We start from the raw sequence: 72,089 nt of genomic DNA, 5'->3' as shown, positions 1-72,089 counted from the left end.
TATAAAAGGTTTTTAAAAGTCAATATTGGTGCACAATTTCTATTTCCAAAAAAGGGACTCATTTCATGGAATGACCCCTTTACATTGACATTTTATCCATTTAGCAGATGCTCTTATCCAGGGCGACTTACAATTAGTGCGTTCATCTTAAGATCGCAAGGTGAGACAACCACATCACGGCCGTAGTATCACAGTTGCAGTAATAACCTAATGTGGTCTGCATTCAACCCTTATGACATGTTGATCAACTTCAAGGATAATGTCATTCAATAACAGTACGTGTCCTGCATAAGTATGGATGCCAACAAGGGACATCTTACAGAGAATTGCAAACACTGTATAACTGAAAGTGTCCCTGACATGCCTGATGTTTTCAACATGCAAACACCCGCAGACTGTTAAACTTTTACAAATGAAAACATTCCAAGTAAAGACTGCACCTGTGAATACCGTAAACCGGTAAGAGTTCTCAAGTTCAGTACTTTAGTCTTTACTGTTAACCTATTACCAGGGTGGTCCTATCACTCTCCCATTCACATGTGAATGCACACACGCATGGGCACACACACACATACAAACACACAAATGTTTAAGTGGCAGTTAAATGTCTATTTCAAGGCTTTCACAGTAGCGGACTGACATGCTGTGGCTGTCACCACAGGCTTCTGCAGAGGTCCTATGAGTGAGGAGAGAGCAGTAGGGAGGGTGGGAGAGGGGACAGAGAGAGCTAGGGAGCGAGGGAGGGAGGAAGGGAGAGAGAGTGGGAGAGGGGACAGAGAGCTAGGGAGCGAGAGAGAGCTAAGGAGCGAGGGAGGGAGGGGGAGAGAGTGGGAGAGGGTTACAGAGAGAGCGAGGGAGGGAGGGAGGGAGGGAGGGAGAGAGAGAGAGAGAGAGAGAGAGAGGACAGGGCTGGAGCGTTACACACATGCCCCTCAGACACCACCAGTACCTTCATTGTCACCTCTGTTCCCCCAGGGCTTATCTCTGATGTGCCAAAAACACAGGGTGTCAAAATGCATACAACCGCAAATTGGAGCACGGGAGGGTTGGAGTATGAGTCCAAATCAAAGTATGTTAAATGGAGGATGGAGGACACAAATGCATCATCCATTTGTGTATATTTTGAAGCTTGGATCAATGCAAGCTTCAACAGAAAGTATGAAAAAAATATGACGCAAACATGTAAAAAATTACGCAAAATTTCTTGAAATCAATGGTAGCCATTATTTCAGCTGAAGCCAGAGAAAATACACTCCAACTTTGGAATGAAATATTGCCTATTCACATCTCATATGTTGCCTGACTACAATATTTAATCTTGATACGTTAATAAATACATGCTGTGTTAATTTTGGCATGTTTACCTGCCTACGTACCGTAGACAGCATGCCTGTAATAAGTCAATAGGGCTAACTGGCTAGCTACTAGTACTGTAAGCTAGCCAGATAGCCACAAAGAATTGTGAGCTAGCTACCCGCGAAGAATTGACATTTATCTTGCATAGAATTTGTTTTAGGTCATTTTTGACTGTTATATTATCTGGTTAGCTACATCATTACGATTCACATATCTAGCTGACAGTTATGAAGTAAAACGTTTGCTTTGTGTATATCTTGTTTTGTCTATTGTTGCCATTGTCCTGGCTGGGGGGGGGGGGGGGGGGGGGGGGGGTGAAGTGTGAGGTAATACAGTAGGGGGAGTGCTAGTGGGAGTCCACACTTGTTCTCACAAGAATGTACCCACAGCCAACTCAATGGTTTAGTAATTCCTCTTGGGATGGTCTAGGTTTGTGTTGCACTGTCTGTTAGAAAAGTTGGTGAGGTTTCAACTTGTGATGCAATGCATGCTGGTTTAACACGGAAAGGTAGGTCAACCAATTGAAAACAAAGTATAATATTTCTCGCACCTTATTTCTCCCCACTTGACCGCACACCAGCATTGGCAAATGTGTTGTATGGGTTTTGGTTTGAAATCGGCCGAAGAGTTTGATAAAGACACTCCCATTGGTTAGCTCCTCTTATGACTGAGGAGTAGAACAGTTACCAGCACAGTAAATCTGTGTGTGCTCATATGTCATTACTGTTCCCAAAACAGCAACAGCCACACAGACGCACACGCACGTTCCAACTTTAACTTTAACTCAGGAAGGAAAGGACAGAAGGTATATATACTGTATAATGAATCATTATGAACTTTAACGCTAACCCCTGGTGTACAAAGACAAATCATTATGAACTTTAACGCTAACCCCTGGTGTACTAAGACAAATCATTATGAACTTTAACACTAACCCCTGGTGTACTAAGACAAATCATTATGAACTTTAACGCTAACCCCTGGTGTACTAAGACAAATCATTATGAACTTTAACGCTAACCCCTGGTGTACTAAGACAAATCATTATGAACTTTAACACTAACCCCTGGTGTACTAAGACAAATCATTACGAACTTTAACGCTAACCCCTGGTGTACTAAGACAAATCATTATGAACTTTAACACTAACCCCTGGTGTACTAAGTCAAATCATTATGAACTTTAACACTAACCCCTGGTGTACTAAGACAAATCATTATGAACTTTAACGCTAACCCCTGGTGTACTAAGACAAATCATTATGAACTTTAACACTAACCCCTGGTGTACTAAGACAAATCATTACGAACTTTAACGCTAACCCCTGGTGTACTAAGACAAATCATTATGAACTTTAACACTAACCCCTGGTGTACTAAGACATATCATTATGAACTTTAACACTAACCCCTGGTGTACTGAGAGAAATCAAGTGTTTGGCTACAGCCTACGTGAGGTGTATAGATGGATCAGTGTTCAGCTGCCCCTTCCCTCTACCCAGTGATATAGATGCATTTGTTGTTGTTTTGGCTCTGTATTCCAGCACTTTACAATGACTATAAGGTTAAACTGCAGACTGTCAGCTTTAATTTGAGGGTATTTACAGACGCACAAATATCATACCCCCCAAAAATGCTAACCTCCCCTGTTATTATAATGGTGAGAGGTTAGCATGTCTTGGGGGTATGATATAAAATGCTAACCTCCCCTGTTATTATAATGGTGAGAGGTTAGCATGTCTTGGGGGTATGATGTTTGTGCGTCTGTAACTTTCTCACTCATCATTATTCACAGTTCATTCAGGATTATCCATAATCATGGTAGCATCTACATTAATGTAGAAGTGTTTAGAAACATATTATATTCTTATTTATAATAAAATAATCTGAAACAACCAAATCAAACAGCAAATGCATCCACCAAATGTGTAGAATCAGAAGTTTGTTGTAGTCATTGCGTGCTATGAATATGGGACCAAATACTAAACTTCATACTCCTTTAATACACAACACAGTACTTTTGGTTCCCTAAAATGGGGGGACTATGTACAAAAAGTGCTGTAATTTCTAAACGGTTCACCCGATATGGATAGAAATACCCTCCAGTTAAAGCTCGCAGTCTGCAGTTAAACCTCATAGAAATTGTATCATTTCAAATCCAAAGTGCTGGAGTACAGAGCCAAAACAAAAAATCACTGTCCCAATACTTTTGGAGCTCACTGTAATGTGTGTGTGTATGTGTGTGTGTGTGTGTGTGTGTGTGTGCCTGCATACCTGCAGGGTTATGCAAAAGGATTTTATGATGGGGTATATGTACCCAGGGGTTACAGTGTGATAACTTTGTGTGGCCAAAAGGCCTGTGGTGAGGTCAATGTGACCATGGCTACCATAGGCCTTTACTGTTCTGTTCCCCTCTGGGTTGGTCATGTGCCCACCACTACTCCTCCCGCTCCTACACACAAGTACTCAGCAGGGAACACAGTGTGCCGTCAGCCTGTCTGTTTCTGTCCTTCATTAGGCCATGGGCCAGGAAAGAGGGCGAGATAGGTAGCCAGAAAGGGAGAGAGAGAGGCAGGAAGAAAGGAAGAGAAAGACAGTCAGAGAGGAAGAGGGAGATGAAAGATATAGAATTAGGAAGTGAGGGGGAGAGAAAGAGAGGAATTGTGAGGGAAAGGTAGTGAGGGAAAGAGAAAGGTGTAGAGATAAGAAATAAAGAAGCTCTGATCCAGTGGGGGGCCTAAACAGGCCTAAACAGGACCTGGGATTGATGGCTGACGGGATGCCTTGTTAAGATATCCCAGTGTGGGCCCAGGGAGGTGCCAACCTGTGAGCTTCCCTCTCATTTACACACAGTCAGACACACAGGCAATGTGGGGCAGAGAGAGAGAAAGAAATACCTAGCTGGGATAAGAGAGAGAGTAAGCATGAGGATAGAGATATAGAAAATGAAAATGGAGAGATGAGGAGAGATAGAAAAAAGGGTGAACACGAAGAAAAAGAAACAAGCTGGGAGAATTGGTACAGAGATGTGAGAGAGGGGCTAAAAAGGGACTGGGAAGTGTACATATACAGTCATGGCCAAAAGTTTTGAGAATGACACAAATATTAATTTTCACCAAGTTTGCTGCTTCAGTGTCTTTAGATATTTTTGCCATATGTTACTATGGAATACTAAAGTATAATTTACAAGCATTTCATAAGTGTCAAAGGCTTTTATTGACAATTACATGAAGTTGATGCAAAGAGTCAATATTTGCAGTGTTGACCCTTCTTTTTCAAGACCTCTGCAAACCGCCCTGGCATGCTGTCAATTAACTTCTGGGCCACATCCTGACTGATGGCAGCCCATTCTTGCATAATCAATGCTTGGAGTTTGTCAGAATTTGTGGGTTTTTGTTTGTCCACCCACCTCTTGAGGATTAACCACAAGTTCTCAATGGGATTAAGGTCTGGGGAGTTTCCTGGCCATGGACCCAAAATATCGATGTTTTGTTCCCCGAGCCACTTAGTTATCACTTTTGCCTTATGGCAAGGTGCTCCATCATGCTGGAAAAGTCATTGTTCGTCACCAAACTGTTCCTGGATGGTTGGGAGAAGTTGCTCTCGGAGGATGTGTTGGTACCATTCTTTATTCATGGCTGTGTTCTTAGGCGTGAGCCACTCCCTTGGCTGAGAAGCAACCCCACACATGAATGGTCTCAGGATGCTTTACCGTTGGCATGACACAGGACTGATGGTAGCGCTCACTTTGTCTTCTCCGTACAAGCTTTTTTCCGGATGCCCCAAACAATCGGAAAGGGGATTCATCAGAGAAAATAACTTTACCCATCCTCAGCAGTCCAATCCCTGTACCTTTTGCAGAATATCAGTCTATCCCTGATGTTTTTCCTGGAGAGAAGTGGCTTCTTTGCTGCCCTTCTTGACACCAGGCCATCCTCCAAAAGTCTTCGCCTCACTGTGCATGCAGATGCACTCACACCTGCCTGCTGCCATTCCCGAGCAAGTTCTGTACTGCTGGTGCCCCGATCCCACAGCTGAATCAACTTTAGGCGACGGTCCTGGCGCTTACTGGACTTTCTTGGGCGCCCTGAAGCCTTTTTCACAACAATTGAACCGCTCTCCTTGAAGTTCTTGATGATCCGATAAATAGTTGATTTAGGTGCAATCTTACTGGCAGCAATATCCTTGCCTGTGAAGCCCTTTTTGTGCAAAGCAATGATGACGGCACGTGTTTCCTTGCAGGTAACCATGGCTAACAGAGGAAGAACAATGATTCCAAGCACCACCCTCCTTTTGAAGCTTCCAGTCTGTTATTCGAACTCAATCAGCATGACAGAGTGATCTCCAGCCTTGTCCTTGTCAACACTCACACCTGTGTTAACGAGAGAATCACTGACATGATGTCAGCTGGTCCTTTTGTGGCAGGGCTGAAATGCAGTGGAAATGTTTTTGGGGGATTCAGTTCATTTGCATGGCAAAGAGGGACTTTGCAATTAATTGCAATTCATCTGATCACTCTTCATAACATTCTGGAGTACATGCAAATTGCCATCATACAAACTGAGGCAGCAGACTTTTAGAAAATTAACATTTGTGTCATTCTCAAAACTTTTGGCCACAACTGTACAATAGAGAGGGAGGGAAAAGAGAGTGATGAGATAGAGATGAAAGTGCTGAGAAAGGAAGAAAAAGGGAGACAAAAAGAGAGAGAGAGAGAACACGCAGCACACACCCCTCTTCTTTATTTATACCTCCATCAGCAGCAGGCTAAGATTTCTGGCACCAAAACAGCGTCACGATTGCTATTTCAGTCAGAGGGGCAACATTTCAGAGTGGGGTTGGGTGACGAGGCTGAGGCGTCGTGGGGCCAAGGGACTTCCGTACCCCTACAGCCCTAACATTTCACAGCCCTGACATTTCACACTGTAGCTACCTCCCCTTGCCTTGTGTGTGTGAGAGAACCTCGCTCTTGCTGTGTGTGTGTGTGTGTGTGTGTGTGTGTGTGTGTGTGTGTGTGTGTGTGTGTGTGTGTGTGTGTGTGTGTGTGTGTGTGTGTGTGTGTGTGTGTGCGCGTGTAGAAAGAGAGAGAGAGCGAGACAGGTAGTAAGATGGCGCCGACAGATATGGCAGCTCTGCTTCTAGCGCCTAAGAGAGGGAGAGAGAGAGTGTGTATGTGAATATGTAAGTGTGTTAGAGAGGACCCACCTGCTGTGTGTCTTGAATGGCAGACAAAGTGGCAGCAAACAAGTTGGCAAACCGCCTCTTGGTTGTTCATGCAGTTTTATGAGGAGAGTACCTCAGGGCATGAAAACACATCTAATATAGACCCCCAATAGTCTTCTCACGCAACCCCAGTCTGTGTTAGTCTGCCTGGTAACAGGGTTGGAGAGAGTGAGACACTATCCTACAATATAAACCCTATTATTATGGTCATGGGGACTTATTTGCTGACCATTCACTACCATATGTAGATATCATATAGTAAAGTGTTGAAAGAGACAGGTGCAAACTTTGCACTGATGCAAACCAATGACTTATGGTGCAAACGGTTAGTAAATCTAGCCCAGAATGTATGTTAAATAAAATAGTTAAATAAAGGTTAAATACATTTTTTAAATTAAAAATAACTGTGCACTGACTCAGTGTTTAGTCAAAGTGAGTTGTTTACATGTAGTAACCAGGTCATAAATAGGGATTTCATAGGTGGTGGTCTTTCCCAAGAAGATATTGCTTCTACATGATCAGATTGACCAAAAATCCTGTCATCTGCTGTCTCAGAACCTACACAAGTTTGAGGTCACTTAAAAATATCCTTGTTTTTGAAAGAAAAACTATTTTCTGTCCATTAAAATAACATCAAATTGATCAGAAATACTGTGTAGACATTGTTAATGTTGTAAATGACTATTGTAGCTGGAAACAGCAGATTTCTTATGGAATATCTACATAGGTGTACAGAGGCCCATTATCAGCAACCATCACTCCTGTGTTCCAATGGCATGTTGTGTTAGCTAATCCAAGTTTATCATTTTAAAAGGCTAACTGGTCATTAGAAAACCCTTTTGCAATTATGTTAGCACAGCTGAAAGCTGTCGTGCTGATTAAAGAAGCAATACAACTGGCCTTCTTTAGACTAGTTGAGTATCTGGAGCATCAGCATTTGTGGGTTCCATTACAGGCTCAAAATGGCCAGAAACAAAGAACTTTCTTCTGAAAGACGTCAGTCTATTCTTGTTCTGAGAAATGAAGGCCATTCCATGCGAGAAATTGCCAAGAAACTGAAGATCTCGGACAACGCTGTGTACTACTCCCTTCACAGAACAGCGCAAACTGGCACTAACCAGAATAGAAAGAGGAGAGGGAGGCCCCGGTGCACAACTGAGCAGGAATGCTGATGCTCCAGATACTCAACTAGTCTAAAGAAGGCCAGTTGTATTGCTTCTTTAATCAGCACGACAGCTTTCAGCTGTGCTAACATAATTGCAAAAGGGTTTCTAATGATCAATTAGCTTTTTAAAATGATAAACTTGGATTAGCTAACACAACATGCCATTGGAACACAGGAGTGATGGTTGCTGATAATGGGCCTCTGTACGCCTATGTAGATATTCCATAAAAAATCTGCCGTTTCCAGCTACAATAGTCATTTACAACATTAACAATGTCTACACTGTATTTCTGATCAATTTGATGTTATATTAATGGACACATTTCTTTGCTTTTCTTGCAAAAACAAGGACATTTCTAAGTGACCCCAAACTTTTGAACGGTAGTGTATTTGGCACGGGAGAAGCTTCCTCCCCCTCTTGCCTTCATTCAGCTCCAGCTAATGTCGAATATGTCAGCTAGTCATAGTTAGCTTGGCCTCAGGCATTGATGTCACCTTCCCTGAGACCTAAAGTAGCTGACTCCCCTGAACAGTAGTAGCTGAGCTAGTTGCTTTCAATGTTTAGTGGCACTCAGGATTGTTTCAGTTAGTAGTGTTGATACATGGAAGTAGCAACACCATGTCACCACCAACCAATGAAAGAACAGGCACAAATCAAACAATACAAATCATGGGGATGCAATTCCAAAGATAGCTGGAGTCAGTTCGTCAAAGCACTGTCGTGTTTATTTCTTATCAAGAGAGAAAAAAGGACATGAAAACCATCACATAGTCATAACTGTATGTCTCACTATGGTTACTTGAACATTTTCAAATGCGTTACTTTGATAATATGATACAGTAAAACATACTATAGACTGTTAGCATGTTGCTGCTGTGCTGACAGGACAAGATCAACTCTGACTTGACTTGTTGGCCATTTTAAAAACAAGCCAACATGGCACTTATTAGGGTTGAGTTACATACATAAAGGGACATGCACCCGCAAGTAAAGGGGGGCATGCTATATCACATTTTACACAGCCATCCAAAAATCACCAATACAAAAGAAAGAAAGAAAGAAAGAAAGAAAGAAAGAAAGAAAGAAAGAAAGAAAGAAAGAAAGAAAGAAAGAAAGAAAGAAAGAAAGAAAGAAAGAAAGGGAAGTTAAGAGAGTGAAAGAAATGAAGACGTAAGGAAGTTAGGCACAGGAGAAGGGAAGGCCACAGTAACACCGGAGACTGAACAGGAGTCAACCATTCTGTTTCTTATAGACCACACATATACAGTCATGTGGGTAATCTCATAGAAAATCTCTTAAAGCACTTTTTTAAAGCCAGATAGAAGGAACAGTCTTTAGTATTTACAGAGAGGGCAGGACTATGTCATCTGAGTCCTGTGTGTTGAATTGGGGGAGGGGAGGCAGGGTTTAGAGGGGGGCAGGGCAGGTGTCTCTCACATGATGGCAGTCTCAGTGTGGAGCAAATAGGAGCAGAAAGATTGCTGCTTCAGGGTGGGGCTTGGGGTTCTTGCTATCGGGCTAGGAGTGCGTGCCAAGGTGTTTGGGGGGTGGGAAATTGGGCCGGAGGGGGCAGAGATCAAGGCGGTGGGGGCACAGCAAGCCCACCTGGATGGAGGACGTTGATTAGCTGGACGAGCAGGACGAGAGAAGTTCCTCGTGGGGGTTGCTGGGAATGATTCGGCTGGGCTCATCTGGAGAGAAACAATACAAGTTGGTCAGGTCAAGACTGTGTGTGTGTTCGTCAAAGCACTATTTGCTATGCCTATTTCACCTGCTGTGTGTCCTGTCTGTAGGCCGTCTGTGCGGCTTGGGGGCAGGAGCTGTACTCGTGCTCAATGTCCAGCATATCCAGTAGCTCAATGAGTCCATTGTCCTTCTTCTGACCTGCAACTGGCCCTCCCCTCTGGATCATCTGAGCACCAACATAGGATCCACTCAGGTTCCTGTAGTCCACTCTGGGTTCCCCAGGCTGGGGTGCAGGCCTCCTGGCCCTCTCCCCCTGGACCAGACCCATGTCTCTGTCTGCCCTGCCGAGAGCCCTTGCTTTGGGCTTGGGGCTGCCTCCTACCTGGATCCTCCTCTGACCCCCTGCATGGAGTCCTTTAGGGTGAGCATAGCTACCCATTGAGGTCCCTCTACCCTCACCCAGCTGGCTCTCTCTCCTAAAGTCTCTCACTGCCCCTCGTTCTTGGCTGCAGTCCATCCTCGCTGTCAGCACGACGGAATCGGCTTGGCACTTCTGGACAGGCACGCGCCCAGTCGTCCTGCTGCCGCCCAGCCCTTTGTGCTGACAGATGGCGGTGGGGCACTTGTTCTCGGTAGGCACCTGGTTGGTCACCACTCCGGTATCAGTGAGGGTTTTGCCCTCGTTTTCCTGGAGCATGGCTCCAAACTTCCTGAGGACCGAGGGGCTACCACACTTCCTGTCCACAAGGACCCCAGGGGCATTGGACTTCCTGTCCAGGGCTGGGGAGAAGGTGTCGGGAGGGGCCATCTGGGAGGTGGATCGGGGGGGTATGGGAGGACCTTCTCTCTGTCTGAGGGGGGGATTGGCCCCTGTGTTCTCCTTGTTAAGGTCCCTGCAAGGGGAACTCTTTCTGTGTGACACCCTGTTCTTCCTGTTCTCAGACTCCTCGTCCGCAAACCACACCTTACTAATCCTAGAACAGATCAACAAGCAAAAAATGGCATCAGTAAGATAACTAAAATAAGGAATTGCATAGGTGGATTGAACTCTCAAAATTATTTTCTCAAAATGAACTTCACAAAATGATGTCTGTATGAAAGGTCTCTTACCTTTCATTCCCAACAGGCCTCCTCTTCATCTCATCCTGGTGTACAGACTGATCCTGGCTCCCTCTAGTGATCTCCTTCAGATGCTGAGAGAGAAGTGGGACAAGGGTTACCTGGGAGGGAAAATAATCAGTGAAGCAAAATAATGCAAATATCATAGATACAGTATATCAAATTCAGCTGTGCAGCCACACTGGCATGGCTGATGCAATTTCCAGTGGAGTATGAAGCCATACCAGTTCTATGTAATCTATTTATATTAATATTCCTGAAAACAACCCTGCCTATCCCCTGCCCCTCCAGTGCTGGCAGACTTGAAGGAACCAAATAGGTGTAATCATTATGGTGTTGGCCCCATCTAGTCTTCCAATGAGCTAAGGGGAGATTCTACCATATTGCTTTCACCTATCAGATTTCTTCCCATCTGCAAACACCAAAGGGGTGAGTCATAGGATAAAAGTTGTTTCCGGATGGGGCTGCCTATTGACTGTAACCCTTAGTTACTGTAGCTACTCACATTGTTGATAGCGGAGTTGGTCTTCCGGGTCTTTCCGTGACCATGTCCAAAATAATCCTGCAACAAGTCTCCAAGTTCCCCCGCACTGTTGCTATGGGGATAACCATAGCCGCCATTCTGATGGTTGACGGGGTAGCCGTAACCGTTGGGGCCGTGATTAAAACCGTCTACAGCACTGGGGTGGTCCTTGGTGGCGTTGATGTGGCTGCCATACGGGTCACAGAAGCCGTTGTCATGATGCCCACGGCCGAAATCAATCATCCTATCATTTTTGCTGTTGTCCATGGTGACATAATTTCCACCTCTACGAGCCTGCACCTCATTGTAAAGCTGAAATATGCGCATAAACATTATGATGATTATCAAGACTACATTTACAACATGAACACAAGTTTTATACATACAACAATTCCTTACACTTACAACGTAGACGTATTCCAAAACATAAATGTCAATACAAAAGCACTGTATAGCAATATGTACACAAAACCCTTCTGTACATATGACAATGTCAACCGGCCTTGTTCACGCAATCCATCGCACCATGCCAAAACAGTTACACAACCCAACTATTTTTTATAATCTGCACATCTGCTACTTAAGGTGGAGTGAGTGTGTGCTTACTTTGCCACTCCAACCTTTAATGCGTTCATTAGTATCAACTTTCACAGTGTGTGTTCTGACTGTCTGTCAGCACATCACAGTTTAATTAGCTTGTTAACGCGTGTCTGTATCGTTAGTCCAGAAATGCATGGGGTCGCAGGAAGGGGTGTGCTGCCAACACTTTATTTTAAGACACACACACACACACACAACCAGTTAAACACTCTTCAGGAACGACCCAGATTGTGAGACGAGAAAGACATTATCTCAAAGTGAAAATATTCACAAGTATGTTCACACTACTGATGTAGTGAACCCCATGTCAGGTAATATTACTCTACCTAGGATCTTGTTTGACCATGTCAGAACTGGGCAAGAGCATGTTGGACTGTATGTGACCGTGGTTGACCCCTCACCTCCTCTATCTTCCTCTGCATGTCCTGCAGCTGGTCCTCCCATTCCTGCATCTCCGAGTCGAAGCTGTCCAGAAGCTCCCCCCTCTCTGTTCCCCAGCCCCTTCCAGATCGCTTCAGACTGTGCTGTAGTTCGATGGCCTCCATTTTGGGCCACTTCCTGCAGCAGCTTCTTACTTCCTGTCAGAAACTTCTTCTGTTTCAACTGCCTAACTTCCTCTCTTTTTCTGTTTCAACTTCCTAGCGTCTTTCTGTCTTGATGGGGTCACCAACGTGTGGAAATGTTGGAGGAAAACTGCAAAGGGGGAGAGAGAGCGAGAGAGATGATTATTGTGGACGATAAGACATGGAAGAACTAGAGGACATTGGCCATGTGGACATCAACCAATAAACAAAGGGTCTCAATATGCATTTAGCAGATTTCATGGAAAGATTCAAAGCAATTGGCACATTCCAATCTTTCACATCCTGTAGGCCAGATATTTTGGGCAAGCCCTCTCATTCATTCGTGATAAATTATCATATCTAAATATGAAATGTCATAGACTACAAAATGTAAGATTAGATCCCTCTGGAGTCAGTTGTTAACCGAATGTGTCATTTATTTTTCAAGTGAAAATTAGGTAAGTCTGATGTGTAGTGTGTAGTTCCAGTAGTTAGCTACACCACTACCTGGCAAAAAAAGCAATTAACTACTGAAAACACTACCAAGATTTGAATTTAGTTAAAATTCCACCAAGCTATTGCAAAATGTAGTTAAATTACTACATGTAGTTCACTACCCCAACTCTGCTTGTGACAACCTCACTCTTTGGCTCTTGGTCACCATCCCCTCTGCTCCAACCCTTCTCTTAGTCTGGGTACCAATCTTTTTAGCTAACATTCTACTCCTTGCCACTCCTGTCATTTGGAAAATGATAGGACTGGCAAGGAGTGGAATGTTATAGCTGATCAGAGATGGCAACCAGACTACCCTTCCCTATGTCCTTCATAATTTTCTAGAGTGGAATTTGGGATACATTTCAACTTCAGGGGCATGCACATATCCGGCAGCCATTACCCATTTTAATGTACATGCATTCCTCATTTTTTAAATGTTCACACATTGCGCACAATGGGCATTTGTGCCCTCTGTGTCAACGCTAAAAGATAAGGTCAGTGCCAACTTGGCTGCATTACCAACTCACCTCTAGAAAATTGACCATATGCCACACAATATTGGCATGGCTTTCACGGGGTTTCCGTAGGCCTATCGCTGCAGTGATTTATTACAGTACATCCAGTACATTTACAAGGGTGACGGTTTGCTATCAACGAATGTTATAGATTAAGTGCGATTAGCCTCTCGAAAGTACCGAACACCAACACCAATGTAAGAGTACGGATATATTTATAAACCTGTAACTATGCATTGTAAACTTGGAGGGAGGGAGGAAGAGAGAGAGAATAAATGTGCATGGCGTATGTTTTTATATTAATAGGTGTCTAATAAAGAAATCCCCACATGGCCAAATGCAACCTATTTGGAGGCGCGTAAAAAAAGGACCATAAGGAAGGCACAGGTTGATCAAATGTGACCCAATACACAAAGCCCACAGTGGATCTGCAAGGTTATATTTTACAATGTTTTACCTCTGTCCAATGATTATGTTGATAGAAACCAAAGTTGTATAGATGCGCAATTAGCCTTATGGGTAAAACAATGCGTACAACAAAACTTAATGGAACGCTCAATATATATCCACAAAATAAATCAAATATTAACTTCTGCGTGTGGCCTTACCTGGCTGTGCAATATCTTCCTTGACGATTTTATTGCCAATCACTGGAGGTATATTGCAGTGGCAGATACTTATAATAAATAATAGCAGAAAATGAATCCAGATTTGAGTCTAGCCAAGGTCTTCACAGTGACCCTCTCTTTAACTCGCAAGCTGTGTGTCTGCCCGGGGGCGGTTCTGCTCCCCTCTTCCGCAGCTCTCCCTTTCGGTTGCCTCCACTCTTTATTACGTAAAGTCGCGCGGATTGGATTTAAAGAAGCTCTCTCTTGTCACGCCTAGGCAGCGGGGTTAAATCCGGAGCAGGTGCCTTTTTCCCCCCAGGGTAAACAACTTCTGTTCCAGAGGGGGACCCTGCCTTTATAGTGCGTCTGGTATTTACGCCGCGTCACTGGGGCCAGGATCAAGAATGATAATGTCAAATGTATTCTAGCACGACTGTCTTCACCACCATCCCGTCTATAATTACAAAGCAATGGAGAGAGGGAAAGTGTTTACATAGCTATTTTAGCTGCCGTTCTCTGAGCCAATTGGCACCCCTGTTGCTACTCCGCTTTGGGGTGCTTGGCAGATTTAGTCTTGTGACTCCAAGCTACTCGTAATTGTTTACAATTTATAATGCCAAAATGTAGACTACCGATATGTGACAACTGCGCTAATATTTTTATTTGAAAGGCTACGCCGCAAAACTGGATGTCTGGCGCGTTGGCAGGTACTTTGATCCTATTTCACCACTATTTTACAGTTTATTTGTTTTCATATTGTCAATTTGCTGTTGGTGAAGGTTGCACAATATCACCGACCGCGTCATTCGATCCCCGCTCGGTTCTGACCCAAATAGATTACTGACACTTGTCGACATAAACAAGAAGCGTTGCAAAACGCATCTGATAGCTCAAAACCAAAATATATTTGGTGTGGATAGGAATGTGGGAATCCTCAGACTAAGGTGATATGAACCTTTTGCGTGACCGTGTTATTGACTCAAATCTATTGGTACGATGTCCGGAAGACAATGGTCACCCGTTCTTCCTCAGTATAGGAGCTAGCCTACTCATTCCTCGTTCATTTACCAGAATGAGTATGGGGACAGGAAGGAGGAGAGAAAACACATTTGTTCTTACCTTTTTGAGGTAAAAGCAGCATAATCGTTGATTAATGTAGGCCTATAGGCTAAATCTGAAAAAGACTATAACACAGCACTGTCACAATCTGTTACAAAATAAGATGTTGTTGGGGTCAAACATCCTTCAGCTGCATTGTCCCTATTATGTTTGTTTAAAATCTGATATTTTACACTTGTGTAAACAATGAGGAGGAAATTCCACCTTGCCTATCAGAGGGTACATTTCTTATCTACTAGGCTACCTTAGATGGTAAGGTGGTGGCCTACCTTCATGGCTATTTGGTTTGATTTTGGAATTGGGCAAAACAGGTGTCATTAGCCAACTCACCTTTACTTGGGGTGATGAAGGAAGTGGTGGGTAGTGGGTAATGTAGTCTCCAGCGTTGAACATAAGCATACTGTATATCCAGTTACGTGACTGTGGCCTGTGCTTGAATAGGGAGGCTCCTGTGCATTGACCTTGACAACGAATGTAAAAATCAACAGAAACAAACAAACAAAGGATGTGGCTATGCTATTGAGGCGGGATCACAGGACGAAGAAAAGGGTAAACAGAAAGACAAGTTTAAAGATGGTGGCATAGGAGAGGGAGGAGAATAAGACTAGAATGAGGATGAGTAAAATGATGGGCTGAAACATCTGGGCAGGGGAAGAACAGAACATGAGTGTCAACGGAGGAGAAACGAGAGGGAAAATAGGGTCAGAGAAAGAAGGAAAATAGATTCAGCAGAATATTCAATGGTCAGGGACACGTGAAGAGACTATGCTGATACAGCCAAACCATATCTGAAAGTGGCTTATGGCCAGGTCTTATGTCTCTTTAATTAAAACACACACTCAAATAGAGTGATAGTCTACTTAACCTAACAATAAGATTACAGCACGGCTGCTTAGACTTACAGAGAACAACATGCTGCTAAAGCTGGACCTCATTCTACACCTCAAATACAGAGACACAACCTGTATCAATAAAAAATGGGTAGAAGGCTAACATGTCCGGTCTTTGATGGCTTATGAACAGACACACACACACACACACACACACACACACACACACACACACACACACACACACACACACACACACACACACTTACCGAAAGTGGTTCCTCCTCCCTGTCCTCAGGTTTGGGCACCTCCAGTCTGTCTATGAAGCCCTGTAGCTCCTTCCTGAAGGCCTTCATCTGGGCATTGATCCTGTACAGCAGCTCATGCTCCCTGATCCTCCCCCCCTCATCCTCCTCCTCACCCCCGCTGCCTCGCCCATACAGGTCACCATTGGAAACATACACTCGCGCCTCTGCGATGATGGTTGCTGTGTCGGCAATTAGCCGGTCAATGGTCCTGCCAAGATGCTCCGCCTCCACCCGGATGTCGATCATCTGCTGGCGATCCCGTGGGCTGCGAGGCAGGAAGCGGGTGGCGACCTCTGGGGGCGGTGTGTAGAGACCTCGGGTGGGTGTGAGGCAGCGGGTTTGGTTCCGCACCTCATCTGAGTCACTTTCCCCGCCCACTGGGCCCTCGCGTTTGCGGTGCGGGGGCAGGACACGGGAGGAGGAGGAGTCATCATCACTCTCGCGGTGCACACTTGGGCCGGTCCCACCCGCGTCGCTGTCTGCATCGCTGTCCCGGGGGCTTGTGCACCCCCTCAGGGCCAGGTGGGAGGCCAGGTCGTAGCGCTGCATGTTGGAGAGCAGAACACGGTTCTCATACTGCAGCTGCATCACCTGGGGAGAGAGAAGAGGACAGGATGAAGGAGGCATGCTATGTTTATGACCATATATTTTTTGCTTAACATATACCATACTTTCGATGTATGTTATGTCACAGAAATAAAGGGGGAAAACAACGCATGGAAAACCATCCCACCTTCCCACTGAGATCATTAATCTGTAGCCGTGCCGTCTTCAGTTCTTCCTGCAGTGCATCTGCCTTCTCTATGCTTACTCCTCCTCCTCCTGCCACCCCTCCTCCATGCCTCGCTCCTCCCTCGTGGGTCCCAGCCTTAAACCTGAGCTTGTTGAGTTCTCCCATCACCCTCTTGTTGTGATCCTCAGCATCTGCCAGGTTCCTCCTCAGTAATTCTGCCTCGTCCTCCACCAGCTGCAGCTGCTGCCTCAGCTCTGTCATGGCCTCCCCATGGCCCCGGCCCACTCCTACCCTGCCCACAGCCCCGCCACCGGACCCCCCTTCTCCCTCCCCTTCTCCCCTGAGGTCGTCCAGCTCGGCCCTCAGTCCCCGGTTCTCCACCTGGAAACACATGACATGAAAAACAATTGATCAGTTATGTTATGAATCACTAGCATCCTCTCTCTGAAAGCAGCTTCTGAACCGAACTAACAGAAATGCTTGGAACAGTTGTGTTCCCAAGTGCAAACTTATTTCCTGGTCTCTTTGATGACATACATCATACAACCTACATCAAACCCTCTGCATCACATCCTGTCTCTCTCACCTCCAGCTCCACAATCTTTCTCCCTAGGATGTTAGCCTCCTCCTCCACCAGACGCAGACGCAGCTTCAGCTCGGACTCACGGGTGCTGGGGGGTCCCCCGGCCTCACCCTTGGGGTGGGGGCTGTCTAGGTCCCCGTAGAAGGAGCGGTACTTCTGTAGCTCCGCCTCCAGCCGGTCCTTCTCCTTGTCGATCTTAGCTGTCTTCTTCCTCATCAACACGGCCTCCTCCTTGATGAAGGCCAGCTGGCACTTGAGGTCCTCGTTGTGGTCCTGAGAGAGGGGGAAGTGGAAAGAAGATGAATTTCAGATGTACAGCACAGCAGACACAACTCTCGCTGGTGTTTGCAACAAAATCACTTTTTATTGTTTTCTAGGATAAAACCATTTCATGTTGAGCCCTCACCTCTGTTGGGGTCTGGGCAGACTTCTTGTCAGACCGTTGAACCTCCTTGCTTCCTCTTCTCTTCTGTGACTGTTAGGAATTGAATAACAGAATAACCCTATGTAATATGTATTATAGCAATATATGTGCTGTATAGATTATATAGTGTACTGTGGGTGTGTGCTCTTTACCTCCTTGACTTTGTCCAGCTCATTCTGAAGGGCCTGTTTGGTCACCTCCACCTCAATGAGTTTCTGCCTCAGTTTCTCATTCTCGTCCTCTGTCTTGGTGCGTTTCTCCTCCACATTCTCCAGCTCATGGTGGAGCCTCACAGACACATCCTTCGCTACCTGCATTAGACAGAATTAGGGACATTGATTAAAAGTTGATTGAATCAATTATCTAGGTGAGTGGACAGCGCATCAACTAACTAATTAAATACATTTGTTTAAATATCAAGCCTACATACCCTTCCTCCCTCCCTCTCTCCCTACCTTCAGGTCCTGCTCCAGGCTCCTCAGTAGTTCCTCGTCGATTTCTCCTGTCTGGGCGTAGCGCAGCTTCTTCCTCTCAGCCTTCCTCAGCCGGTACTGGAGGATCCGGCAGTTCTTATTGGCTCGCTCCAGCTCACGCCTCATTTCCTGCAGCTGGCACGTGTCCTCCTCGTAGAAGGTGTCACGCATCTCGTCCATCTCCGTCCTCATCTCCTCGATCTCCGTCTGGGACATCAATAGGAGTGATCAGTCAGTCAGGCACTGGTAGCCTACAGGGTACGTGGGGCTCACACTTTAGTGTTATTGGTGTTGAGTGTTTAGGTCCTCAGAACATGATGTAATTGGATAGGGACAAACTAATCTGAAGTGATCAATAGGGTCATTATTACAGATGTAGGATCTTAATTTGATCATCTTGTTGCTGGAGAACTGTCCTGCTGTGCAGGAAATGCAAAAGTTGTCCTGTATTTGAGGTTTAAAAAGGCTTCTAAAGTTTGTAATTTCCACTTGATTATGCCTTTTGTAAAATGTATCAACCCCTACAAAAATGTCCATTAATTATAATCCACATAACAATTCACATTTCCTGTTGCTGCAGAATTACTTTCCTGCTGTAGCAAACTGGCTCAAATTAAGATCCTACATCTGTATGTCAATCAATGATTAGAAGTAGGCTAAACACAGGATGGTACTTTTTATTGTTCTGAATAGGGAGGAAGGGTTTGGCTTGTGTAAGCTATAGGCCTACCTAAATCAGATAGCTTTCGCAAGCATCAATAACAAACCAAGGGAAGTAGACACATTTATACATCCGTTCTTTGTAATGTTATGGAAAGAATAATAACTGTTCAGTTAGACTACTTGTGGGCTAAAAAAGATGCTTGCTTCATTGTATCAACATACTGTTTTCCAGTATAAGCCTAATGATAAACCTTGGGGAATATGCCTGGTATACCGTCAGCAATACAAACTCAGTTGCAGTGTTATCCTCAAACACGAAATAAGTCTACCTTTTCACTTAGGCCTACTATGGATAATAGTTCATTAAGCATGCATTAAACGCATTATATGAGCATAGGGCTATGTCAGTGCCAAATTTGGGGAATAGGCCTGATTTCACAATCAATCTTATCAAACAAAAAGTGGTCCATACCAACAATGTGTTTGCATACATTGAACATAATGAATTGTATGTCAGTGATGCCAAACCTTGAGATCTTCATTCTCATCCACCAGTCTCTCCAGCTCGTCCTCCGGGCCCTCGTCTTGCTGTGTCACGGGCTCCGCCTCTATGGCCTCTGTAGCCGGTTCCGTCTCGGCCGAGGCCTCCGCGCCCGGAGCCCTTTCTGCCTTGGTGTGCATCTTACTGACGCTTCTCTTCAGTTTCTTATGTAGGTGGAAGTGGATGAGTTCAGTCTGCAAGCAACCCCCGCTCCACAGACCAAGGCCCGGCACGCAGCCCACGTATTCCCCGCTTCTATTCCTGCGGTTGCCTGCTGATGCTGTCACTGCCTCCCCTCCCCGCTTCTTCGCTTTCCCTTTCTCCGAACCCGCGGTGCTGGAGCCGTCTGGCCGGTATGACCCAATATGTTGGGAAGACTCGCCTTTGAGGCAGGATAAACGTAACGAGGAACGACGGGTTTGAGAATCTATCGGCTGGTGAAATATCTCCTCCGTACCTTCCCCTCTGCTAGCATCCGCCTTCTTTGCATTGCAATTGACAGCATCGGGTTCAGTACCATCTGAGTGAAAAGCTTCCACGTCGCATTTCTCGATCTCCTTCTCCCTCACGACAGCGGTCTTAAGCCCCTCGTTTACCACCTTATTCCTCGATCCTCCTTTGGAAACTATATTTTTGGATCTGCTGGAGGATTTCTGGGCAGGTTTTGAGGCGCATTCCCGGATTTTGGTCGGCGAGGGAGCCCGATGCTGCCTCCTCGCTGTGCTATTGTCTGATGCTGCCACTGGAAAATCCGCAGCGCCGCTTGCGGCAGAGTTCATCGTGTCATCCATCAGTCCTGACGTTTCCACTCGCACATCTCAAAGTATGATTTGATTATTATTTATGGAAATAATAAAACCTTAATATAAGTATTGATATAGCCTATTATCCTTTAGATAAAATGAAAAGGATACAATGAAATATGACGGTCAACCGGTTCCACAATTTATAGGCCTACTATAAATAGAAAGTCTGGGTGAAATGAACTAAATCTCGTAGCCTATGCTGCAAATGAGATATGACGTCTGCAGAGTGACATTGAAATAGTAGTTTTGACTTAAAAAAAAAATCAAGGTCAATAGAATCTAATTTATAGGGTGGACAAGGAGGCTATTATTCTGGATCAATAGCCTAGTGATACAATATATACAATTAAATGGGTTTATACTTCTATAGTGAGTTTTGTAAAGTGCTGTAACTTTTGTTCAATAAAAAAAATAAACATTCGTTAATAAATTAGGTAACAAACACACAAATATTTCCATGCATTTTCTGTAAAATGCCCTACCAAAACGTGTTATTTTATATGGGCTTCTTACCGCAAGAGACAGTGCAGTTTCAGCCCAGCGCTAGTGGGTTGGAGAGATGCTGACACAAGGTACGACCAGGCACTGCAGGGGCACGACTAGCCACACAGTATTCATGACGTGTGATTTTAACGTCAAACCAGGAAACAAACATTTGAATATCTTTCTCCAGGCCCATTATAAAGGACCCATTGTAGCCTTTAGTTACTGTCTTAATATATATATATATACATATTTAACTAGGCAAGTCAGTTAAGAACAAATTCTTATTTACAGTGATGGCCTACTTTGACTGTCACTGTAAGATGCCAATTGTGCGCTGCTCTATGGGACTCCCAATCACAACCGGATGTGATGCAGCCTGGATTCAAACCAGGGATTGCAGTGACTCCTCTTGAGATGCAGTGCCTTAGACAACTGTGCCACTCCGGAGCACCACTACACTACATCCACACAACTTGAAAAACATCTACACAATGATTAGGCTATAGTTATTGTTTTGTTTTCAAATTAATTAATTTTCCAATGGCTACAATCTTCTGACCTGGGAACAGCTGGTGAATAAACTCTCTGATCAATCAAATACAAAGATTGAGAAAAGGAAACCAGTAGGCCTAGTACAACTAGTAGTTCAAAAACTCAGGAACCCATATTGTGCATGCAATGATTTGTAGTGGCCATGGGAGGGTGGTCTCCACCCATCTATCAGCACCATCATAAAGGGCTCATCTGTGCTGTGTTGACAAGGTGCCACCAACTGACTGTATCAACTAACTCAGATATAATGAGGGTTGTCATAAGCGGTAGTGAGTGAGTGAGTGAGTGAGTGAGTGAGTGAGTGAGTCAGGCAGGCAGGCAGGCAGGCAGGCAGGCAGGCAGGCAGGCAGGCAGGCAGGCAGGCAGGCAGGCAGGCAGGCAGGCAATCCATATTACAACCTATGTGTTGTGATAATTGCATTGTTTGCTCTATAACCTCTTAGTTCATATGCCTTGCCACCGCTATATATAGGCCTAAGCAGAGTGCGGTGGGTGGGGTCTCTTGGGTGCACGCTCATGCACAATTTTTTGGGGGGCCTAATAATAAAGATGTAATTTAACATAAAAAAATCAATTAGGCTACCTTTTAATGTGGCATGAACACAACCAGTAAGGATGTTTGCATCTGATTGTCAAACAAATCACTTTAAAAAGTAGATTACCTGTGGATGTTCTCCACTCCAAAATCCGGAATCTTAGAGATCTCGGGAATGCACTGTAAGTGTCGGCCTACGTAACATTTTCTAATGTTTCGCCGTGAAAACAGTGCTCATGGGCACACAAATCCAAAATAATGTAGACATATGCCATTGCAAAATCGATTGCTTCTAACCGAAAGAGTCAACTATAGGCCTACTGTCATTAACGTATAGCCTACTTGTTGGATGGATTGGATGCACATTGGTGTCTAGCTGTAGGCTAGTTGTATAGTGATATTGTCGACCATCATCAGTTGATCCAGAAAAGAAAACTAATACTCCGGACGGCACGGAGAACACCAATACCCAGCTTACCTGAAAAAAACTATGAGCGCTCTGAACAGCTGACTGACAAAAGCAAACAATGATAAATCAACAGATAGCCTAAATCTAATGCATTGGAATAAAGGCACAGTAATCTTTTTTATCAAGGACTCATGGGAAACAAATGGTGAAAATTAGGAAGTGCAAATGGAAATATATGCGTTTAAAGGAGCTCAGCTGAGGCCGAAATTCAGCACTACTGAGTGGACAGCGCAGCTGTATAGCCAGCTATAGAATTCTACAGTAGGCCTACCATTCGTTGACAGGGAGATGGTTTGTGCAGCAAAGTAGAAATAAATGGTTTAAACCATGGCAGAGAGGTGGGGGTGTTCGTTTATTTTGAAAGCTTTTATTTTCATATTTACCTCTGTAAAACATTTTTACCCATGCATTTTAAACAAATGGGAGAATGGTTAAATTAGCATTATTTATGTTTGAACTTTTGTTGCATCTAGGGGAGCTAATTTCTAGTTCAGGTGAGCTGAGCCCCCCACTGGCTCCCCCATCAGTCGCTCCCTGGCCTAAAGCAGACAATACGAATGCACAGTGGCAGAATAAATTCAACCGCACCTTTGTTTCATCACAAAACCGGAGAGCAACCTCTGTCAGGTGAAGTCCACAAAGCAAATTGAATGTAACAAAGTTACATGCCCTACAGCATGGTCAACCATGTGTGTTTGTGTGTGTGTGCATGCGTGCATTGTGCAAGTAGAAAAAAACATGTTGAGTCACTCTACTTGTAGAGAAATGCAAATGCCATCCTCCTCTCTTTCATGTTGATGAAACGTCTATGACTCTGTCATACAGTACACACTTTTAGTTTTTATTGTCCCAGGCTACCTGGCTAAAATGCTTGCGCGCTAGCCTAACTTCCTTTCATGGGCAAAAATGAGCCGTATAGTTAACATTAGCCTACTACATCTAGCTACATATTGAACTTCCATCCTCTCAAACCGGGGGCACAATGTATGGATTTATGGTTGGATTCGAATCACCGTTATAATCATTGGCCAGTACAGAGAATTAAGTAAAACCACAAGTCCAAATTCCTATATCCATCCATGGCTAATTTAGGAAAGGGCCGATTTTAGCTAGCTAGCTAGCCACCAGAGGACAACATGATGCAATAATAAAAATGTTCTGTCAATAACGTTTTGCTTTTGATGTGATGTGATTGGTGTGAAGCCAAATCCATACTGGCTTCCACTGACACTTTAAAAAAATTCTTCAAGCTCTGTCAAGTTGGTTTTTGATCATTGCTAGACAGCCACTTTCAAGTCTTGCCATAGATGTTCAAGCCGATTTAAGTCAAAAATGGAACTAGGTCACTCAGGAATATTCAATGTCATCTTGGTAAGCAATTTCAGTGTAAATTGTGGCCACCATCATGCTTGAAAATATGAAGAGTAGTACTCAGTGATGGGTTGTGTTGGATGTACCCCAAACATAACAGGTTGTATTCAGGACAAAAGTTCTTTTTTTTTGTGGTTTTACGTTAGTGCGTTATTGCAAACAGGATGCGTGTTTTGGAATATTTGTATTATGTACAGGCTTCACTCTTTTTTCACTCTGTCATTTAGGTTAGTATTGTGGAGTAACTACAATGTTGTTGATCCATCCTCAGTTTTCTCTTATCACAGCCATTAAACTCTGAAACTGTTTTAAGTCACCATTGGCCTCATGGTTAAATCACTGAGCGGTTTCCTTCCTCTCTGGCTACTGAGTTACGAAAGATACCAGTATCTTTGTAGTGACTGGGTGTATTGATACACCATCCAAAGTGTAATTAATAGGTGCTCCCGAGTGTCGCAGCAGTCTAAGGCACTGCATCTCAGTGCTAGATGTGTCAATACAGACCCTGGTTTGATCCCGGGCTGTATCACAACCGTCCGTGTTCGGGGGTCCCTTAGGGCGGTGCCCAATTGGAAATATGTTTACCCATCTACCAATAAGTGCCCTTTTACCCATCTACCAATAAGTGCCCTTCTTTGCGAGGCAATGGAAAACCTGTCATCCATGTCTGAGGATGTTGGGAGATGAAGTGGAAACCTTAACCATTACCTTAACCATTCAGAGTTAATTCCTAAAGTTAGACTTTGAGAGCTGGTAGTGTTAAACACTTAGCATCTGTCTGATCCTAATGGTTGCAAGTTCGAATCCAATGATAGAAAGTTGGTTTTGATCTTTTTGTTTTAAGCCTATCCCAAACCTTAACCAGTCAGAGTTCATGCCCAACTTCAATCATTTGGAGTTAATGCCTGAACTTAACCCTAACCTTAAAAATTGTGAGTTAAATGAAAATAATCATTAATCTAAACTATGTGAGTATACACACCAGGGATTACCAGGGTGAGTACACTGAGCAGTTGGGAAAAGCTCATATTATGCATTTAGTGACTGAATGAAACAAAACATAAACTATGAGCGCTCTGAACAGCTGACTGACAAAAGCAAACCATTTTTTGCTCAATTACTGACTGTAAGTGAGCGGAGAGTGAACTGAGTGGTCATGTCGTAATCCCTGGTGTGTTTGAGTTCATATGACACAGAAGTTTGTCAACCTGACCGAGTCCTTGTAGTAGGACATTCAGTGATGAGCTTAGGCTTCAGCTACTATCAACAGTGTATAGTAAAAAGGATATCAAACATTCAGATCTGTATTGAAGTTACAAAACCTCTAGGGCTTAGTCATCATTCAAATCAAATCAAATCAAATTCGAGTTTAACAATGTAGGCTACATTGCATGTGTGTAAGTACTGTCATGATGATGGCCTGAGTGGGGGAGGTTTATGACCCCCATAAATACCTTTCCCCATTTTCCTCTCTCTACTCTACCGATTTGACTATTGAAAATCCCTTTGTTAACATAGAGAGTCTGGTGACATCAAAAGATGGGAAACGGAACCATATTTCGGTAATCCAACCAGTTGAAAATATGCGCTGGAACTTAATGAATATGATGTCAGTTCAATTGGCGTCTGAGACATGATTACTGATGATAGGACGACATAAACTTTATCTTGGAAAATCTACACATTCTAGTTATCAGATTCACATGGAATTGTTGTGCAATTTAAATGTTTAAATATGAAACTATTTGTGAAAAGATGAAATGTAATTTTTAGCTTCTTAATGAGAGAACGGTTTGTCAGAAGAACACCACTCTGCTCACTCAGAGGCACCGCCCAGAACAGACATTGGTTATGAACTATGAAAGACACCCTTCTCTCCCCCCTATATAAAGCCCTTGACGAAAATGTAACTTTCTGTTCCGAGGATGTTAGGGCGACGGTCCTGCGTTAAAAGGGCTCAGATAATAACCTGTTCCAAGGACGTGTGGACTTGAGGTCCCCACTTTGAAAGGACAAAGACCACCTTCAGAACTAAGCCAACCTCAGCAAGAATCTAACGAAATTAGCATCGAATTTCAATGTGAAGGTGACGACCTACACGCCGGAAGGATGAATTTTGACTATACCAGCCAGAATATAGCATGAGCATATAGCATGGCAACTTGGTATGAACTTTGAACCCTTATTCACAAAAGAAGTGATACCTCCTTGCCGTAGCTTTAGCGCAGCAACTGTAGACGTCTGTTAGGAGATTACGGACAGAGTACCTATTCTACCACACGACGACGGTACTACCAAGTATCCATTCTACCATCAGACATTCTTCAAAGGACAACCCGGCCTCCCATCTACAACCAACCGATCGAAGCGCAGTTCAGAGTAAATATTTATTGCATTTTCCTTTTTCAAATGGGTGGTTATTTAGAATGCATAAGATTCTGTATTTACGATAGCATAGCTTCTCCCTTTGTTACTCAGTCTTCCCGCTCTTTCACTCAAACCCAACCCCCTATCTTTGTGTAACCAGCCGTCGTATCTGTTCCGTCGACCAGGGACGTTTTCTTTATGGCATAATAAGGTCCATCAATGTATGATTCATTCTGTGTATATGTAATTCTGTGTGATTAGTTAGGTATTTAGTAAATAAATAATTAAACCAAATTTTGTATTGCTGATTCAACTTGTTAGCCAGGGTTCGTGAAGATCACCAAGAATTTACCCCTTTCAGATGAGACTTAACAAGGTGACGATTCAAAATTGACTGCTATTGATGTAAAAGATTACCAGGTCTTTAAGAGTTTATTCTGACGATAACAGCTCTATAAACATTCTTTCGTGGTGCCCCAACTTTCTAGTTAATTATTTACCTGATTAGCTTAATCAGGTAATATTAATTACAGAGAAATGATTTTATAGAATAGCATGTCACATCACTTAATCCGGCATAGCCAAAGACACGACAGTACTGTACCTATCGACCGTTGGGATATGCATTAATTGGCGCAATCGTTGTTGACAAATGCAGTAGATATCCATTGTTCCACCTGAGTGTAGACTAAGCCTGTTCATGCTCCAATTCATGTCAGTCACTCTAAATCTAAATATGAACTTGAGTGATCTTAATTTACTCAATACGAAGTCATACCTTAAGCCAACATTTTTATCTGGTCCTTATTGCTAGGGTTAGGGAATGAAGGACCTAGGATAATGGAATATTAACATGAAATATGCATAACTTATAAAGATATTCACACAGTAAATTAAGTGGCCACATTTATGAATGAAATTACATTTGAATGAGATATTTACCACCATTGTCTATACGGCACCCACAGCAACGGTGGCAGCTTTTTGTTTGCTGTGTGTTTAAAAACAACAACACATAGTTACTCCATGGGAAATAACAGATATGGAAATCATTCTCAATCTTATTAACATCTGTAAATTATTGACCAGGTGTGTCTCATCTGATTGAGAATTGCTGATACTATCTTTGTCTGTTTTCTTTAGAAAATATGACACTGAACCTCACATTTCTATCTAATGAGAGTGCAAAGAACATTTTAGCTTTAATTACCTTATTGTCCCATTGAAGACAACATCACCTTTTCATGGGAGACCTGCTGGTATGGATAAAGGCATGAGTATTTTTACTCTTTAAAGTAGGTAAATAGCTAAACAAGTGACACCGCCACAGCTTCATGGATTTGGGATCTCTCCACATGTTCATTTATTAATTCCTAATATATATTTTTCCTGTTTTGCATGTTATTTTGGCATTAATTTGTGCCACATATCAGTTTGCAAACAATGTAAAATCAAATTTATTGAGTAAATAAAGCCGCTTACAAACATGGTCTCTTTCTTGCTTTCTTGAGTAAGGCAGTTCCAAAATGCAGGTGTTTCAGCCTAGCTCAGTGCTTTCTGTGGTGGAGGGGCAGCCAGTGGAAAATACAGAACATAGGCATTGGTAATCTTCTCTATTTGCACCTTGATTGGCTCAGTATTCTGTCACTCATGGGGACACTATGTCACCGCAGAATCTACAGGGAGAGCTAGGCAGTTCAAGCCCGCATGGACCCTGCCATAGATTTATGTTAGAAATGCCCATCCAAGAAGGCTCAAGGTCATTGGCCACAGATAAAATGATGTCAAATCACGTTATATCTGACTGATCATGTCAACATCATACTTTCAAAATCTTAGCGAGCAAGTGAGACAAGCAGTCATCATCATGAATCACGTCAACAATCTACTGGCAAATCCTTTTCAATCCTTGTCATATGAACAGAAATTATCAGCCACTGGACAGGTACATTACACAAGTCGGGAAATTGCAAATTCAACAATGAGTGGTTTGGCAGGAATCAGTGCCTACCTACAAGCGTTGCAAAGCAATCACTATTTTGCTTCCCCTGTCTGCTATTTGGTGGAGAGTGTGTGTGGTCCAGGTCTGGGTTTAAGGATTTAAAACATCCGTCTGAAAGTGTTTATTTTCCGAGCTTAAAAGGATAAACATTCACACGCATCACCATAAACCAGAAAAGGTTGAATACATTGGCCATGCTATCAATCCAGTATGGCTTCTGCTGCGTTCAAACTACTAGAAACTCGGAACTGGGAAATCTCAGACTTCAGTGAGTTCAAGACAACTGGGAACTTGTAAAAAAAAACTAGCTCTGACTGGGAAAATACGTTTTGAACTCTTAATTCCAAGTTGGGAACTCTGGCCTCTTTCTAGAGCTCCGACCTGAAGATCACTGTCATGATGTCATGATTCAACCTAGTTTTTTTCTCGAGCTCCCAGTTGTCTTGAATACCATAAATCCAGAGAAAGCCAGACTTTGATGAAGAAATTCGATGACAAAATTTGCCCACAAGAAGGATTGCTGTGCCACCTTCCTGTTCAAGTGAGCACAGCACAACAATGGTGAGTTCAAAAATGTCTTGTATGCTGCTGCATAAAGTATGTAATATGCCAGGGAGATATGTATACTGTAGCTAAGAAAGTAATACTAATTGTGTGTTGTGTAGTAAGCTGTTAGTAGCCGATGTGTCTCATCCTAATAATTTTGTCCCTTCCCCCCTCAGAACTTAGCCCTACTGTTCTGACTTGGTAGTGCGCATGACTATAGCCTGTTTTAGAGAAATGTGATAATTGAATATTGTAAGAGCTTTATTTGTCTGCTTATATGCCCCGTTTATTTATACTATGGTTCTGACTTGGTGTACAGGGAGAACACTGTAAGAACGGCCCAAGTTCTGCATTCTATCGCTGTACATTTCAAAAGTGCTGAACAAATACTTACACTACCATTCAAAAGTTTGGGGTCACTTAGAAATGTCCTTGTTTTTGAAAGAAAAGCAAATTTTTTGTTCATTAAAAATAACATCAAACTGATCAGAACTTCAGTGTAGACATTGTTAATGTTGTAAATGACTATTGTAGCTGGAAATGGCAGATTTCTTAGGGAATATCTACATAGAGGTACAGAGGCCCATTATCAGCAAACATCACTCCTGTGTTCCAATGGCACGTTGTCTAAGCTAATCCAAGTTTATCATTTTAAAAGGCTAATTGATCATTAGAAAACCCTTTTGCAATTATGTTAGCACAGCTGAAAACTGTTCTGATTAAAGAATCAATAAAACTGTTCTTCTTTAGACTAGTTGAGTATCTGGAGCATCATCATTTGTGGGTTCGATTACAGGCTCAAAATGGCCATAAACAAATAACTTTCTTCTGAAACTCATCAGTCTATTCTTGTTCTGAGAAATGAAGGCTATTCCATGCGTGAAATTGCCAAGAAACTGAAAATCTCGGACAACGCTGTGTACTACTCCCTTCACAGAACAGAGCAAACTGGCACTAACCAGAATAGAAATAAGAGTGGGAGGCCCGGTGCACAACTGAGCAAGAGGACAAGTACATTAGAGTGTCTAGTTTGAGAAACAGACGCCTCACAAGTCCTCAACTGGCAGCTTTATTAAATAGTACCCGCAAAACACCAGTCTCAACGTCAACAGTGAAGAGGCGACTCCGGTATACTGGCCTTCTAGGCCGAATTGCAAAGAAAAATCCATATCTCAGAATGGCCAATAAAAATAAAAGATTAAGATGGTCAAGAGAACACAGACACTGGACAGAGGGAGATTGGAAAAAAGTGGTATGGACAGACAAATCTAAGTTTGAGGTGTTCGGATCACAAAGAAGAACATTCGTGAGACACAGAAAAAATGAAAAAATGCAAGCCAGTTAGCTTCATAGCTAGCTGCTGTATCTTGGACATAAATGAAAGAAAAGATGCTAGCCAGTTAGCTTCGTAGCTACCTACTGTATCTTGGACATAAATTAATGAAAATTATTGCAGTTGTGTTGTAAGTAGTAATTTCCAGATGGAGAAATAGCAGATCGGTCTGCAATAACTAACATTAAATAACTGAGATCTGTGTCTACAGTGATGATTGTTCGCTGCTTGCTCCGTGATGTAGCTAAAGTTATAGTATAGACAGACTTAAATTGCCCTTTCTACAGTGGCCTATGTGGAGTGGAACAGACCCACAAAACCAAGCAGTTGCCAGAAATATATTACATCTGTTGTGATAAGACTTACCATAGAGAATGAATAGGAAAAGTTAAGGAAAGTTAAGCTTTATTAAACTCAGCAAAAAAAGAAGCGTCCCTTTTTCATGACCCTGTCTTTCAAAATAATTCTTAAAAATCCAAATAACTTCACAGATCTTCGTTGTAAAGGGTTTAAACACTGTTTCCCATGCTTGTTCAATGAACCATAAACAATTAATGAACATGCAACTGTGGAACGGTTGTTAAGACACTAACAGCTTACAGATGATAGGCAATTAAGGTCGCAGTTATGAAAACTTATGACACCAAAGAAGCCTTTCTACTGACTCTGAAAAACACAAAAATAAAGATTTCCAGGGTCCCTACTCATCTGCGTGAACGTGCCTTAGGCATGCTGCAAGGAGGCATGAGGACTGCAGATGTGGCCAGGGCAATAAATTGCAATATCCGTACTGTGAGACACCTAAGACAGCGCTACAGGGAGACAGGATGGACAGCTGATCATCCTCGCCGTGGCAGACCACGTGTAACAACACCTGCACACGATCGGTACATCCGAACATCACACCTGCGGGACAGGTACAGGATGGCAACAACAACTGCCCGAGTTACACCAGGAACGCACAATCCCTATTGCGGACAGTCCGAGCACTGTCCGCAATAGGCTGAGAGAGGCTGGACTGAGGGTTTGTAGGCCTGTTGTAAAGCAGGTCCTCACCAGACATCACCGGCAACAATGTCACCTATGGGCACAAACCCACTGTCACTGGACCAGACAGGACGGGCAAAAAGTGTTCTTCACTGACGAGTCGCTGTTTTGTCTCACCAGGGGTGATGGTCGGATTCGCATTTATCGTCGAAGGAATGAGTGTTACACCGAGGCCTGTTTTCTGGAGCAGGATCGATTTGGAGGTGGAGGGTCCGTCATGGTCTGGGGCGGTGTGTCACAGCATCATCGGACTGAGCTTCTTGTCATTACAGGCAATCTCAATGCTGTATGTTACAGGGAAGACATCCTCCTCCCTCATGTGATACCCTTCCTGTAGGCTCATCCTGACATGACCCTCCAGCATGACAATGCCACCAGCCATACTGCTCGTTCTGTGCGTGATTTCCTGCAAGACAGGAATGTCAGTGTTCTGCCATGGCCAGCGAAGAGCCCGGATCTCAATCCCATTGAGCACGTCTGGGACCTGTTGGATCGAAGGGTGAGGGCTAGGGCCATTCCCCCCAGAAATGTCCAGGAAATTGCAGGTTCCTTGGTGAAAGAGTGAGGTAACAACTCACAGCAAGAACTGGCAAATCTGGTGCAGTCCATGAGGAGGAGATGCACTGCAGTACTTAATGCAGCTGGTGGCCACACCAGATACTGACTGTTACTTTCGATTTTGACCCCCCCTTTGTTCAGGGACACATTATTCAATTTCTGTTAGTCACGTGTCTGTGGAACTTGTTCAGTTTATATCTCAGTTGTTGAATCTTGTTATGTTCATACAAATATTTACACATGTTAAGTTTACTGAAAATAAACGCAGTTGACAGTGAGAGGACATTTGTTTTGTTGTTGCTGAGTTTATATCCGGCTCCCACCCCGAGCAAAGTCACGCAGCACCTCTTCGCTACCTGTGCCGTGATTGGACATCTCACTTCAGAATTAGACATTCATCCATGTTTCTTACACATCAAATGTTGATTGAAAGACTGATCCGGCCCCAGCAGTGCAGGCCCAGCTCTCACAGTGGTCCTCCCTACAGGCTCCAATTTGGTACCAGCTCCCGCCACAACAAAAGAGGATTACTATGAAGAGTTTCTGCTGGATACAGGTAATTCAAATTATATCACACACATACTCATGCTGTCTCTCTCTCTCTCTCTCTCTCTCTCTCTCTCTCTCTCACACACACACACACACACACACACACACACACACACACACACACACACACACACACACACACACACACACACACACACACACACACACACACACACACACACACACACACACACACACACACACACACACACACACACATAACCCAAATGTCCACACCACACTTGATTTATATCACGTTTCAGGAGAAGACCCAGATGCAGACAGTGTCGAAGTAACAAATGTTTATCACTAGAATAGGGGGCAGGCAAAAATGACAGGTCAAGGGCAGGCAGAGGTCAGTGTTCCAGATCAGAGTCTATAAGGTACAGAACGGCAGGCAGTTTTGGGGTCAGGGCAGGCAGAGCTCAATAATCAAGGGTGGTGTGACAAGGTACAGAACGGCAGGCAGAGGGTCAGGGCAGCAGAATGGTCAAAACCGGGAAAACTAGAAAACAGGAACTAGACAAAGACAGGAGCAACGGGAAAACCGCTGGTAGGCTTGACGAACAAAACGAATTGGCAACAGACAAACAGAGAACACAGTTATAAATACACTGGGGATAATGGGGAAGATGGGCGACACCTGGAGGGGGGTGGAGACAAGCACAAAGACAGGTGAAACAGATCAGGGTGTGACAATTTAGGTTACTGTATATATATATAATTTAGGTTACTGTATAGGAAAGGCTTAGTCATTAAAATTATATTGGGCCTCTGTTTCAGATCTGCCAAGCACACCTTTGCTAGCCACACCACCACTGCCCTTGACAGCTTTTCCACTGGGCCCATCAAGAGACGAGGTTGCCTCTTCATCTTGCACCATGGGCCGATGGACAGAGCCCATTACAGCTGCCAGTGATGGGCTACTGGCCAAGCACCACGGGGCGGAAGAGATCCTGAAGCATGTGGATCTGCTCTGCTCTTAACACCAGCCCAGAGAAGCTCCTAGAGACACACAGCTATGGCATTATGTTACTGCAGAGAGTGAAATGGTCAGTGTCCCAGTCACGTCCCCTGTCACCTGCACTTACACAGCAGAATGCCTCAACAATTCAAGGATGCCATTTGAGGATTTTGCTGCTGCCTTGTTTAAATGGGAGCTGGAGGCCTCAAAGCAGATGGAGGCAGTGAGGAAGGAGCAAACAGAGGAAAGAGAAAATCCTCAGAGCAGCATCCCTCCAACCGTCTGCACAGGCTCTGCCACCGGCCGCTGAAACAAGGCCCCAAAAGCTGTCTGCACTGGCGCTGCCACGAGCCTCTGAAACAAGGCCCCAACAACCCTCACACCCATGCCGGCTTTCCTGGAGTGGAAGGAAAATATCTACTGCCTAGCCAAAGTGTTTTCCCTGTATCTGGCACAGGGCATTAGTAGGAGCTTCAACAGTCTCCCTTTTATGAGACTGAAAAGTAGAAATGGATGGTGTAGAAGAGGGAGTGACTTTACAGAAACACACACAGAAATAAATAGGAGCTGAAAATCTACTTCAAATGATGGAAGTGGTTTGGACTCGTTTGATTTTTATTTATTTCACAGTCCATTCTTTAAAATTACTGTACATACATTGATGTATATAACTGTATATATTATTATGAATTGCTGTTTTGTGTAAATGTTGGACAAATACCAACATTTTGTTCTAATCATGGTGAATATGTCTTTTATTATAAACCAATTTCTATAGTTGGTGCGTGAATGTTTGTTGTACAAAGGATTGTGCTCCAGCACTACCATAAATATGCCTTTGTTTTTTTACATTGAGAGGTTTAATTAAATTAAATCAATCTTCTCTTGTTTTTTTATATTGTCTTTATATGCATTAAATGGCAAATGCAACGTCCTCCAGCGATGTCTGAACTTTCTTTTGAAAAGCGATATCCCAACTATAAATACAGTAAAGTACACACACTAAAGGGTCAAAAATACATTTTTAACAAAAAAGTGTTTTTTAGGCATTCAAGGTGTTGGTCTGATGGGAATCCGTGATGTCATCTTGCTTGAGGAACAATAGAGGAACAATAGAGTACAACAGAGGAAAGCCCCCACCTGTGCTATGTCATGACATGCCTGGACCACGTATTGAGACGTGCCTCTTAAGTAAATCAGGTGTTAAATGAGGTGAAAATGTCACGTCCTGACCATATACTTAGGTATTTTTGTATTATATTTGGTCAGGACGTGGCAGTTATGTTTGGTTATGGTATAGTGGGGTTGTGAGTGTTGGGGTAGGTTCTAGGTTAGGTATTTCTATGTGGAGTTTAGTGAGTGTATGTCTGTTTGGTTAATTGGGGTTGGGACTCTCAGTTGAAGGCAGGTGTTGCCTTTGATTGAGAGTCCCATATAGTGGGGTGTGTTTGTGTTTGATTTTTGTGGGTAATTGTATTTTGCACTGTGTTTCGTTTCACCTGTGAAACTGTCACCTTTCTCCTTTGCGTGTTTATTTTGTTTTGTCGTTTCCATCTAAAATAAATATGATGTGGAACAGTCAACCTGCTGCGTATTGGTCATCGAGTGATTTCGACATATCTTCCGATGAGGGAGAATACGAGGAACGTGACAGAATTACCCACCAACAACGGACCAAGCAGCAGAGGAAGGAGCAGCACAAGGAGAGGCACCAGGAGAAAAGCATTCTGGAGTCATGGACTTGGGAGGAAATCCTGGATGGGAAAGGTCCATGGGCTCAAGCTGGGGATTATCGCCGCCCGCAGTGGGAGATCGAGGCGGCGACAGCTGAGAGGCGCTGGTATGAGGAGAGGGAGCGCAACGGACACGGGAGGCAGCCCCACAATTTTTTTTGGGGGGGCACACGGGGAGATTGGCGGAGTCAGGTGGTAGACCTAAGCCAACTCCCCGTGCTTACCGGAAGCAGCGTGGTACTGGTAAGACACCGTGTTATGCTGTGGAGCGCACGGTGTCCCCAGTGCGCGTTCAAAGCCCGGTGCGCTACATACCAGCCCGCCGCAAGTGCTATGCGAGTGCAGGCATCGAGCCAGGGCGGATGGTGCCAGCTCAGCACGTCTGGTCTCCAGTGCGCCTCCTCGGTCCAGGTTATCCTGCGCCGGCGTTGCGCACTGTGTCTCCAGAGCGCTGGGAGGGTCCAGTTCGCCCAATGCCTGCTCTCCGCCCGTGCCGGGCCAAAGTGGGCATTCAGCCTGGAGTGTGGGTAAAGAGTGTCCGTACCAGAACTCCAGTGCTCCCCCACAGCCCGGTTTATCCTGTGCCACCTCCCAGGACCAGGCCTTCAGTGGGTCTCCCCATCCTGGTTCATCCTGTGCCACCTCCCAGGACCAGGCCTCCAGTGGGTCTCCCCATCCTGGTCCGTCCTGTGCCACCTCCCAGGACTAGGCCTCCAGTGGGTCTCGCCAGTCAACAGTCGTCAGAGCTGCCCGCCAGTCAACAGTCGTCAGAGCTGCCCGCCAGTCAACAGTCGTCAGAGCTGCCCGCCAGTCAACAGTCGTCAGAGCTGCCCGCCAGTCAACAGTCGCCAGAGCTGCCCGCCAGTCAACAGTCGCCAGAGAGGTCAGACTGCGCTGAACTGCCGGAGTGGCCAGACTGCGCTGAACTGCCGGAGTGGCCAGACTGCGCTGAACTGCCGGAGTGGCCAGACTGCGCTGAACTGCCGGAGTGGCCAGACTGCGCTGAACTGCCGGAGTGGCCAGACTGCGCTGAACTGCCGGAGTGGCCAGACTGCGCTGAACTGCCGGAGTGGCCAGACTGCCCTGAACTGCCAGAGTGGCCAGGGACGCCCGCCAGCCTGGTGAGTCCTGTGCCTACGCCTAGGGCCAGGCCTCTGTCATGTCTCCCCAGCCTGGTGAGTCCTGTGCCTGTGCCCAGGGCCAGGCATCCATCATGTCTCCCCAGCCTGGTGAATCCTGGGTCAGGGCCGTCGGAGGATCCGACACCGGGGTGCGGCCCAGAGGATCCGACACCGGGGTGCGGCCCAGAGGATCCGACACCGGGGTGCGGACCAGAGTATCCGACAACATCTTGCGACCCGGGACTGAGGGGAGCTGCTTGTGACCCAGAACCGGGTGAGTCTGGTCACAATTCTAAAATAAAGTTGATTAACTATGACTGTGATGATTCTGCCTACAACCCAGAACCAAAGGAGTCTGCTTACAGCCTGGGACCGACGGAGTCGGCCCACGAACCAGAACCAAAGAAGTCTGCCTACTGTCCTAAGCCCAACAGGTCTGTCTACGGTCTGTTGGACAGTAGGCCAGAACCGGAGCCACCTCCAATATAGGTGGGTTGGGGAGGGGGGGTGTAGCACTTTGCCGTCGTTGACGGCAGCCACCCTCCCTTCCCTCCCTTTAGTTAGGAGGTTAATTGTGTGTTGTTTTTTTTTTGTTGTTTTTTTTTCTGTTGGTTTTGTGCATTCGGTGTATGCACCTTTAGGGGGGGGTAATGTCACGTCCTGACCATATACTTAGGTATTTTTGTATTATATTTGGTCAGGACGTGGCAGTTATGTTTGGTTATGGTATAGTGGGGTTGTGAGTTTTGGGGTAGGTTCTAGGTTAGGTATTTCTATGTGGAGTTTAGTGAGTGTATGTCTGTTTGGTTAATTGGGGTTGGGACTCTCAGTTGAAGGCAGGTGTTGCCTTTGATTGAGAGTCCCATATAGTGGGGTGTGTTTGTGTTTGATTTTTGTGGGTAATTGTATTTTGCACTGTGTTTCGTTTCACCTGTGAAACTGTCACCTTTCTCCTTTGCGTGTTTATTTTGTTTTGTCGTTTCCATCTAAAATAAATATGATGTGGAACAGTCAACCTGCTGCGTATTGGTCATCGAGTGATTTCGACATATCTTCCGATGAGGGAGAATACGAGGAACGTGACAGAAAAGGAGATCAGTGCCAATTCAAGAAAATAAAAAGCAATGTATTTACATTCACATATCCAACTGTTTACACTAAACAGACCTAAAACAAATGTGATGTTTGGAATAACTTTGGAATTTGGTGTTTAAGAAACATGGATGAACGTCTAATTCTGAAGTGAGACTGTGAGAGCTGGTTATTGCACACAGAGTGAGTTGATGCAACTTATTATGTGACTTGTTTTTTACTCCTGAACTTATTTAGGCTTGCCATAACAAAGGGGTTGAAAACTTATTGACTCAAGACATTTCAGCTTTTAATTTTATATTAATTTGTAAACATTTCTAAAAAACATAATTCCACATTGCCACGTTGACATTATGGGGTATTGTATGTAGGCCATAATCTCAATTTAATCAAATTCAGGCTGTAACACAGCAAAATGTGGAAAATGTCAAGGGGTGTGAAAACTTTCTGACCTGTGTTATGTGTACTAAGTGTACAAAACATTAGGAACATCTTTCTAATATTGAGTTGCACTCCCTTTTTCCCTCAGAACAGCCTCAATCCGTTGGGGCATGGACTCTACAAGGTGCTGAAAGCATTCCACAGGGATGCTGGCCTATGTTGACTCCAATGCTTCCCACAGTTGTGTCAAGTTGGCTGGATGTCCTTTGGCTGGTGGACCATTCTTGATACACACGGGAAACTGTTGAGCGTGAAAAACCCAGCAGCATTGCAGTATTTGACACAATCTAACCGGTGCACCTGGCACCTACTACCATACCCTGTTCAAAGGCACTTAAATATTTTGTCTTGCCCATTCACCCTCTGAATGACACACATACACAATCCATGACTCAATTATCTCAAGATTTAAAAATAATTATTTAACCTGTCTCCTCCTCTTCATCTACACTGATTGAAGTGGATTTAAGGTGAATTCATTAAGGAATCATAGCTTTCACCTGGTCAGTCTATGTCATGGAAAGAGCAGTTGTTCCTAATGTTTTGTACACTCAGTGTATATCGCTTGTGAGTATGGGTGTATGTGTATGTCAAGTTTTCACAAGCGTGAGTTCAGATGTAAATAGGACTTGCCCCTCACCACTGATAGACGAGCTAAATCACTTCTATGCTCGCTTCAAAGCAAGCAACACTGAGGCATGCATGAGAGCATCAGCTGTTTCGGATGACTGTGTGATCACGCTCTCCGTAGCCAACGTGAGTAAGACCTTTAAACAGGTCAACATACACAAGGCTGCAGGGCCAGACGGATTACCAGGACTGGTGCTCCGGGCATGTGCTGACCAACTGGCAGGTGTCTTCACTGACACTTTCAACATGTCCCTGATTGAGTCCGTAATACCAACATGTTTCAAGCAGACCACCATAGTCCCTGTGCCCAAGAACACAAAGGCAACCTGCCTAAATGACTACAAACCCGTAGCACTCATGTCCGTAGCCATGAAGTGCTTTGAAAGGCTGGTAATGGCTCATATCAACACCATTATCCCAGAAACCCTAGACCCACTCCAATTTGCTTACCACCCAAACAGATCCACAGATGATGCAATCTCTATTGCACTCCACACTGCCCTTTCCCACCTAGACAAAAGGAAAACCTACGTGAGAATGCTATTCATTGACTACAGCTCAGCGATCAACACCATAGTACCCTCAAAGCTCATCACTAAGCTAAGGATCCTGGGACCTGGGACCCAACTACAGACCAGTATCCCTTCTTTCTTTTCTCTCCAAAACTCTTGAGCGTCCCGTCCTTGGCCAGCTCTCTTGCTATCTCTCTCAGGTTTCAAGACTGGTCATTCAACTGAGACTGCTCTTCTCTGTGTCACGGAGGCTCTCCGTACTGCTAAAGCTAACTCTCTCTCCTCTGCTCTCATCCTTTTAGACCTATCTGCTGCCTTTGATACTGTGAACCACCAGATCCTCCTCTCCACCCTCTCCGAGTTGGGCATCTCCGGCGCGGCCCACGCTTGGATTGCGTCCTACCTGACAGGTCGCTCCTACCAGGTGGCGTGGCGAGAATCTGTCTCCGCACCATGTGCTCTCACCACTGGTGTCCCCCAGGGCTCTGTTCTAGGCCCTCTCCTATTCTCGCTATACACCAAGTCACTTGGCTCTGTCATATCCTCACATGGTCTCTCCTATCATTGCTATGCAGACGACACACAATTAATCTTCTCCTTTCCCCCTTCTGATAACCAGGTGGCGAATCGCATCTCTGCATGTCTGGCAGACATATCAGTGTGGATGACGGATCACCACCTCAAGCTGAACCTCGGCAAGACGGAGCTGCTTTTCCTTCCGGGGAAGGACTGCCCGTTCCATGATCTCGCCATCACGGTTGACAACTCCATTGTGTCCTCCTCCCAGAGTGCTAAGAGCCTTGGCGTGACCCTGGACAACACCCTGTCGTTCTCCACTAACATCAAGGCGGTGACCCGATCCTGTAGGTTCATGCTCTACAACATTCGCAGAGTACGACCCTGCCTCACACAGGAAGGTCCTAATCCAGGCACTTGTCATCTCCCGTCTGGATTACTGCAACTCGCTGTTGGCTGGGCTCCCTGCCTGTGCCATTAAACCCCTACAACTCATCCAGAATGCCACAGCCCGTCTGGTGTTCAACCTTCCCAAGTTCTCTCACGTCACCCCGCTCCTCCGCTCTCTCCACTGGCTTCCAGTTGAAGCTCGCATCCGCTACAAGACCATGGTGCTTGCCTACGGAGCCATGAGGGGAACGGCACCTCCGTACCTTCAGGCTCTGATCAGTCCCTACACCCAAACGAGGGCACTGCGCTCATCCACCTCTGGCCTGCTGGCCCCCCTACCTCTGAGGAAGCACAGTTCCCGCTCAGCCCAGTCAAAACTGTTCGCTGCTCTGGCACCCCTATGGTGGAACAAGCTCCCTCACGACGCCAGGACAGCGGAGTCAATCACCACCTTCCGGAGACACCTGAAACCCCACCTCTTTAAGGAATACCTAGGATAGGATAAAGTAATCCTTCTACCCCCCGCCCCCTAAAAGATTTAGATGCACTATTGTAAAGTGGTTGTTCCACTGGATATCATAAGGTGAATGCACCAATTTGTAAGTCGCTCTGGATAAGAGCGTCTGCTAAATGACTTAAATGTAAATGTAAATGTAAACACCTCCCTCTGCAACTGGATCCTGACCTTCCTGACGGGCCGCCCCCAGGTGGTGAGGGTAGGTAGCAACACATCCGCCACGCTGATCCTCAACACTGGAGCCCCTCAGGGGTGCATGCTCTGTCCCCTCCTGTACTCCCTGTTCACCCACAACTGCGTGGCCAGGTACGACTCCAACACCATCATTCATTTTGCAGATGACACAACAGTGGTAGGCCTGATCACCGACAATGATGAGACAGCCTATAGGGAGGAGGTCAGAGACCTGGCCGGGTGGTGCCAGAATAACAACGTATCCCTCAACATAACCAAGACTAAGGAGATGATTGTGGACTACAGGAAAAGGAGGACCGAGCACGCCCCCATTCTCATCGACATGGCTGTAGTGGAGCAGGTTGAGAGCTTTAAGTTCATTGGTGTCCACATCACCAAGAAACTAGAACGGTCCAATCACACCAAGACAGTCGTAAAGAGGGCACAACAAAACCTATTCCCCCTCAGGAATATGCCCCACCCACAATGCAAATAGTCCGGGTAGCCAGGAGTCTTATGGCTTGGGGGTAAAAGCTGCTGAGAAGCCTTTTGGTCCAAGACTTGGCGCTCCAGGTAACTGCTTGCCATGCGGTAGTAGAGAGAACAGTCTATGACTGGGGTGGGTGGGGTCTTTGACAATTTTTAGGGCCTTCCTCTGACACCACCTGGTGTAGAGGTCCTGGATGGCAGGCAGTTTAGCCCCAGTGATGTACTGGGCCGTACGCACTACCCTCTGTAGTGCCTTGCGGTCGGAGGCCAAGCAGTTACCGTACCAGGCAGTGATGCAACCAGTGAGGATGCTCTCGATGTTGCAGCTGTAGAACCTTTTGAGGATCTGAGGACCCATGCCAAATCTTTTCAGTTTCCTGAGGGGGAATAGGTTTTGTTGTGCCCTCTTTACGACTGTCTTGCATTATGTCCCGCCACCCACCACCCGCCAACCCCTCTTTTACGCTACTGCTACTCTGTTTATTATATATGCATAGTAACTTTAACCATACCTACATGTGCATACTACCTGTATATAGCCTCGCTACTGTTATTATTCACTGTCTTTTTACTGTTGTTTTTTATTTCCTTACTTATCTATTGTTCTCCTAATACCTATTTTTTACTTAAAAATTGCACTGTTGGTTAGGGCCTGTAAGTAAGCATTTCACTGTAAGGTCTACACCTGTTGTTTTCAGAGCACATGACAAATACACTTTGATTTGATTTGATACAGGGTCAGATATTTTGTTCATCTTCCTAATAGTGAAGGCTAGAATTGAGTAGGTAATCTGATCCTAGATCTGTGGTTAGGAGGTAGTGTGAGTTCAGAGCAGTGCTAAGAGCACAGGTGCAGTACAGGTTATGGTGACCTGTGTTAAGTGACCCTGATGGAAAGCTATGGCCTACTGCAATCCTCTTAGAGCTTGGGATAGATCCCGCTGTATCCCCTGGGAGGACAAACACCTCTAGCCTCTACACACTCATCACTTCATCCTCTCCTCCATCCCGGAAAAATAGTTAGAGGGGGAAGGGGTTCATGTGAAATTGCAGTGGTGTGAGTCAGTGTAGTTTGTAAGTTTATAAAGACAGTCAAATGTGGCAGGGATAATGGGGAAGGTAAGAGGATGGGGCAGTGTATTGAGGACATGCTAGAGGATACCAATGGCGAAAGTGGAGGAGGCTGGTGATAGGAGCTATAGGAGGACGGGCTCATTGTAATGGCTGGAATGGAATCAATGGAATGGTACCAAACACATCCAACACATGGAAACAACGTGGAAACAACGCCTGGCACAGGAGAGTGTCGGCTGGTGTGTGTGTGTGCGTTGCATACTGTATGTGGAGTTGTGTGTGTTACTATATGTGAATGTTGCATATTGTTCTCTCCGTGTTTGTATATATATATATATATATATATATATATATATATATATATATATATATATATCTACACTGAGTGTACGAAACATTAGGAACACCTTCCTAATATTGAGTTGCATCCATTTTGCACTCAGAACACCCACAATTCGTTGGGGCATGGACTCTACACGGTGTTGCAAGCGTTCCACAGGGATGCTGGCCGATGTTGACTCCAATGCTTCCCACAGTTGTGTCAAGTTGGCTGGATGTCTTTTGGGTGGTGGACCATTCTTGAAACACATGGGAAAGTCTTGAGCGGGAAAACCCAGCAGCGTTGCAGATCTTAACACTAACCAGTGCGCCTGGCAGCTACTACCATACCCTGTTCAAGTCACTTACATTTTTTGTCTTGCCCATTCACCCTCTGAATGGCACACATACACAATCCATGTCTCAACTGTTTCAAGGCTTAAATATCCTTATTTAATCTACACTGATTGAAGTGGATTTAACAAGTGACATCAATAAGGGATCACAGCTTTCAGCTAGATTCACCTGGTCAGTCTATGTCATGGAAAGAGCAGGTGTTCCTAATGTTTTGTGCACTCAGTGTACTATATTCAGTATGTACATACTGTATATGAGTGTCAATGACCCAGTGGAAGATTACAGAAGACTCCTTTTTTTCCACAGTGACATGAATTCCTGGGTTAACTAGCTGTGTGACGTGGACATAAGCTCTTTTACAGCTAAAGCCAATTTACCCCCCCCTCCCCTAGATTACAATAGAGCTGTCTGGCCAAGCCCCAGACACAGGCCTCTCTTCCTCTCTGTTACTCCCAGGAATCTGCTTGACCCAGGGGACAGAGGGAAAGGGGGTGGGGTGGGCTGGTAGAGGAGAGGTGGAGGAATCCTACTCATCAGAGCAAGATATGCACAGACCTTTGCAAACTTTGAGAATGAGAATTCTAAAGGCTTCTGTAGGGAGTGGAGGATGGAGAGAGGGTCTCTGAGATGGCGGTAGAGAAAGAAGGGTTTTTAGCAGGTTTAGGGTTAGGAAATAGGATATTGAAGGTTTAAGGTTTAGTTTTGATATTATAGTTTGGTATTGGTTAGCTCAGGTATTCATTTTTTAAAAGTCCTAAATAAAAGACAAAACATACAAACAAAGATACACATTGATGAGGAAACAGACACTAACATACACTAACATACACATGAAGAACAACGAGGGTGTTGGCATCCTCTTTATTTCCATTGTAGCCAGTAGCTGTATGTGTTTAATTTAAATAAAATAATGAATATACTGTTTGTTTTTTTAAAAGCCCTTTGGGATGAGGTATCATTTTTCCCCTCAGTCCTATTGGTCATCTTGAGTTAGACATGTTTCCCAGTTGCACCATAGCTACATTGCACAGCAAAAAAAGAGAGGAAAATTATGCAGAAAACCCATAAGATCCACAACAGCAAAAAAAATAACAATATAAATGCACAGGACCAATTTGACAACCAAACAATAGACAAACAGTATAGGAGTAAAGGTATTGGTCAGCCAACTTGCATGTGCAGTATGGTAGCCACCCAATCTTCATAATGATACACTAACAACTTGCACAGATGATTACCCACCCAAACTCCTGTTGTTATAATACCATGCACTAAACATGCACTTGTCATTGTTCCTGCACTCTCTTGTACATACATACACATGCCAGGTACAATGCATTCAGAAAGTATTCAGACCCCTTGACTTTTTCCACATTTTGTTATGTTACAGCCTTATTCTAAAAGGAATTAAATCATTTTTCCCCCTCATCAATCTACACACAATACCCCATAATGACAAAGCAAAAACAGGTTTTTATATATTTTTTGCAAATGTATTAAAAATAAAAAACTGAAATATCACAATTACATAAGTATTCAGACCCTTTACTCAGTACTTTGTTGAAGCACCTTTGGCAGAAATTACAGCCTCGAGTCTTCTTGGGTATGACGCTACAAGCTTGGCACACCTGTATTTGGGTAGTTTCTCCCATTCTTCACTGAAGATCCTCTCAAGCTCTTTCAGGTTGGTTGGGAACCATTGCTGCACAGCTATTTTCAGGTCTCTACAGAGATGTTCGATCGGGTTCAAGTCCGGGCTCTGGCTGGGCCACTCAAGGACATTTAGAGACTTGTCCTGAAGCCACTTCTGTCTTGGCTGTGTGCTTAGGGTCGTTGTCCTGTTGGAAGGTGAACCTTCGCCCCAGTCTGAGATCCTGAGCACTCTGGAGCAGGTTTTCATCAAGGATCTCTCTGTACTTTCCTCTTTCACGTTCATCTTTCCCTCGATCCTGACTAGTCTCCCAGTCCCTGCCGCTGAAAAATATCCCCACAGCATGATGCTGCCACCATCATGCCTCACCGTAAGACGTGATGCTTGGCATTCAGGCCAAAGAGTTCAATCACAGTTTCATCAGACCAGGGAATCTTGTTTGTCATGGTCTGAGAGTCCTTTAGGTGCCTTTTGGCAAACTCCAAGCGGGCTGTCATGTGCCTTTTGCTGAGGAGAAGCTTCCGTCTGGCCACTCTATGATAAAGGCCTGATCGGTGGAGTGCTTGAGAGATGGTTGTCATTCTGGAAGGTTCTCCCATCTCCACAGAGATCCTCTGGAGCTCTGTCAGAGTGACCATCGGGTTCTTGGTCACCTCTCTGACCAAGGCCCTTCTCCCCCGATTGCTCAGTTTGGCCGGGTGGCCAGCTCTAGGAAGAGTCTTAGTGGTTCCAAACTTCTTCCATTTAAGAATGATGGAGGCCACTGTGTTCTTGGGGACCTTCAATGCTGCAGAAATGTGTTGGTACCTTTCCCCAGATCTGTGCCTCGACACAATCCTGTCTCGGAGCTCTATGGACAATTCCTTCGACCTCATGGCTTGGTTTTTGCTCTGACATGCACTGTCAACTGTGGGACCTTATCTTGACAGGTGTGTGCCTTTCCAAATCATGTCCAATCAATTGCATTTACCACAGGTGGACTCCAATAAAGTTGTAGAAACATCTCAAGGATGATCAATGGAAGCAGGATGCACGTGAGCTCAATTTCGAGTCTCATAGCAAAGGGTCTGAATACTTTTGTAAATAACGTATTTCTGTTTTCTATTTTTAACACATTTGCATAATGTTAAAAAAAATCGGTTTTTACTTTGTCATTATGGCGTATTGTGTGTAGATTTATGAGAGAAAATGTATTTTATCAATTTTAGTATAAGGCTGTAAACGTAACTAAATGTGGAAAAAGTCAAGGGGTTTGAATTCTTGTGTTTGTGTATGTGTTTATTATGTACTTTAGGGCAGGTCTGTATGGCAGAGGGGGCTTGCAGCTAGTCTGTGTGTTCCACGTAGACAGGTAGTACTGCCACAAATAGAATTGAGAACAGTTCCTGTACTGTAAAACAACTGTTTAATCCTCAATAATGCTCCACCAGTAGTTCCCTTACTCATCACGCAATGAAAAATAAATCCTCTTTGGTATACGTTTCTGGAAGATTATTCAATTGAAATAATTTAATACGTAAAATACCATTTACAATGCTACAAAAATAAATAAGCATTTGTATCACTACATCAGCATTGAGTTAAACAAAGAAAAGTACAAAATGGTGGAGGTGGAGTTTTGGTTGGAAACGTTGCGGCAGCTGAGCAGTTTGGGAGTCCCTGTGGTTGTGTTGTGGTCTTTTTAAGGTCTTGTCTTTGACCAGGACCCCAAAGTAAGGAGACAGAGCACAGACTCTACATGAAGAGCAGCGATCTTCTTTTGTTGTAAACAGATAACCAACACCCTCCTCCTACCCCCATCCCTCCATACCCAAACCTTACCAAATCGCAGAATACAAACCTCACCAAATCATCCCCCCCCCCACAAACACACACACACAAATTGGTCACAAATCACATCCTCGAAACATCCTGCAGGGGCAGGGGTGTGGTGGAATCCCATTTGACTTTTGAACTTTCACCCCTGAACCCCCCTATCTCCTCTGCCTTTTCACCCCACGGTCCTCGTGTTGGTCTGACAGAGGCTTCCTCCATCCTCTCCACCCTCTCCTTACTCCCTTTTCGCTCTTCCCTTTTTCTGCTGCTTCAGCCCATTTTCCTCTACGTCCTGTAGCTTGTTGTAGCCATTGGTTGCCATGGAGACACCATTAGTGACGGGCTTGGCCGCCTTGTGGGCAGAACGTGGGGTGCGTCGGTAGGTCTGGTAGTAAAAGTTGCCGAATAGGATGATGAAGGTGACGGCGTAGCCAATCAGGGCCCACTGCATCCAGGCAGGGAATGGGCAGCCAGTGTAGAGGGAGTGGCCGGCATGGCCAATGGTCACGTGGAACTGGATCTGTGACGTACATAAAACAGACAACAGACCTGACATGCTCAATTCAAATGTAATAATCCCAATATAATCCATGATGAATGAGTCAGACCGCACACTCCAAACAATGAAATATATTTTGACATGCAAAGATGTGTTTCGGTATCAATCATACACTACCTGAACAGCTGTGCTATGTCCACAGCAAGAGGGAGACTTACCATCTGAATAATGGTCAGGTATTTCTTCCACCAGAGGAATTTCTGGATCTTGGGTCCGAAAGCGGCCAGGCCATAGTATCCATACATCAGGACATGGATGGATGAGTTTATGCCTGCTCCGAAGAACGCTATGAGGGGGATAAAGGATAAAGGTATTTCCAAGGGGATACAAGTCAGGCTGCTTATGAGTGGCTAGCATGCTATTTCAGAACAGTATGATAAGAGTCATTACTGTGCAGCCGTATTCATTGACCTGGCCAAGGCTTTCGACTCTGTCAATCACCACATTCTTATTGGCAGACTTGACAGCCTTGGTTTCTCAAATGATTGCCTAACCTGGTTTACCAACTACTTCTCTGATAGAGTTCAGTGTGTCAAATCGGAGGGCCTGTTGTCCGGACCTCTGGCAGTCTATATGGGTGTGCCACAGGGTTCAATTCTCGGGCTGACTCTCTTCTCTGTATACATCAATGATGTTGCTCTTGCTGCTGGTGATTCTCTGATCCACCTCTACGCAGACGACACCATTCTGTATACATCTGGCCCTTCTTTGGACACTGTGTTAACTAACCTCCAGACGAGCTTCAATGCCATACAACACTCCTTCCGTGGCCTCCAACTGCTCTTAAACCCAAGTAAAACTAAATGCATGCTATTCAATCGATCACTGCCCGCACCTGCTCGCCCGTCCAGCATCCCTACTCTGGACGGCTCTGACTTAGAATACGTGGACAACTACAAATACCTGGGTGTCTGGTTAGACTGTAAACTCTCCTTCCAGACTCACATTAAGCATCTCCAATCCAAAATTAAATCTAGAATCGGCTTCCTATATCGCAACAAAGCATCCTTCACTCATGCTGCCAAACATACCCTCGTAAAACTGACCACCCTACCGATCCTCGACTTCGGTGATGTCATCTATAAAATAGCCTCCAACACTCTACTCAACAAACTGGATGCAGTCTATCACAGTGCCATCCGTTTTGTCACCAAAGCCCCATACACTACCCACCATTGCAACCTGTACGCTCTCGTTGGTTGGCCCTCGCTTCATACTCGTCGCCAAACCCACTGGCTACAGGTTATCTACAAGTCGCTGCTAGGTGAAGCCCCGCCTTATCTCAGCTCACTGGTCACCATAGCAACACCCACTCGTAGCACGCACTCCAGCAGGTTTATCTCACTGGTCACCCCCAAAGCCAATTCCTCCTTTGGTCGTCTTTCCTTCCAGTTCTCTCTCTGCTGCCAATGACTGGAACGAACTGCAAAAATCTCTGAAGCTGGAGACTCATATTTCCCTCACTAGCTTTAAGCACCAGCTGTCAGAGCAGCTCAGAGATCACTGCACCTGTACATAGCCCATCTGTAAACAGCCCATCTATCTACCTACCTCATCCCCATACTGTATTTATTTATTTATCTTGCTCCTTTGCACCCCAGTATCTCTACTTGCACATTCATCTTCTGCACATCTACCATTCCAGTGTTTAATTGCTATATTGTAATTACTTCGCCACCGTGGCCTATTTATTGCCTTAACTTACCTCATTTGCACTCACTGTATATAGACATTTTGTTTTCTTTTGTTCTACTGTATGTATTATTGGCTATGTTTTGTATATTCCATGTGTAACTCTGTGTTGTTGTATGTGTCGAATTGCTATGCTTTATCTTGGCCAGGTCGCAGTTGCAAATGAGAACTTGTTCTCAACTAGCCTACCTGGTTAAATAAAGGTGAAATAAAGAAAAAAAAGGGTAGAGATTAACCAGTGTATCCAGGTGGGAACATTTAATCACCTACCCTACACAAATGCACGAACACACACACATAACCCCAATGTACCCCCCAGGTACTCACATTGTCCTCCAGGGACCCACTTGATTCCGATCCACCAGAGGATAAACATGGTGCAGTGATGGTAGACATGGAGGAAGCTGACCTGGTTGATCTTCTTCCTCAGGATGAAGAACACTGTGTCCAGATACTCCACTCCCTTAGAGATGTAGTACCACCACAGAGCCGACGCTATCTGCCAACGGGAAGAGGGAGGGAGTGAGCTTTAACACAAGATTACATCATTGGTGCTCAAAACCATCTGGTTTCAGAAACTCAAGTCTCAAAGACAATAAAGATTCCCAATTTCCTGAAACACTTTAAAGAGGATTCTGTAGGGTTCTATGGATTCCACTGGGTTGGGATTATGGAGATCAAAAGGTAGCCACCTTGCTTTTCACACTCACTCTCATCATCATGCATCGTCCACACACATATGTACCAAGGACACACACTCACACCCACATGCACACACCCACATGCACACATCCACATGCACACACCCACATGCACACACATGTGCATGTAACCTACAGGTGTAGTTTTCAGTGTAAGGTAACACTGACACTGTACTGAAGAGACTGTATTGAGATAGAGTGTAGTGTAGAAAGGTGGGACCAGGAGTATTGTAAGAATAGTTATTTGCACACGTTATTTCAATATCTATTCAATTTGAATGCTCAGATGGTGATTGGATCATCCGCCTAATTCTAAAGTCAGAGTCAGCAATGTTAGCGTCAACTCCGTCCATAGGGGATTGGTGATGACAATGAAAGGGGTCATTGATGAATGACATGGCAGGTTAGCCTGCGGTCTGGTAGAGAAAGTGGCTTGATAAGGGTTTGGTACAGTAAAATCTGATACCTGAGATTAACTGAGAGATGTATCAGGCTTGTTGCTGGCTTGTTCCCTATAGGGAAAGTAGAGCTCAACCTCTTGTATGTCAGACTATCTATGGGACAAAGTAGCCTGTCATTATCCATTACCAACCTCCCGCCAACATACTCTTTCTCTGTCGTATCCCTTTGTAATTCGTGCACACACACACACACACACACACACACACACACACACACACACACACACACACACACACACACACACACACACACACACACACACTGCCCTGAGTGTCACTCTTATCCCTCAGTAATGCCATCATGCCATGGGCGGGGACAGAAGTGGTGAGACCTAATAACTCCTCCCCTTTATGCTAAAGGTGACACCCCCTCTGTCCTGGAATCGCCATAGATCTGTCTCTGACATTCTCCTACTCTCCCTCTCTTTCTCTTGCACACACACACGCACACACACACACACACACACACACACACACACACACACACACACACACACACACACACACACACACACACACACACACACACACACACACACACAGAGTAATAGTCTGCAATAAGATTACAGCACGGCTGCTTAGATTTACAGAGAACCACATGCTGCTAAAGCTGGACCTCATTCTACACCTTAAATACAGAGACCCAGCCTGTATCAATAAAAAAATGGGTAGAAGGCTAACATGTCCGGTCTTTTCTGGTTTATGAACAGAATGACCAGACAAGCTCTAGCTCTTGGTCTTTCCACCAAATTGATTGCAAGAGTGTACAGATGTACTATCTTAATTTGACCCGTTTCTGACAGCAGGAAAATAATGCTGCTGCAACAGGAAATGTGAATTATTATGTGGATGACAATTAATGGACCTTTTAGTAGGTGTTGATACATTTTTCACTTGGGAAATCAAGTCTGAAATGTTTAAGTGGAAATTACAAACTTTAGAAGCCTTTTTAAATCTTGAATTAAATGTTTTTTTAAATGTCCTGCTGCACAGGAAAGTTCTCTTGTCATAACTCTCCTGTGACGATCTGAAGAATCAGGTTACAGTGTGTCCGCTCTACAGAGTGCTCTCTCTCGTAGAGGGGGACAGCTGGAAGTCGGCTGTTTTATGGCGGTCATAAAATACTCTGCCTCTATGCTCTATAGTGTTCGAGATTGTAATGTAAACTGTGGAACACAGAGAGACCCTTGGACATCAAAAGTTTGAATAATTAAACAATATTTATATTTTTGAGAATGTGGGAATGGTCCATGGGTAATTAAAGAACAATCTTGTCAAAGTTGTTTTATTCTATGACATCACGGAAAAGTAGTAGGACAAGATAACGATATCTCTGCTTGTCCACACTTCCCAGTTATGAGGTTTGCATCAAAATGTTGTATAGAATGAATGACTGAGTATAATGGTCCTTTTGTGAGGACAGCAATATGATGTTAGCATTCGAACTGAGAATTATTTTCCATTGTAACTTATGCTCAATCGGTGGTCCCGCCCCAAGTGAACACAGACATTGGGTGGGAATGATGAAACACCCCCTTTTCTACCCCAAGTATAAAAACCCCTGTGACGAAATCACACTATTCCAGGAGAACGTGAGGACTTGGTCCCCACGTTGAAATGGCTACAATTCTATTACCAAAGGACAAAACCATACACCGTGGAGCGTTGGCTACACGACTGGAAATGGTTAAACTCTGAGACTATCGATCACTACAGAATAAGAGCAAATCCTAGACATAGAATTACTAGTCTGCAGCTGGAAATTACGTAAATCTAGTACGAGAATACCGACAACCACGGAAGCATCTATTCTATGCAACAACCATCTGTACGCCTGACGTATCCATTACAACAGACACTATCCAGAGCCTCTGAGAAAGCGACAACTACGAAAGACATTGTGACTCCTGGGGAAGTTAACCAGAGACTCTCTGATGAGCTGACTCACCAGCAGACGGACCGGCGATTCCAACAAAGAAAACAACAACAACATACGGGCGTAAATACACTGCTCAAAAAAAAGGGAACACTTAAACAACACAATGTAACTCCAAGTCAATCACACTTCTGTGAAATCAAACTGTCCACTTAGGAAGCAACACTGATTGACAATAAATTTCACATGCTGTTGTGCAAATGGAATAGACAACAGGTGGAAATTATAGGCAATTAGCAAGACACCCCCAATAAAGGAGTGGTTCTGCAGGTGGGGACCACAGACCACTTCTCAGTTCCTATGCTTCCTGGCTGATGTTTTGGTCACTTTTGAATGCTGGCGGTGCTTTCACTCTAGTGGTAGCATGAGACGGAGTCTACAACCCACACAAGTGGCTCAGGTAGTGCAGCTCATCCAGGATGGCACATCAATGCGAGCTGTGGCAAGAAGGTTTGCTGTGTCTGTCAGCGTAGTGTCCAGAGCATGGAGGCGCTACCAGGAGACAGGCCAGTACATCAGGAGACGTGGAGGAGGCCGTAGGAGGGCAACAACCCAGCAGCAGGACCGCTACCTCCGCCTTTGTGCAAGGAGGAGCAGGAGAAGCACTACCAGAGCCCTGCAAAATGACCTCCAGCAGGCCACAAATGTGCATGTGTCTGCTCAAACGGTCAGAAACAGACTCCATGAGGGTGGTATGAGGGCCCGACGTCCACAGGTGGGGGTTGTGCTTACAGCCCAACACCGTGCAGGACGTTTGGCATTTGCCAGAGAACACCAAGATTGGCAAATTCGCCACTGGTGCCCTGTGCTCTTCACAGATGAAAGCAGGTTCACACTGAGCACGTGACAGAGTCTGGAGACGCCGTGGAGAACGTTCTGCTGCCTGCAACATCCTCCAGCATGACCGGTTTGGCGGTGGGTCAGTCATGGTGTGGGGTGGCATTTCTTTGGGGGGCCGCACAGCCCTCCATGTGCTCGCCAGAGGTAGCCTGACTGCCATTAGGTAACGAGATGAGATCCTCAGACCCCTTGTGAGACCATATGCTGGTGCGGTTGGCCCTGGGTTCCTCCTAATGCAAGACAATGCTAGACCTCATGTGGCTGGAGTGTGTCAGCAGTTCCTGTAAGAGGAAGGCATTGATGCTATGGACTGGCCCGCCCGTTCCCCAGACCTGAATCCAATTGAGCACATCTGGGACATCATGTCTCGCTCCATCCACCAACGCCATGTTGCACCACAGACTGTCCAGGAGTTGGCGGATGCTTTAGTCCAGGTCTGGGAGGAGATCCCTCAGGAGACCATCCGCCACCTCATCAGGAGCATGCCCAGGCATTGTAGGGAGTTCATACAGGCACGTGGAGGCCACACACACTACTGAGCCTCATTTTGACTTGTTTTAAGGACATTACATCAAAGTTGGATCAGCCTGTAGTGTGGTTTTCCACTTTAATTTTGAGTGTGACTCCAAATCCAGACCTCCATGGGTTGATAAATTGGATTTCCATTGATTATTTTTGTGTGATTTTGTTGTCAGCACATTCAACTATGTAAAGAAAAAAGTATTTAATAAGATTATTTCTATCATTCAGATCTAGGATGTGTTGTTTAAGTGTTCCCTTTATTTTTTTGAGCAGTATATATACATTGCAATTATTTTTGAATGAGCGGCCGTTCATGTGCTTAGGATTGGCATTTCAATGAATATCATTTTCAACTGTGTGTAGTGAATCCATTTTGTCTTTCCCGCTTTTTATCTGTCCCCACCTCTTTCCATTGTCTACCAAGCGGTCATACCGGTTTAGCCCACTAGGGACTTATCAATGCATTGTGTTAGTAACCAATAACTATATTGTTTGTTTATGTATTTCTGTGATTTGTTTAGTAAATAAATAATTAAGCCATTTTGTATATCGCAGATTCAGTTTCGAGACTAGGGTTCGTACAGATATCCAAGGGTTTGCGACATTCAGTAATGAGAACTGATGAGGTAATAATGATACATTAATAGAAGACTAATCGATAAGATATGAAAATATCTTAAGAGTCGATTCGGGAAATAGAGACTCTATAAACATTTTCCGGTGGTGCCCCGACTACCTAGTTAATTAAAGTTTACATGATTAGTTTTATCACGTAATAACAATTACACATAGAATTGATTTGATAAAATAAGTCTTCACATTTAATGATAGTCACAGACACGACACTCCAACAACAGAGTGACCAAATTAAGATAGTACATCTGTAGTGTGTCATGTTTTCTCACCCTGACTTCGTTGACGTCGTTGGAATAGCTGACAGGTTGACATAGGTAGCTGTATCCCGCTGCTCTCGCACCCAGGAGAAGCTGAGGACCACAGGGATACAATGTTAGGGACACAACGTTAAGTACACAACGTTAGGGGTAGTCCCTTTCCTCTAGACCACAGATACACAACACCAGTCCTCAAGGGCCACAGAGACCAATTTACACCTGGGTGAATGGGGGTGTAAAAGAATTGCTAGGGAGAAATGAAAACCACCAGGACTGCAGCCATCGAGGATTGGAGTTGTGCCCTAGACCCTGTATCCTCTGGGCCTACAGTTCTAAAAAGACTATATAGATGTAACTGTAGAGGATGGTTGACAGGTGCAGTGCTGGGTATGGTATGGGAGTATGGTATTGAGTTCAGGCAGGGTTGGTATATGGCATGCTACATCAGCCATTTGGTGATGGCTCCACCTTGCCCACCAACTGGAGCAGGTGTCATATTGTTATCAACTTTAAAGCCCTTTCCAATCTGTAGACACTGACACTGGGACTGGGAATCATAAAGACCATGGCCTGAAACGAAATGGAACGTTTCCTGAATTACTTTTGTTGAAAAAGGAATGGAGCTGGTTACCTCTTTGGCGATGTAAAAGTTGAGTATCACCATACTGAAGTTGTACACTATGAGGGTCTTCCTTAGCTGGAAAGGCTCGCGATTCTGCATGTACTTAGGCCCCGCCCACAGGAAGAGCAGGTACAGGCAGCTGATGGCCAGGGTGGGGGCGGGCGATGACATCATCGGCCATTTCTCCACCCGCTTGTCTGGAAGAGGGACAGGAGAGGAAAGGGGTAATGTCAGAAGTGGTCATTATAACAGACTCACATGTAAGACTACATAATATATGAATGTGAGACTACATAATGTTGCACCAATGGTGTCTTGAGGGTATACTCAACTCTAGTTCCGTATTGCTCTAATAGTGTATTGTATTGCACACACACACACACACACACACACACACACACACACACACACACACACACACACACACACACACACTGTTAGTGCACGTAGCCTACAAGTGTAGTTTTCAGTGTAAGGTAACACTGACAATGAACTGAAGACAGACTGAGATAGAGTGTAGTGTAGACAGGTGGAACAGGAGTATTGTAAAAATACTTATTTGAAAAAGCTTTTTAAATATCTATTCAATTTGAATGCTGAGACAGTGATTGACCCACAAACACAGCATAGGCAGACATATGGACAACCATAGGAGTTACAGTGCTTATGTGTTTTTGGAGGGTGCTGTGTAGGTTAGTCAAATGAAAAGAAGAAGACTTTTTCTAGGTTAGTCAAACAAACATGAAATGGAACATTCTAACAGTCACATGACACAGTCAACAGTAGTATGTAAAGTACCAGTCAAAGGTTTGGACACACCTACTCATTCAAGGGTTTTTCTTTATTTTTACTATTTGTAGAATAATAGTGAAGACATCAAAACAATGAAATAACACAGGTAATCATGTAGTAACCAAAATTGAAACAAATCCAAATATATTTATAGCTGAGATTCTTCAAAATAGCCACCCTTTGCTTTGATGACAGCTTTGCACATACTTGACATTCTCTCAACCAGCTTCACCTGGAATGCTTTTCCAACAGTCTTGAAGGAGTTCCCACATATGCTGAGCACTTGTTGGCTGCTTTTCCTTCACTCTGCCGTCCAACTCATCCCAAACAATCTCAATTGGGTTGAGGCCGGGTGATTGCGGAGGCCAGGTCATTTGATGCAGTACTCCATCACTCTCCTTCTTGGTCAGATAGCCCTTTCACAGCCTGGAGGTGTGTTGGGTCATTGTCCTGTTGAAAAACAAATGATAGTCCCACTAAGCGCAAACCAGATGGGATGGTGTATCTCCGCAGAATGCTGTGGTACCCCTGCTGGTTAAGTGTGCCTTGAATTCAAAATAAATCACAGACGGTGTCACCAGAAAAGCACCCCAACACCATTACACCTCCTCCTCCATGCTTCATGGTGTGAACTACACATGCAGAGATCATCTGTTCACCTACTCTGCGTCTCACTAAGACACGGCGGTTGGAACCAAATAGCTCAAATTTGGACTCATCAGACCAAAGGACAGATTTCCACCAGTCTAATGTCCATTGCTCCCGTTTCTTGGCCCAAGCAAGTCTCTTCTTCTTATTGGTGCCCTTTAGTAGTGGTTTCTTTGCAGCAGTTTGACCATGAAGGCCTGATTCATGCAGTCTCCTCTTAACAGTTGATGTTGAGATGAGTCTGTTACTTGAACTCCGTGAAGCATTCATTTGGGCTGCAATTTCTGTGGCTGGTAACTCTAATGAACTTATCCTCTGCAGCAGAGGTAACTCTGGGTCTTCCTTTCCTGTGTCGGTCCTCATGAGAGCCAGTTTCATCATAGCGCTTGATGGTTTTGGAGACTGCACTTGAAGAAACTTTCAAAGTTCCAAAAATGTTCTGGATTGACTGACCTTCATGTCTTAAAGTAATGATGGACTGTCATTTCTCTTTGCTTATTTGAGCTGTTCTTGCCATAATATGGACTTGGTCTTTTACCAAACACGGCTATCTTCTGTATACCATCCCTTCTTTTTCACAACACAACTGATTGGCTCAAACGCATTAAGAAGGAAAGAAATTCCACAAATGAACTTTTAACAAGGCACACCTGTTAATTGAAATGCATTCCAGGTGACTACCTAATGAATCTGGTTGAGAGAATGCCAAGAGTGTGCAAAGCTGTCATCAAGGCAAAGGGCGCCTACTTTGAAGAATCACAACTATAAAATATATTTCGATTTTTGTTGAACCCTTTTTTGGTTACTACATGATTCCATATGGGTTATTTCATAGTTGTGATGTCTTCACTCTTATTCTACAATATAGAATATAGTGAAAATAAAGAAAAACCCTTCAATGAGTTGGGGTGTCAAAACTTTTGACTGGTACTGTATGTGTGTGTGGTGTACCTGGGTTTGTATGCATGTGTGTGGTTACATTATCAGACTGTCCCTGCTATGTGAGAGAAGAGAGATCAACACTAACTCACCTGCTATAGTAAGGCTCCATCTGTAGAACTCTACCGTGTCATTCATAAAGTGGGTGAGAGCTTCCATGACTGCGTCTGGATTTGATCCTGCTTATGCTGCAGTGAGAGATAGAAGAGAAACTTTATGACAGACTACTTGAGCTCACTTTTAAGCGAGTTCATCTGAAAAAGGAGCAGGTGTGTTAGCGTAAAGAAAGCTAGAAAATAAATGTAATTAGCCCCTTTAGATAACTGAAAACCTTAACATAACATTTGGTTCTAATGTGAAGGATGTCACGCTGCTTGTTTCGCGAGTACCACTTTCTCCTGATGCGGCTCAAACCGAGGCTCGAACCCAGGACCTCTGCCTTGCAAGCACACATGATTGCCCTCCTGAAGTGTCTTACCAGTCCCCTCCACACAAAACACTAGCTATCCACTGGTGCAAGTGGGGACACTTCACACTAAGGAGTAGGTTTCACACATCCCCCATGTGCCGCACTAAGTTTTCATGGTGCCCATCAAGTTCAAAACCTGAGTTTGCCAAACTCTGCACATGCAACACCTATAGGTAAGAACATTCCCTAGTCTAAACAGTTTGTGCAGGGTTTATCTCCAGCCTCACACTAATTGCACAGATCTAAAAGAGGACTGAACAACTGATCAGTGTTTGTCCGACCATTAATAAGTCAGGGTGCCTCCCCAACCCCCTACACAGCTGTCACTGTTCGAGGCGCTAGCTAGCTGCTGGTAATGCAAACATGCATTAGAGACCTGTGAGAGACCTGGCCGGTCGCTGCCGTAAAAGCAGTTTCAGTTCATTACAGAGGATAAGAGATGAGGGATCTATGTTCATAAGAGGGTCTCTCTCTCTCTCTTTCTGTCTCCACACACATGGCTGTAGGTCTATGTGTGTGATTATCCCATCCCTAGGGTTACCCATTCTGCAACAAGATTAGAAAAAAAAACACTGATTAAAAAGTTGACAAATGTGTGCCACTCTAGCATTATTTGAGTTGATGCATAACATATGAGCTATAGAGAACAACGTTACATAATTGCAGCATAGGCCTATCCCTATCCACCTTACAACAGGTGTCCATTTATTAATCTATTATTCATCCAGTGGATCAGTTCAATAATGGATTGGGGTGTTTTTATACAATACAAGTGTAAGTAACAGTCGCAACAGATGAGAATGCAGAGGCCTAAAGATGGTCGTTTTGTTTTTATTACTTTGTTAGTACTTTTATTTTATTATTTTATGACATAAAGCACTTTGTTACTTGTATTGAAAAGCAATATACAAATAAAGTTATTGTTATATTATTATTATTATTATAACATGCACTAAAGAACCATACACTAGAACCATCTCATGTGCATATAGATCATGTTAGGACTAATGAATTTGTGAAAATGTATTGTAAGTTTGGGGGACCCTGAAAAAGCACATGCATTCACTGACAATGGGGGTTTAGTTTTGTTTTCAAAACGGAAGAGGAAAGGAGAGGATGGAAGGAGAAAAAACGTCATCCAGCGAATAGGCCGGTCGCCCATGGAAACGGGCATGATCGCACACAAAGACCCCGGGCGCGTCAGCAGGTTTCGAGCGGAGCACTCAAGAGGCTTAAATCCAATTGATCTACGAGCTTAGATGTAAGTGCAAATGCCGGACGACCCACATTCGCAGGGCGACAGGGGATTGTCAAAATGTGGTTGATTGAACAGGGAAAATTATGTGGTTAACCGTTTATACAAAAGCATTAGTAGGACATCCATTCGTAGGAAAATGTAATGAAAATAGTCTCTAAACACTTTATAGGCACATTTTATAGGCTGTATCCAGTGCGTTCCTATGTGCCACACATCGTGCTAGCCTACTACAAGTTTCTTTCCGCCAAGTCTATTTACGGGCTACATTATTGCCATCTGTCATGCATGCTCACATAGAAGTTCACCGTTTTTTAGGAGGAGGGAGTAGGCCTAAAGGAATAAAAGTAATGAACGAACGAAACAGAATGTAACGGTTCAATTCCTCAAAGCAGCTCATGACTAATTAAACAAGACTAAGCCTACACTTTCCAAGGTTGTGCACTAATTTGTTCCCCAAATGGCCTATATAAAGACTGATAGCCTAAGCACACGGTTTTTATTTCGGTATTAAGCATTTCATTATAATGGAGAAAAAAATACATATCTACATACCTTCTCGAGATTTCGGTGCGTGTAATGACATCCGGTGCAATGTGATGCCCAACACCTTTAAATTACCGTATTATGCCGTTATAGCCGTTGATCTCCAACAGTGCTGGACAATTCGACATCAACCCCGAATTAGGCAAAAACTACAAAAGGCAAGCGGAAATCATGCATGAGTTCCGTGCTGGGTGCTCAAGCTCATCTTCTCTGTTTTCGATCTTCAGGATACCCGACGAGACTGATGGCACTGCGCATGCGGGTATTGCACTCCAGGGACCGATACACTGACTGGAAAGACTGATGACCCCTTTGCTTGATAGAGATAATCAACATCCACCCTGTCCCCTTATTCAGCCTCTTCAAGTGATAGGCGAATGTGGAAGCCACTAGAAATGAATAGGCGGGGAATCTTAGCAAGAACTTGGCTGAATCCATATAGAATGACAAAGGCTTCTAGTGGCCAAAAGGTCATTTAGCATGTGCAGCGCCATTGAGGGCTTCCACCATTTCAATGTAGTCAACTGGGTGGGACTTCCAACCTTATTGGCTGATTCCTCCTGATGACCCTGTTGGAGTCATGTCCAACTGGGTCATCAGGATGGATCAGACAATCGTGACGAAGAAAATTGACTACTTCAAAATGGAGATTGCATTAATGGTGCTGCCTGTGCGCTCAGGCGCCATAATGGAAACTAATGGGACGCTTTCTCTATCATTCTCTATAGCTGAATCGCAAATCACTCCCTTCCCCTTTCCCTTGGCCCTCCATTTGCAAATTCACGCGTGCCTCCGCCATTTGCACGAGTGTCCCAAAGCTGAAGGAGTGAAAATGATTAGACTCTCAGATAGCCACTTCAACCAAGTATGGGTAATTGCCTACTTGGAGTGTCAGAAAGTCGGCGTTGCAAAAGGAGTGGGTGGATCAACAGCAATGGGTGTAACATCAGTGGGTGGATCAACAGCGATGGGTGTAACATCAGTGGGTGGATCAACAGCAATGGGTGTAACATCAGTGGGTGGATCAACAGCAATGGGTGTAACATTAGTGGGTGGATCAACAGCGCTGGGTGTAACATCAGTGGGTGGATCAACAGCGCTGGGTGTAACATCAGTGGGTGGATCAACAGCAATGGGTGTAACATTAGTGGGTGGATCAACAGCGATGGGTGTAACATCAGTGGGTGGATCAACAGCGCTGGGTGTAACATCAGTGGGTGGATCAACAGCGATGGGTGTAACATCAGTGGGTGGATCAGCAGGGGACAGGGGGGCACGCGATGGGTGTAACATCAGTGGGTGGATCAACAGCGATGGGGACTCGGGGTGGTCAACAGTGCTGGGGCACGTGGGTGGATCAACAGCAATGGGTGTAACATCAGTGGGTGGATCAACAGCAATGGGTGTAACATTAGTGGGTGGATCAACAGCAATGGGTGTAACATCAGTGGGTGGATCAACAGCAATGGGTGTAACATTAGTGGGTGGATCAACAGCGCTGGGTGTAACATCAGTGGGTGGATCAACAGCAATGGGTGTAACATCAGTGGGTGGATCAACAGCGATGGGTGTAACATCAGTGGGTGGATCAACAGCGATGGGTGTAACATCAGTGGGTGGATCAACAGCGATGGGTGTAACATCAGTGGGTGGATCAACAGCGATGGGTGTAACATCAGTGGGTGGATCAACAGCGATGGGTGTAACATCAGTGGGTGGATCAACAGCGATGGGTGTAACATCAGTGGGTGGATCAACAGCAATGGGTGTAACATCAGTGGGTGGATCAACAGCGATGGGTGTAACATCAGTGGGTGGATCAACAGCGATGGGTGTAACATCAGTGGGTGGATCAACAGCGATGGGTGTAACATCAGTGGGTGGATCAACAGTGATGGGTGTAACATCAGTGGGTGGATCAACAGTGATGGGTTTAACATCAGTGGGTGGATCAACAGTGATGGGTGTAACATCAGTGGGTGGATCAACAGTGATGGGTGTAACATCAGTGGATGGATCAACAGTGATGGGTGTAACATCAGTGGGTGCATCAATAGTGATGGGTGTAACATCAGCACTCCATTATTGGTTAGAACGGCCATAGCCAGGTGCACTGCGGGTCAGTTTAATGTTTACATAGCAGGTTAAAATAACTAATGTAGCAGGTTAGGAGAATTAACGTAGCAGGTTAGGATAATTAACGTGGCAGGTTAGGAGAATAAAGTTATTGTTAGGAAAAGGGTTAGGGTTAGGCTTAGCTAAAATGCATAGCAGGTTAGGAGAATTAACGTAGCAGGTTAGGATAATTAACGTGGCAGGTTAGGAGAATAAGGTTAAGTTTAGGAAATGTGTTAGGGAAAGGGGGATACCTTAGGGTTAGCTAAAATGCATAGCAGGTTAGGATAATTCATGTTGCATGTTAGGAGAATGAGGTTAAGGTTAGGAAAAGGGTTAGGCTTAGCTAGAATTCTACAGTTGTCATCAATCGACTTGTTGTGCAGCCCAATCTGCCACATAAATGGTCTTAAGTGGCAACAAATCTGCCCAATTAGCTGATTCACTTACTATACACCCACTTCTGTTGATCCTCCCAGTTCTGTTGACACGCCCACTTTTAGACACACTCCATGTATGCAGTTACCCATGACTCTCTTCGATCAAGCCAGCAATGCTGTAGGCTTCAGAGCAAAGTGCTATCCCAACAACGCACTGTGATATCAAATCAAATCATATCAAATGTTATTTGTCAACAGGTGTAGTAGACTTTACTGTGAAATGCTTTCTTACAAGCCCTTAACCAACAATGCAGTTCAAGAAATGTTTGGAGTTTGCACAATTTCATACAAAATAATGGAGGCATGCCTAATTATATGACATGTGCATTTGTTTATGTCTGATTTCGAGACTTGACAACAGATGAAACAGATGAAATACCTCCCAAATTAAATGTTTAACTGTTACTGAGGTTTCTATCTTGTAAAACGACAGAGGGGATTTGTTCATTCGAATTTGTATTATTTAAAAGTGGAACATGAATTGCATCATTCAAGTCAGGAGTGTGTTCCGAAGTTGATGTGTTTATTGATCCCCTCTCTGGAAGTCACCCTCAGCGTTTCGTCAACAACATGTGACAACGGAGGGCCCACCAAGAGAGTTGGTTGGGGTGATGGGGTGGTTTGGGATTGACAGCTTGATATAAGGGCGCGTCTCTGCTGTTGCACATCTACGTGTGGAACCTCCTGGACAAGTGCATTTGCGTTTTTGGCCTTGATTACACCCATTAGTAGGATATTCTACATCTGCAAAGCACAATTAATTGAGTATTGTCATTGCAGATTTCGACTTTAATTTATACTAAGAGTAGGCTTTACGAGGCATTTTTTTTTACCAGGAATATAAATAGCCTAGTGATTCTATTATCGCTTAATTTGGGTAGAGGAGATGCTTCATACAACAAATGTGTGTATTCTGTCTCTAGTTGCTATTGTAGGCTATAGGTCTGTGGCTGTAAGTAGCTTTTGGATATGTGCCAATGTCCCATAGTGTGTCAAACCATTAGCCTATCAATTCATCTTTACCGTGTGCCCTATAGTCCAGTCACTGAGGTGGTCAACATTGAGATATATTTTGAATTCACCGCTAGGTGGAAGTGTCACACCATTATTAGATACAACCCAGCTGTACTTGTTGGTTGCAGAAGAGATCAGAGGCAGTAGGGATCACCAGGGATGTTCTCTTGATAAGTGTGTGCATTGGACCCACACACACTTGATGGCAACTGCACCGTGGCACCTGTTCAAATGCCTGCTGGGAGGTCTGTAGACTGGGGAGAGCATCAGATAGTGGGCTCAATAAAGGCGTCAGCATGCTTCAGTTCGGCTGGCGCCTAGGCAAACTCGGCTAGCCGAACCAAACGAGTGTGCTCGCATACTCCCTTAATAAAATACCTTCGCTTGGAAAAAATGAGAAAAAAGCTGCAATAGTACTGTTTGTCTATTTTGAGACGCCGTAGCCAGTATACACTAAAATAACTCAAGAAATATGCGATTAATTGTGACGTTTTTGCAGAGATCTTAGTTGTGCAATTTTACATCTAATTAAGATGTTTGGTGCAGTATTTCTTAATGAAAGAATTTGCATGAAAACGAGTCGTCTCACGTTGAATGGCAATAATGGCTTTATTGAAGAATCCCTACTGTTGACCAATAACTGACAAAGGGGCGTAGACTTCAGCTCCGAACTTCGGCTTGCCTCCAAACAGCCCCCCAAAAACTCACAGAAGTCCAAAACGAACAAAAATGTTGTCATAATATATGCACAAACTCTTATGTCTAGGAAGCATGTTGACGCCTTTAGTCTGCTTCACTAAGTGGAAAATGCTGTCTCAAGTGCCGCTCCAGAATCTCCCATAACTGTTTACATTTTGGCAGACGCACTTATCCAGAGCAACTTACAGTAGTGAGTGCATATATTGGGACCCAATTGGGTTGAGATCTGGGGACTGAGACACACACCTGCACATTATGATTTCACCAAGTAGGATGCGCTCCTGGATTGTCTTTATTATTTTGCCCCTGGACCAACAAGTTCATCAACCAATTAGACAGTCATGCACCCTTGTAACATCATCAATATGTGCGTGCACAGCCCCACCTCCTCACTTGTGCCAAAGCAAAACTCTGCCTTTCCAGCAAATACAGAATCAACGTGTGCACTGCTTTTTCAATAGGTAGAAACATTTCATAATATTTTTCCATCTCCATGACCCAAAACATAAAAAAATGGCACCTTATTGAAAACTATTTTTGCTTAGCATTGTTCTAGAGCACAGCTAAGCTTTAAGTTACCATCAAGCAAACTATCTAGCTAAAAAGTAATGGAAGGAAAACAGAACGCTAACTAGCATTAAGCTAACTGGCATTGAAGTGCCTTGCCATGCTTTTTATTAGCGGGTAATACTTTTTTTAGAGCACGGTTTATCTTTAAGCTAGCAGCAAGCAAGCTATCTAGCTAAAAAGTAATGAAGGGAAAACAGTGAGAGAACTAGCGTTAAAGCTAGCTGGCATTGAAGTGCCTTGCCATGCTTTTTATTAGCTGATAATATATATTTGGCTGATTATAGTTGAAGTATAGTTAGCAGCTTAAAGTAAATAGAGGGAAAATAGTTAGCTAGCTTGCTAAAAACTAGCTAAAAAGATAAGACGGAGTTCTCTGAATTCCTATCGGACCTTGTAGTCATAGCAGATAATATTCAAATTTTTGGTGACTTTAATATTCACATGGAAAATCTACAGACCCACTCCAAAAGGCTTTCGGAGCCATCATCGACTCAGTGGGTTTTGTCCAACATGTATCCGGACCTACTCACTGCCACAGTCATACTCTGGACCTAGTTTTTTCCCATGGAATAAATGTTGTGGATCTTAATGTTTTTCCTCATAATCCTGGACTATTGGACCACCATTTTATTACTTTGCAATCGCAACAAATAATCTGCTCAGACCCCAACCAAGGAGCATCAAAAGTCGTGCTATAAATTCTCAGACAACCCAAAGATTCCTTGATGCCCTTCCAGACTCCTTCTGCCTACCCAAGGACGTCAGAGGACAAAAATCAGTTAACCACCGAACTGAGGAACTCAATTTAACCTTGCGCAATACCCTAGATGCAGTTGCACCCCTAAAAACTAAAAACATTTGTCATAAGAAACTAGCTCCCTGGTATACAGAAAATACCCGAGCTCTGAAGCAAGCTTCCAGAAAATTGGAAGGGAAATGGCCCCACACCAAACTGGAAGTCTTCCGACTAGCTTGGAAAGACAGTACCGTGCAGTATCGAAGAGCCCTCACTGCTGCTTGATCATCCTATTTTTCCAACTTAACTGAGGAAAATAAGAACAAACCGAAATTTCTTTTTGATACTGTCGCAAAGCTAACTAAAAAGAAAATATAAAAAACTAGCGGCTTATATCGAATCTCCCATTCCTCTCAATTTTTTTTGAAAAAGCTGTTGCGCAGCAACTCACTGCATCCTGAAGACAAACAATGTATACGAAATGCTTCAGTCTGGTTTTAGACCCCATCATAGCACTGAGACTGCACTTGTGAAGGTGGTAAATTACCTTTTAATGGCGTCAGACCGAGGCTCTGCATCTGTCCACGTGCTCCTAGACCTTAGTGCTGCTTTTGATACCATCGATCACCACATTCTTTTGGAGAGATTGGAAACCCAAATTGGTCTACATGGACAAGTTCTGGCCTGGTTTAGAGCTCATCTGTCGGAAAGATATCAGTTTGTCTCTGTGAATGGTTTGTCCTCTGACAAATCAACTGTAAATATTGGTGTTCCTCAAGGTTCGTTTTAGGACCACTATTGTTCTCAACATAAATTTGACCTCTTGGGGATGTCATTCGAAAACATAATGTTAACTTTCACTGCTATGCGGATGACACAGAGCTGAAACATGGTGAAGCCCCAAAATTGCCCTCGCTGGAAGCCTGCGTTTCAGACATAAGGAAGTGGATGGCTGCAAACTTTCTACTTTTAAACTCGGACCAAACAGAGATGCTTGTTCTAGGTCCCAAGAAACAAAGAGATCTTCTGTTGAATCTGACAATTAATCTTGATGGTTGTACAGTCGTCTCAAATAAAACAGTGAAGGACCTCGGCGTTACTTTGGACGCTGATCTCTCTTTTGACGAACATATCAAGACTGTTTCAAGGACAGCTTTTTTCCATTTACGTAACATTGCAAAAATCTGGAATTTTCTGTCCAAAAATGATGCAGAAAAATGTATCCATGCTTTTGTTACTTCTAGGTTAGACTACTGCAATGCTCTACTTTCCGGCTACCTGGATAAAGCACTAAATACATTTCAGTTAGTGCTAAATACGGCTGCTAGAATCCTGACTAGAACCCAAAAATGTGATCATATTATTCCAGTGCTAGCCTCCCTACACTGGCTTCCTGTTAAGGCAAGGGCTGATTTCAAGGTTTTACTGCTAACCTACAAAGCATTACATGGGCTTGCACCTACCTATCTTTCCGATTTGGTCCTGCCGTACATACCTACACGTACGCTACGGTGACAAGACACAGGCCTCCTAATTGTCCCTAGAATTTCTAAGCAAACAGCTGGAGGCAGGGCTTTCTCCTATAGAGCTCACATTTTATGGAATGGTCTACCTATCCATGTGAGAGACGCAGACGCGCTGTTGCGCCTTCTTCACCATGCAGTCTGTGTGGGTGGACCATTTAAGTTTGTCCGTGATGTGTACGCCGAGGAACTTAAAACATCCCACCTTCTCCACTACTGTCCCGTCAATGTGGATAGGGTGGTGCTCCCTCTGCTGCTTCCTGAAGTCCCCGATCATCTCCTTTGTTTTGTTGACGTTGAGTGTGAGGTTATTTTCCTGACACCACACTTCGAGGGCCCTCACCTCCTCCCTGTAGGCCGTCTCGTTGTTGTTGGTAATCAAGCCTACCACTGTAGTGTCGTCTGCAAACTTGATGATTGAGTTGGAGGCGTGCATGGCCATGCAGTCATGGGTGAACAGGGAGTACAGGAGAGGGCTGAGAACGCACCCTTTTGGGGCCCCAGTGTTGAGGATCAACGGGGTGGAGATGTTGTTTCCTACCCTCACCACCTGGGGGCGTCCCGTCAGAAAGTCCAGGACCCAGTTGCACAGGGCGGGGTCGAGACCCAGGGTCTTGAGATTAATGACGAGTTTGGAGGGTACTATGGTGTTAAATGCTGAGCTGTAGTCGATGAACAGCATTCTTACATAGGTATTCCTCTTGTCCAGATGGGTTAGGGCAGTGTGCAGTGTGATTGCGATTGCGTCGTCTGTGGACCTATTGGGGCGGTAAGCAAATTGGAGTGGGTCTAGGGTGACAGATAGGGTGGAGGTGATATGATCCTTTACTCGTCTCTCAAAGCACTTCATGATAACGGAAGTGAGTGCTACGGGGCGATAGTCGTTTAGCTCAGTTACCATAGCTTTCTTGGGAACAGGAACAATGGTGGCCCTCTTGAAGCATGTGGGAACAGCAGACTGGGATAGGTATTCCTCTTGTCCAGATGGGTTAGGGCAGTGTGCAGTGTGATTGCGATTGCGTCGTCGGTGGACCTATTGGGGCGGTAAGCAAATTGGAGTGGGTCTAGGGTGACAAATAGGGTGGAGGTGATATGATCCTTTACTCGTCTCTCAAAGCACTTCATGATAACGGAAGTGAGTGCTACGGGGCGATAGTCGTTTAGCTCAGTTACCTTAGCTTTCTTGGGAACAGGAACAATGGTGGCCCTCTTGAAGCATGTGGGAACAGCAGACTGGGATAGGGATTGATTGAATATGTCCGTAAACACACCAGCCAGCTGGTCTGCTCATGCACTGAGGACATGGCTAGGGATGCCATCTGGGCCGGCAGCCTTGCGAGAGTTAACAAGTTTAAATGTTTTACTCACGTTGGCTGCGGTGAAGGAGAGCCCACAGGTTTTGGTAGCGGGCCGTGTCGGTGGCACTGTATTGTCCGCAAAGCGAGCAAAGAAATTGTTTAGTTTGTCTGGGAGCAAGACATCGGTGTCCGCGACGGGGCTGGTTTTCTTTTTGTAGTCCGTGATTGACTGTAGACCCTGCCACATACCTCTCGTGTCTGAGCTGTTGAATTGCGACTCTACTTTGTCTCTATACTGATGCTTAGCTTGTTTGATTGCCTTGCGGAGGGAATAGCTACACTGTTTGTATTTGGTCATGTTTCCGGTCGCCTTGCCCTGATTAAAAGCAGTGGTTCGCGCTTTCAGTTTTGCGCGTATGCTGCCATCAATCCACGGTTTCTGGTTGGGGAAGGTTTTAATATTCGCCGTGGGTGCATCACCGATGCACTTGCTAATAAACTCGCTCACCGAATCAGCGTATACATCAATGTTGTCATTCAACGCTATCTGGAATATATTCCAGTCCACGTGATCGAAGCAAGTCTTGAAGCGTGGAATCAGATTGGTCGGACCAGCGTTGAACAGACCTGAGCACGGGCGTTTCCTATTTTAGTTTCTGTCTATAGGCTGGGAGCAACAAAATGGAATCGTGGTCAGATTTTCGGAAAGGAGGGCGGGGGAGGGCTTTGTATGTGTCGCGGGAAGTTAAAGTAACAATGATCCAAGATGTAGGACAGTATGCAAGTGTGTGTGCATGGACTTTGCTGATGCATTTCTCAAATGTGCAGCACATAGTATTTGTTTTACAGTCCTTTGGGGGGCAGAATTGGCATCTCCTCCTCTTGCCTGCCCCAGCTGCAGCATCAGGACAAGATTCAGCCCCTTGGGCAGCTTTCACAAGCGCTGCAGAGGCTGCTGTGTGGGGGAGGCGCTCCCTTCTTTGAATGTGTGGGGTTACAAGTGCCTTTTCCAGCTGCTCCAGGAACACCCTCCTCTTGTTCCGCTTATCAGCCATCCAGGTAGGGTTGATCTTGTTCCATATCACGAAGGCATTGTATGAGGACACATCAATGATGTTATCGAAGATGACCAGGGACCAGCGGGCAGTCATCCTCCTGCAGCTGTAAGTTCCAATCACCTTGTCCAGGTTGTCCACACCTCCTTTGTTGTGGATGTAGTCCAGGATAATGGCTGGCTTCCTCTCCTCACGATCACTGATCTCAGCCGTTTTGTGCAGTGTGCTCAGGAGGACCACATTCTTGTTCCTCTGTGGGAGGTAAGAAACTAGAGTGGTGGTGGGGGTGAAGGCAAACTTTGATGAGAAGGCCTCTTTCCCCCTTGTTGTGAGGAGTGCAGGGGGGAGCTCAGGCTTGTTCTTTCTAACTGTGCCAACCACAGTGATCTTCCTCTTCAGGGCCTGCTAGCTGAGTTCAATCAGTAGCACACAATCTCAATTTCTCATTGTGTGTGTGTGCCTTTGTGGTTTTTGTGGTGTGTAAATTATTTTTTTAAACTGCTGGGTGAAAATGACCCTAAGACAATCTTTGTTTCCTGGTGGTGTACAGCTTTCATGGAAATATGAACAAAGGCGATGCTTCACTTTTTCTAATGTTGGGGTCACTCTAGGAAAAGTCATCAAATTTCAAGGTGAAAAAATATCATTTAGTGGGTTTTCTCTGCTGTTAAACATAGTGGCGGGTAATTTGTGACCCATAAGACAACACAAGTGTTAAATCATTTGCCACAAACAGTCTGTGCCTGTATTTAGTTTTCATGCTAGTGATGGCCGAGAATCCACTCTCACATAGGAATGTGGTTGCAAAGGGCATCAGTGTCTTAACAGTGCGATTTGCCAAGGCAAGAAACTCTGAGTGCAGCCCTATCCAGAAATCTGGCAGTGGCTTCTGATTATATTACATTTTCACAGAACCGTTGCTGCAATTTCGATGAGGGTCTCTTGTTCAGATATCGGCAAGTGGACTGGAGGCAAGGCATGAAAGGGATAACGAATCCAGTTGTTTGTGTCGTCCATTTCTGCGTAATTGCACACCCAGCTCACTCAGGTGCTTCGCAATATAACATTCGGCATTGTCCGTAAGCTTGAGTTAATTTGCACATAAAAAAATCATACAATGATGGAAAGACCTGTGTGTTGTTCTTGTTAATACAGACAGAAAAGAGCTCCAACTTCTGAATCATAGCCTCAATTTTGTTCCACACATTGAATATACAGTTGAAGTCGGACGTTTACATACACCATAGCCAAATACATTTAAATTCCGTTTTTCACAATTCCTGACATTTAATCCTAGTAAAAATTCCCTGTCTTAGGTCAGTTAGGATCACCACTTCATTTTAAGAATATGAAATGTCAAAATAATAGAGACAATTATTTATTTCAGCTTTTATTTCTTTCATCACATTCCCATTGGGTCAGAAGTTTACATACACTCAATTAGTATTTGGTAGCATTGCCTTTCAATTATTTAACTTGAGTCAAACGTTTCGGGTAGCCTTCCACAAGCTTCCCACAATAAGTTAGGTGAATTTTGGCCCATTCCTCCTGACAGAGCTGGTGTAACTGAGTCAGGTTTATAGGCCTCCTTGCTCGCACACGCTTTTTCAGTTCTGCCCACAAATCTTCTATAGAATTGAGGTCAGGGCTTTGTGACGGCCACTCCAAAACCTTGACTTTGTTGACCTTAAGCCATTTTGCCACAACTTTGGAAGTATGCTTGGGGACATTGTACATTTGGAAGACCCATTTGCGACCAAGCTTTAACTTCCTGACTGATATCTTGAGATGTTGCTTCAATATATCCACATAATCTTCCATCCTCATGATGCCATCTATTTTGTGAAGTGCACCAGTCCCTCCTGCAGCAAAGCACCCCCACAACATGATGCTGCCACCCCCGTGCTTCAAGGTTGGGATGGTGTTCTTCGGCTTGCATGCCTCCTCCTTTTTCCTCCAAACATAACGATGGTCATTATGGCCAAAGAGTTCTATTTTTGTTTCATCAGACCAGAGGACATTTCTTCAAAAGGGTACGATCTTTGTCCCCATGTGCAGTTGCAAACCGTAGTCGGGTATTTTTTATGGTGGTTTTGGAGCAGAGACTTCTTCCTTGCTGAGTGGCCTTTCAGATTATGTCGATACAGGACTCATTTTACTGTGGATATAGATACTTTTGTACCTGTTTCCTCCAGCATCTTCACAAGGTCCTTTGCTGTTGTTCTGGGATTGATTTGCACTTTTCGCACCAAAGTACGTTCATCTCTAGGAGACAGAACGCGTCTCCTTCTTGAGCGGTATGATGGCTGCATGGTCCCATGGGGTTTATACTTGCATGCTATTGTTTGTACAGATGAACGTGGTACCTTCAGGCATTTGGAAATTGCTCCCAAAGATGAACCAGACTTGTGGAGGTCTACAATTTTTTTTCTGAGGTCTTGGCTGATTTCTTTTGATTTTCCCATGATGTCAAGCAAAGAGGCACTGAGTTTGAAGGTAGGCCTTGAAATACATCCACAGGTACATCTCCAATTGACTTAAATGATGTCAATTAGCCTATCAGAAGCTTCTAAAGCCATGACATCATTTTCTGGAGTTTTCCAAGCTGTTTAAAGGCACAGTCAACTGAGTGTATGTAAACTTCTGACCCACTGGAATTGTGATACAATGAATTATAAGTGAAATAGTCTGTCTGTAAACAATTGTTGATAAAATTACTTGTGTCATGCACAAAGTAGATGTCCTAACTGACTTGCCAAAATTATAGTTTGTTAAAACTTCTTTGGGATCGGTGTCCCTTCCATGGGACGGTTGAGCTAACATAGGCAAATGCGATTAGCATGAGGTTGTAAGTAACAAGAACATTTCCCAGGACATGGACATATCTGATATTGGCAAAAAGCTTAAATTCTTGTTAATCTAACTGCACTGTCCCATTTACTGTAGGTTTTACAGTGGAAGAATACCATACTATTGTTTGAGGAGAGTGCACAATTTTGATCATGAAAAGTTATTAATAAACAAATGAGGCACATTTGGGCAGTCTTGATACCAAAATTTGAACAGAAATACAATGGTTCATTGGATCAGTCTAAAAATGTGCACATACACTTCTCCCATCTAGTGGCCAAAATCTAAATTGCACCTGGACTAGAATAATACATTATGTCCTTTCTCTTGCAAACAAAGGGGATGGTACAAAAAAAATACAAAAGAACAGTTGGTTTTTCTTTGTATTATCCTTCACCAGATCTGTTGTGTTATACATACATTCCTTTCACATTTCCACAACCTTCAAAGTGTTTCCTTTCAAATGGTACCAAGATATGCATATCCTTACTTCAGGGCCTGAGCTTCAGGCAGTTAGATTTGGATATGTGATTGTAGGCGAAAATTGAAAAAAGTGGCGGATCCTTAAGAAATTTGTGGAGTGGTTGAAAAACGAGTTTTAATGACTCCAACCTATGTGTATGTAAACTTCTGACTTCAACTGTAATTGCGGAGCATCCCTGTAATCCTAGATTCAGATCATTCAGGCGAGAAAAAACATCACCCAGATAGGCCAGTCATGTTAGAAACTCATCATCATGCAAGCAGTCAGACAAGTGAAATGTATGGTCAGTAAAGAAAACTTTAAGCTTGTCTCTCAATTTTAAAAAAATGTGTCAATGCTTTGCCCCTTGATAACCATGGCACTTCTGTATGTTGTAAAAGCATTACATGGTTGCTGCCCATATCATTGCATAATGCCAAAAATACATGAGAGTTCAGGGGCCTTGATTTAATTAAACAAAGTTAACCATTTTCACTGTAGTGTTCAAA

At 44.3% G+C, this 72,089-nt stretch overlaps 2 protein-coding genes across 5 annotated transcripts; both read right to left on the bottom strand.

Moving 5' to 3' along the window:
• Positions 1 to 12,213: 12,213 nt before the first annotated feature.
• LOC106607941 (microtubule cross-linking factor 3) lies at positions 12,214 to 20,417 on the bottom strand. Of its 3 annotated transcripts, XR_014392726.1 has the most exons (10): positions 19,515 to 20,416; positions 18,306 to 18,530; positions 18,003 to 18,161; positions 17,833 to 17,901; positions 17,430 to 17,699; positions 16,844 to 17,224; positions 16,072 to 16,701; positions 15,303 to 15,433; positions 14,973 to 15,037; positions 12,214 to 12,365 (listed from the first exon to the last, which is right to left on the bottom strand). XR_014392726.1 is itself a non-coding variant. In XM_014205438.3 (8 exons), exons 1-8 carry the CDS (start codon positions 20,316 to 20,318, stop codon positions 15,503 to 15,505), a joined length of 2,649 nt encoding a protein of 882 aa, XP_014060913.2. In that variant the 5' UTR covers positions 20,319 to 20,414; the 3' UTR covers positions 15,489 to 15,502. The 3 variants fall into 3 exon arrangements, 1 of the variants encoding a protein (XP_014060913.2); XR_014392727.1 differs by having other exon boundaries at positions 14,973 to 15,433; positions 19,515 to 20,417; XM_014205438.3 differs by lacking the exons at positions 12,214 to 12,365; positions 14,973 to 15,037; positions 15,303 to 15,433 and adding an exon at positions 15,489 to 15,613 and having other exon boundaries at positions 19,515 to 20,414.
• Positions 20,418 to 43,323: 22,906 nt separating this feature from the next.
• elovl4 (elongation of very long chain fatty acids-like 4) lies at positions 43,324 to 59,525 on the bottom strand. 2 transcript variants are annotated; one of them, NM_001195552.1, is given in 8 exon segments: positions 43,324 to 43,839; positions 46,033 to 46,462; positions 46,660 to 46,787; positions 48,521 to 48,692; positions 53,559 to 53,639; positions 54,178 to 54,365; positions 56,640 to 56,735; positions 58,827 to 59,029. In NM_001195552.1, coding segments are annotated over 6 exon segments (921 nt in total). In that variant the 5' UTR covers positions 56,707 to 56,735; positions 58,827 to 59,029; the 3' UTR covers positions 43,324 to 43,839; positions 46,033 to 46,177.
• Positions 59,526 to 72,089: the final 12,564 nt, after the last annotated feature.

This window comes from Salmo salar, chromosome 06, assembly GCF_965601325.2.
Source record: "Salmo salar chromosome 06, fSalSal1, whole genome shotgun sequence".
Classification (NCBI taxonomy): domain Eukaryota; kingdom Metazoa; phylum Chordata; class Actinopteri; order Salmoniformes; family Salmonidae; genus Salmo; species Salmo salar.
Note: the sequence above shows the minus strand (reverse complement) of the source record. Positions and strands in the feature narration are given on the sequence as shown.

Bases quoted from the DNA above. Each gene is read 5' to 3' on its own strand.
- LOC106607941 (XM_014205438.3), bottom strand. From the start codon at position 20,318: ATGGATGACACGATGAACTCTGCCGCAAGCGGCGCTGCGGATTTTCCA. The intron at 17,902-18,002 runs GTAAAGAGCACA...AATTCCTAACAG, and splicing joins AGCTGGACAAAGTCAAGGAG to TCACAGAAGAGAAGAGGAAG. The intron at 16,702-16,843 runs GTGGGATGGTTT...CTCTCTCCCCAG, and splicing joins TTAATGATCTCAGTGGGAAG to GTGATGCAGCTGCAGTATGA.
- elovl4 (XM_014205403.3), bottom strand. From the start codon at position 56,706: ATGGAAGCTCTCACCCACTTTATGAATGACACGGTAGAGTTCTACAGA. The intron at 48,693-53,558 runs GTGAGAAAACAT...TCCCGTTGGCAG, and splicing joins ACGACGTCAACGAAGTCAGG to ATAGCGTCGGCTCTGTGGTG. The intron at 46,463-46,659 runs GTAAGTCTCCCT...TGTACGTCACAG, and splicing joins ACCTGACCATTATTCAGATG to ATCCAGTTCCACGTGACCAT.